The sequence below is a fragment of the Melitaea cinxia genome, chromosome 2 (genome assembly GCF_905220565.1).
Source record: "Melitaea cinxia chromosome 2, ilMelCinx1.1, whole genome shotgun sequence".
Classification (NCBI taxonomy): domain Eukaryota; kingdom Metazoa; phylum Arthropoda; class Insecta; order Lepidoptera; family Nymphalidae; genus Melitaea; species Melitaea cinxia.
In genome coordinates, this window is record NC_059395.1 from 5158279 (window position 1) to 5230367 (window position 72089).

Below are 72089 nucleotides of genomic sequence, written 5' to 3' on the forward strand. Positions count from 1 at the left end.
ACGAAACAGCTCTGAGTGCTATTTTGAGGATAATCTTCAAAAATATCAATTTGTCAAATAGCTCTAAGGTTGATGTTATAAAAATTACAATAAGGCTTTTCTCATTAATTAATTATTGTTATTACAAAGTAAGTGTACATCGTTTTAAGTATTTTTGTTAATACACAATTTATTTAATGGCCATGATTTGCTTCGGAAAATAAAAAATATATAAAATTCGAGAAGTCGGAATTTTTAAATAAAAAACTTGATAAAAACATTTTGAAAAAAAAAATTCTTTAAATAACCAAATCATATGCTTTAAAAATATTATATTTCTTCCTATAAATTAAGTACTCAAGTAAACGGAATACATCACAATAATGTAGAGTGAGTATAGTCCAAGACCTAAGGATTTCAATCACGCAACGCACCGCATACAAAATCCACACGTGTACACATCCACTATTAGGTGTACGAATGCAATTAATAATTTTAAGCTTTTTCTTTTTTTCTTTATGATACTACTTATTACCTACATAATATGTAATGCCCCCCGGACGCTCAATTAAGACAGATCCGAGGAAGCCTAGACAGATGGCAGTTCTACACGCAACATACCCTTTTTAGTTTACGTTAATAATTTTTTTTATGTAGAAGAAAAATACGGATATTTAACACGATATACGTCTCAGTGATCTCAGCTTGGTATATACTGTTATGATTATAAACAAAATATTAAAAAAAAATACGTAATTACGACAAAGTTTATACTTTAACTTAGAAACGCCAATCAATAAGATGCTTAAATACCTCATACTACTTGGATTTAATGTAAATAAGATATATATATCCGCCAACCCGCATTGGATCAGCGTGGTGGATTAAGCTCTGATTCTCTCCTACATGGAGAAAGAGGCCTATGCTCATCAGTGGGATATAACAGGCTGAAACGGAAGATATACTTATAAATATGGATTGTAACGCGAAACCTGGATAAATCATCAAAGCGAAAATATTTTATAAGTATAACGAATTATACATTCCAAGCAAACATCGTACCTTTATATAATAATGATCGTTTACAGAAAAAACATCAGGTAAGCTTGCCGCTTACAAATGACTCTTTATAGTACGAAGGACTAAAACATCAAAAAGGTTCAAAGTTTAATCTAAGTAGTTCGATTCAATCTTTTTATTCATTACAAAGAAACTCTTCTGAGCATACAGATTTCTTTATTATAGTACTTTTATTACAAAACTACCAACGCGATGCCTTTTTAATTGACTCATGTTAAATTTTCGTTTATAACCGCTCTAGTGTAGTGGTGCGAGTGTCGACTAAAACACCAACAGTTTGTGATTTCGATTTCCGCTCGGGGTTGATATTTGTATTTGTAAAAATATTTCTTTCCGGTTTGAATGACAGTCCTTGTGAGTCTTCCCACGTTGTCCCGGTTGTTATCATCAATACTAATATCAAATAACTGACAGCGAAGAAGAAAATAATAATACGTAAAGCTAAGCTTAAGTATAAAGGTAAGTAGTAAGTTGTAGTGGTGCGTGTGCCGTGTAGGCGCCGATTTGTTGGCTCGATTCCCGCTCGGGATGGATATTTTTAAGTGTACAAATATTTGTTTTCAGTTTGGATAACTGAGGGCACAGCAGGAAATTTCCTGCTCAAAATATATAATTGAAAATATTGAAAAATAATAACACACAATAAATTTGTAAAAGACAAAAAAAGTTTGACAAATATGACAAAAAAATAAAAAATTTTAGTGATAACCAAACTCACACAGGGGAATAAAGTGGACGCCGGCGCTTCGAGTGTTAAAATATTCACGACTTATTATATTTACATGATAAATAAATAAATGAACATCTGTATCTGTTGGGAGTCAAATATAAAATCTTTATTGTTAAATATTCCAGCTTTATTACAAAGTCATGTAAGGAATATCAGAAGGGTTTGAAATTTAAATGATTATATCAGATGTACTCGTACTTATTGTATTAACGGAGTTTCATATGTACTCGTATTTCTCGTTTATTTTTAGTACTAATACGAGAATGTATTCATCTGTAAGCAGATCTGATTGTTGAAGATTTTCGCTTGTTAAAATTTTCAGATTACTTACAATTATATTCACAAAGTCACAATTTTTTTTAAAATCAGTAATTCAATTATAGATCGCTGTTTACTTGACACCTTTTGACAATTAAAAATAACGACAGATTTTCGCGTTGACAAGGTTTTAGAATAATTATTGGAAAATCTTACTAATTATTAATCTACCACCTTGGAACCTAAAAAGCAGACCAATGGCGGTATAATCATCCAACTGCTGGCTTTGAAATACACAGGCCGAAGACGGGCAGCAGCGTCTTCGGCGTGACAAAGCTAGCCCTGCGTGGTGTCTATGGGCAAAACACATTTCGCGCTATTTATGGCGTGAATTTGTAGAAGCATGACTGTGTCCAGCAGTGGACTGTGATAGGCTGAAATGATGATAACTAATTTTATTATTAATCGAAGAGAAATATTAATAGGGATATCCAGCTTAAAATCTGGAGCATCTCGACTGAAAGTAACTCAACTCGTAGTGTTGTGTTCCTGTGGTGAGTAATGTAGTTAGAGCCCCTGTGGAGGATCGGTGGTAGGGTTGGCAACGCGGTTGCGATGCTTCTAAGCTACGATAACCTTCAGGTGGGCCGTATGCTTGATTGGAGCCTAGTCGTATAAAAAACACATGACATGTAATGTAATGTGCGTATCTTGTGACAAAGATTTAGTCATTCAATAACTTGTAATTATTTCTCGTTGATTATAATTGTGAATATTTTTCCAATGTACGAGTACATAGTACATGTACATATGTTGTAGTTTGGGTATTTATGTTTAAATATTTCACGAACCTCCTGACACAGCCCGTTGAGTGTAAAGATAATATGACACACACATCAGCCTATCGCAGTCCACTGCTGGAGATGGGCCTCCACAAGCGCCAAAAATGGCGTAAAATCAAGTCTTTGACCCATATGACATACGTACATGCATAATATCGCATGCTTAATGGAATACTGACTTAACTAAAAAAACTCATATTTTGGGAAATCGCAAAAGAAGATTTTGCTAAGACGACTCATCCTACTTCTTGATGCATAAAATGAATACCGATGATTAATAATCACGACTGATTGTTTTTTTTAACTTTTGATAAAGTAGTGATTAAATCTGCGTGAAAGAAATGCCAAAAATATTATATTATGCTATCATTTTTTTTATTAAAAAAAATAGTTTTCAAGTTAAGTCAGTTTTTAATTAAAAGTAAAGCAAATATTTTTAATGCAATTGTTCTATTGAGTTTTAAGTTTGTTTCATTTTAAAATATTTATTTTTTATAATGACTCATTTAGTATTTAGTCTGTACATGATTAATATAGTAAAACACCTTCAGATATTGTGACACTTTTTTCAAAATGAGCAGATAGTGAATAACTAAATATCGGCCATTTTCAATTATTTAAATAAAATACATAAGTGTATATATCTATATAGTCTTTTTATTGCAGTATTCTTCAAAACAACATAGAAATAGAAAATAAAAATAAAAAACATAAAAAAAACTTCTAAGCAGCATACATTTCTTATTTATCAATATCAAAATCAAGTCGGTTAATTACTGAAGTTAGAAAACAAAATTGCCTACCCTATTTAAAAATATAGCAGTTCTTATAAAATTATTTAAAATATACCCACATTTGTTATCTTACAAATTAAATAAAATATTATTGTCATGATCAGTCTTAATTAAATCACTAGAAAACATAAAATAAAAATTTCGGCTAAGATCTAGACTAAGTGAAACCTAATTAGAAAAACCGAATTATGGGGTTTTTGGGTGTGGAGGGCGGAGGGTGTAGGGGAATCTATACAAGGTAACTCTCACACTTCAGAACCCCATGGTTATGGAGATATCCATGGTAAAAAAAAAATGAAAAATGAAAAAGGTGTATCTCTGTTAACTTTTATCACCTTCAGGTCATTCCATAATACAGTTATTCCGTCTTTGGTTTTATTAAAGTTGGGATCCCAATCTTCTTGAAGTTTTTTCAAGTCTATAAATGATTCGAATGTCAGTTCATGTACTGAAAATTTATTGCCAGACTTCTTTGCATTTTTTATTATGGCTATAGGTGAGGAGAATACATTGGCCCAGATTTTAAATTTTTTGCTATCTCTTTTTCTATGAGGCTGTGAATATTATCACCTTCATTTTGGGTATGACCTTTTATTAGGAATTTATGAGTGATAGATTGAATGTTAAGATGAGTGACTGCAAATAGGTAAAGAGCTACTATAAATTTATTTTTGTTTTGACGGAAACAATTATCTGAATATAGAATTAAGTTACACCTATTATCATTTGATGATTCAGCCGACAACTTTTCAAAAACTTTTAGCAAACAAGATCCGATTTCGTTGGCCCCGCGCTTAGCATCAGTCTCATTCCAAAAGAAACATTGTACATCATCATACGAATCTTTTAGCTGGCCGTCAACCTTTTTGTTTAAAGACATCACTGTGAAGTTATAACTATTTCATTTTGATCTGTAATAAAATCCTGAGGTATCTCCTTTAGGAAATTGCAGAACAGCTTGCAAATCGAATGCAAGAACTTTATTTTTATTATCAATTTTACAGCGGTTACTGTATTTTTCTCGGCAGCTTAATGTTTTTTCTTCTAAGTGGGTATCATACGACTCATTAAGTATTAATTTCTGTTCTGGCGTAGAGTTCGTATATTGTAAGCATAAATGGCATTGATCTTTTCTTGGTCGGAAGAATGATATATTATAATCTTGTGTAAATATTTTATAAAGTGTACAGTATTTACCAGCTGCTTTACTATTTTTATTTTGAGCTTCTACAAAGTCCCTGAAAAGATCTGAAATTGTTTTCCCTCCATCAATGTACCCACGAGTAGAATATTGCCTAATATAATGGGATTCAATCCTCGGTATCCCATCTTTGAACTGTAATAATGTCGGAGAGTAGTTGTTCATCAATCTTTATATGATTGCTGTGCTGTCCTCTCTGATCTTGTGCTAAAATTCCGTGTTTATCTATTTTCTCTTTTACAGTACGTATAACACGATCCGAAATATCTAAGGTTTTAATAAAAAATGTTTTACAGACACGTACTGATTGCCCGTTCACTAAGAAGTGGAATGCTTGATTGCAATTCCTGGGATTGCGTGCATTTGTATATTTATATTTTGGGGTTATATTGCTCATACAAGACATAATAAAGGATCTTTGAGTATTAACCTGGCTGAGATTCCAGTACATATCAAAAATTATCTGTCTTTGTTCTGCAGTTATTTTTTCATAGCATTTGAGCCTACATTTAACACCACAAGGTGGTTGAACAGAACGAGATTTGATTGTTTTATTTGTCTTACTAATATATTGTTTTCCAGTATTTCTTAGACTTTTTGCTTTATTCTGTTTCCAGTTTTCTTCGTTTCGCTTGCGTTTTCTTCCTTTCTTTGTTTCTTCTTGTGATATAGTATTTGCACTGAATTTTTGATTTATTGAAATATCTGTCGTTATAGATGCATCAGTGTTTCTTTGCCCAGATTCCTTTTCTGCGGTTACCTGAGTGATGTTCACTTGTGTTTTACTCTGTCCATTAAAGGATTCTGTATCGGAACTATCACTGGAAGATTCTGAAGACGATGAGGACGAGGAAGACGAAGAAGATCAACTGCTTGATGACTTTAACGGACTAGGGTGTACTGGTATTTGTTTTTTTTGTATTTGGAACTTCGTATGTTGGATCTTGATCACTTAAATCGACATCGCTTTGTTCAGAATATATTATCTCGCCAGTGCAATCATGTACTAATGTTGAGTTATGAAGGTGATTTTCATTATAGACTGAATGTGAAGTTGTCGAAGAATGCATCATAATATCAAAATAATTCTGAAGGTTTCAGTAACACTGATTTTCGGGCTTGTTTGTTATATGACACGTAACATCTACAACAAGAAATAAGTATTTTAGTATCAAAAAAAAAAAAAAAAAACAAATATCATACACACAATTTTTGAAGTCTTGAAGTCATTTAAGATAGTTACCGTAACTTTAGTTGTAGGCACTGATTCTGTTCTTCAGATTGTGTTGCATGATCTGAATGATTTTAGCCCTCAACAAGCTCTATCATCTTTCTGGACCTATTGAATGGCATTGTCACCCTATAACATAAACAGTAATATTATAAGCCTTTTGTACATACTTTTATCGTAATTTGTTTTTAGTAGTACACAGACTTAATATAAAAATTTGCAGGCAATGAAAAAAATATGCATTATAATTCATTATTTTTATTCAAACAAAGACTCAACTAATATAACGGCTCCTAAATAACAATAACTTTTAGTAGTAAACAGACTTATACTTGAATGTCACGAAGTATTACATTAAGTAATGGTTACATTTTAATAGTAAACTGCCTCAAGTCCTAATGGGCCACGAAAAATATAATAAACTTTAATGATACACTGTCTTAATAGGTAATGTTCCATATAACTTATAAATAAAATTAGCAATAAAGTAGCCTAAAATTTAATTCGTCAGTACTAAATTACGAAATTTGATATAACTTACCTTTAAATTTAGTAGTAAATACGCTCAACAACGATTCGGTCTTCGTTCAATAAAATAATAACAACCTTGTTCCGCAAGAGCCCGACACAAACTGGCATGAGTCGTTGTTCCGCGCAAACACAATGAAAAATCCCAAAGAGTGAAAGAGACGGATATATCTCTGGAGCATTGAATATTTGTAACTTCGACATAATTCAAACGGTAGACGATAGATGCCGTTTACAGAAGCCTGTCACTGTACATAACTTAATTCTGACCTATGTACTAATGAGTCAGTTTTCCATTAAGCATGCGATATACAAAACTATGGATGGATATAAAAAATTTCATCGTTCAATATAACATCATTTAAAATAGACTAAAGTATATTACTGTTGTTTACCGAACTCTCGATAGCAATCAACGGAGGGTCACGTCACTGTCTAATTGTTGTTTAAGCTTGGGGTTGTGGAACGAACGCAATAAAGTGTGTGGTATAGTAAACAAGCGAAGAAGAAGCAATAATGATGCTAATAAAACACATATTTCTGTGACAGGGTTAAAATCCACCTTTGTTATCGGAAGTTGCTCATAAATAAATAAATAAATAAAAAATAATAAAAAATCTTACTTCAAGTATATATTTATCTTTTAGAAAAAAATGTACACGAATGATGTAAAAGTTTTAAATTCGTGTAGGACATTACTTAAAAGTAATTAGACAAAAATACCCTCGTTTTTCCATTAGCTTTTATATAATATAAATTGTAAAAATTACGTAATTTTTGATAATAATAGTTTTAAAGGATAAATTTATTTTAATCTTTTTAACATATTTAAATAAAAGCTTGTTTTATGAAAAGTTTTATATTTTAAATTTATTTCGATAGAAAAAAATAATTAAAAACAAGCTATCAAATAAAATAAATTAAATTCAGCTAATGAAATATTGGCCTTGTTGTGTTAAAATATTTCGTTTTAAATATTGTTATAAGTGTTTTCAAATCTTCATAATTAATGCTTTTGTTTTTTTTTTACTTGTTATTTCCTTTTACTATTACTTTTACTATTATTTTTACTGAAAATAATATTTAACACCCATAGCATTTTCTAAAGTACATTTTCTTAACTCATCTATATTTTTAACCGACTTCAAAAGAGGAGGATGTTACTCAATTCGACCGTATAATATATATATACTCGTATTATGTATGTTCGGGGATAACTTCGTGGTTTATGAACCGATTTCAATAACTCTTATTTGTTGGAAAGGAGATGTCCTAAGTATACCATGATAAGGAAATCAGGATCTGATGATGGAATCCTAGAGAAATCGAGGGAAACCCTTGAAAATCGTAGTGACGACTAGTGCGTATGTTATTTTTTTTTCGTCTACTTACGTTGTATTACAAGTCGATGTAATTGAAGTTGGTTTCTTTCGTTTGCAAACAAACACAATTATTATATGTCAACTAGATCAGTTTAAATAAAGCTTTTTTTAGATCATACTAGCAGTTTCCCGCTCCTTTACTTGCGTAGATTGATAAACAAAGAAGGGCTAAACCGATATGTTATCAATAATCATTTTTCAAACATTTAGGGTCTCTTTATGTACTACATTATTTTATGGTTCACTTTTTGTGCGCTGGAACTACTAGAGTGCTCGCAGATCTCAACCACGTTCTCTCTCGATCACGTTTCACGGAGCAGTCGTGCGAAAAGCAGCCTTTTCAAGTCATTTTTAGGTAATTTCAGTAATACGAACTAATCTCCTATTTTACCGTACAGAATATTTGCAAACGCTGGAAAACTTATTTATATTATATGGAATCATAAAAATTCTACTTCTGATATGACAGGTAAACATTTAAGATTGATTAAAACGTAAAACTCATTAAATAAAAAAAAAATGTCAATGATTTTGATGTAACTAATTTCCCCTCAATTTCAAAAATGCTAAAACAGTACATATTTATGTATTTGTGATGAAAATACTAAGGAAACAATTTCATACTTCTAACTCCAGAAACAACACACAAATTTCATTCTCTGTTTTACCCATTTAAATTCCACGAACCCCCTTAATTTCAACACAAGCTGAAACAGGCGTTTACTTATTCATCAGTAGTCCAGAATTATAATTTGATGTATCCCGCCGAACCAACGCGCAGTGGATCAGCGTGTTGGATTAAGCTCCGACCCATCCTCTACATGGAGAAAGAGGTGTGAGGTTACAGGATTACAGATTAGAGGCTACATCGTAATCCTGTTTCAAGCTTCGAAAATGACGAACTTTTAACCCCTAATATTTAAGCTTTAACTTTTTTTTCATTTAATTTCACGTCCTAAGAGGTATTATTTTTCAAAACTTTGTTTTTAATGGACGTTGATTAACTATAAAAACTTATGGTTTGTAACCCAAAAATCAAAAACTTTTGTAAAAATTTGATCTAATCTTAGCACAAAATACGTTCTTAACAAACTTATACTAACTAGAAACTATCTATCACCATTTCCAAGTCAGTCTGTTGCATAAAAAACAACGGAATCTTTCGAGAGCCTTTAGACTTTCTTAATATGACTCTGTCGCAAAATTCATTCCATAACTATCTATTTGCCAAATAAGCTAGTATCACAAAAAATATAGTATTTTATAAATATATTCCTAGACCAACAAATATAGTATTTTATAAATATATTCCTAGACCTTTTGTCAGAAAATCCGATTTTGATGGACGCCTGCTAACCACTCAAAATTTTAAGCTCGTAATCTCCTGATTGTCAACTATTTTTCCTTTAAATTTCGAACTTGTAGCACAAAAAAATGAAGGATTTGCATACAAACTTATGAAAGCCCTTAGACCCCTTTAATCTCGCCTTATCTACAAATCCGTTCTTAGCGGACATCTACTAACTTTAAATTATCTCTCTGCCAAATTTCATCTTTTGCGTTTAGCGGTTTTTGAGATTTCATTATGAGTGAATGACTCAACGATTTTATATATACAGATTTAAGTCGGTTTCGGGTTGGTTTAGATACACAATTGGAAAATGTAGGTGGCGATATAATCTCGTATTAGGATTTCTTTCGAGAGAGACCACATTTGTAAGGTCCACTACACGTCTTAAATATTTATAGTTTTAAAGGATTATATCATAAAAAATATATTCGACAAATGAATATTAACAAAAACATAAATAATATCCTCTCTTTTACAATTGAATTGTCCCAATTGCACCTCATTTGTATTGCTGACCAAAATTTCAGTTGTGGATGATATTGTCGAACATTTTAAAATACGAAATCGACTTTAATTATTTCCTTTAGGTATGTATTGTGACATTAAATTTAGAATGTGAATCATTACAAAATAATGATTGTGAAAATACTTCAGCCGCCGTGTTGGCGCAACGGTCACAGCCATGGATTGTACCTGTTGCGTTGGCGGTTGCGGGTTCGATCCCCGCACATGACAAACATTTGTATGGGCCATACAGGTGTTTGCCGTGGTCTGGGTGTTTGTGCAGTCCTTGTGAGTCTCCCCACCGTGCCTCGGAGAGCACGTTAAGCCATCGGTCCCGGTTGTTATCGTGTACACCTGATAGCGATCGTTACTCATAGTACGGAATATATCCGCCAACCCGCATTGGTCCTCTCGCGCTCTGATCCTTCCCCTACATGGGGAAAGAGGCCTGTTCCCAGTAGTGGGATATTACAGGCTGAAGCATGCGAAAATATTTCAGGCTTTTTAGTGTGAATGATACCTTACGGATCTGTTATTTTGAGGGAGGAAAAACACCGAATAAGTTGAAGCCTTGATTATTTGTCAATGCTTACCGAAGGGCTATTTATTTTCACAGTATATTTGCAGTTGCTTAAATGGAAACCGGCGAGGTGTAGACCGTACGTACATTGAAAATGGTTCTGGACATTATTTGACTTTGTTCGCTTTTGATATGGAGTAAAAATTAAAAAAAAATGTACTCAACTGTTTACCTTTTACTGTTTGTTTTTTTTTTTTATTGTGTGCAGTATGTTTTATTTATTTTATGCCTACACCATCGGTTTCAAAGGGACTCTGTTAATCTGTGACAGAAGTATAGATAGCGGAACTTATGTAATAAGGTTTTAAGTGTAACTATTGTCTAGGGATCCCTTTTATAGGGTGGAAATTGACAAGTACATTTTGTATCGTTTTAAATGGCTTTTTTCATTTTTTCTGAAATTACTTTTATTCGGGATACGAATTTATTAGGAGAATTGCGGTAAAAGCTTGGGGAGGCCTATGTACAGCATTGGACTGCAATAGGCTTAACTGTCTGAACTAACTGATTTGTAATTACGAACACTTTTAGGCATAGTAGGAAAAGTGATTACAAATGTCACTTTATAACTAACACTATTTAAACAGTGTTTTGTATAATATTAATTGTATTTTTTGAATTAGTATTAACAGCTCGAAAGGGACATAAAAGGTTTTTGAATTACTAACAAATAACAACTAACAAACTACAACTAACAAATAACAACAAAAGAGACACGAGTATGTACGGAGTTATAAAATGAATACGTCATATTTTGAAAGCTGTTCGCTACAACTACGGATATCGCGTCAAAACGCATCATTTATCAAAAAAGGATAATTTCCTGTACACAATCCGGTTGAGATCCGTCATTCTACGTTCACCGCAATTTTAAAGGTCAAGGGATATTATATTGTACTATATAATCAGAACAAAAAAATTACTCAAACTGTTAATGGTTGTCAAACGATTTTTATTCAACTTTATTTCTATCTATGGCTTTTCCATATTTTGTATATTCACATATTTTTATTCAAGCTTTACAATTTGGTTCGACGTTACTTCACACTTTTTAACTGATTTTAGAAAATGAGGTTCTCTGTTCTGAGAACTTTTCAGTGTGTATTTTTTGTGTTTTCCTATATTTATGTCTATTGTAACCTTATTTACTTATATTATACTCTTTTGTGTTCGGTGGGATACATTTATTAAGATCTGATGACATATATTTCTAAAAACCGATATTTTGTTAGTTGATTGACCGATTGTTAGCATTTGTCGTTTTTTGTCATGCGTTTGTTGTTTTGGGTCCTAAAATTTACCATCTCGTCTAAATCTCAACATATGCGTATTTTCGTTATTATTTTTAAGAACCATTGGATATCACGAACGCCTACAAATGATTTTTTAACATATAAAATGCTTACATTGTTTTATTTTATTGTTATCGACCCGCCCCGACTTCGCACAGGTGCAATGCTGATACTAATTAATATACTACAGAATGTCTTTATTTATAGTGTGACGCTAGCTTATAGCATGGTTATTAACATAATAACAACAATATTCAAATATGCGTCGTTAGATTACACGTTGTTACAGAATGCGTTGAAGAAATAAAAGTTCACTGCTCGTTCCCCGTAGGTGATAGTGTGATAATATGTAGCCTATATGTTGACCCGACTTCTTAATAATATTCGTGCCAAATTTGAAGTAAATCCATGCAGTGCTTTTTGAGTTTATCCCGGACATACATACAGACAAACAGACAAAAATTTTAGAAAGTATATTTTTGGCTTCGGTATCGATTGTAGATCACACCCCAAGTATTCTTTTAAAAAAATATTCAATGTATAGTTTTGACTTTCCTACCGTTTTATTATATATAGAACTTTTAATCACAACTTGAAACGAATTTTAGACTTGAATTGTAATTGACGGTCGTGATTGATTCAATCCAAGATGCAATCCTAAAGTTTGTCTCAGTGCTTAATTACTTTATAATTGATTTCGTGTTGGCAAAGAAGAATAAACTTGTGAAAATTGTAACTGTTTATATAAAATAATCTATAAAAAAATATGAATTTAATTTAATTTTAATTTTTTTATATACATATTAATAAAAAAAATGTTAATTTTTCTTGTAATATTGTCTAGTTAATTAAGACCACTATTTCATTGTTTATATCTCAAACCTCAGCTTTTAGAAATTTACTTAACTGTCAATTTTTTTGTTGATTTATTAATAATTAATGATTTGCTATACTACGGATAAAATTATTAATTACATTAAATTTATGTATAAGACACAGATTATGTAAGTACTTTTTAATTAATAAAATTTCGATTTTAACTTCTAAAAAAATTCAAACTTCGGTCGAATTGTTATAAAAATCAAACGTGTATGTAATTTGATTTTTGTCTATATATTGGTCGTCAATCAAACAACCTTTTACTTCAAGAACCACCAGGTCATCTGTGAATCCCTCACAATCAAAGACAAACAGGAAATTAAGTTGAATCTCGATTGTGTTTAGATTTGTTATTTGCACATACCGTCACAAGCACGCAAACTATTTTATTTGCACGTTGGTGTCCGCTTTGTACATACCCCCTACCTCGATATTTGAACCATTTTTTTTCCTTTAATGTCATTGGTTTCTTTGGTTTCATTACCTTTGTATTAGGTAACAACGAATTAATATTAACAATGTTTTACAAAACTTGTTTTGTTGTTTTAAATAAAAACCTTGGATGACATCAAAGAATTATTATATTATATACTAACTATTTATATTTTAGATAGCTGACGATTAAAATTCCATATTTCTTGTTTTTTAAAATACGTTATGATATGCGATAAGTTGCTGCTATCACCTACGTAGCATAAATAAATAAATAAATAAAAAATATTAACTTGCTTATAATGGTGTTATTCTTTTGAATAACTTTTTATTACATTTCTCACAAAGAACAAAGTAAACGCTAGGGTTCTTGGAATATTATAAAGATTTTTAAGTAGCAGTTTCTTTTAAAAAACACGAAGTTAAGGCAAGTTTAAACTATCGGAATTTTTATCGCACAAACGGAATTTTTTTAAAGAAAGTTAGGTAAAGAAAGAAAGAAAGTTAAGAGGTTTATGTTATGTCAGTTTATGCACATAATGCTAATTTATACTTATTAAAATTATATTACTAAAAATCTGTAGATGATAAATAAAAAAATTAAGTGAACAACCGTTTTAAAACATGCTTTATATTGAAATGAAAATATAACTATAATTAATACAATACAGCTGCGGGTGTGTTAATTTTACTTCAAAGTATTCTTTAACGCTTGAAGTCTTTATTTGAAATTTAAAATGAGAAAGATTCAAAATTTCATCGTGCTTTATAAATATTAAAATATTCTAAAAATACAGTAAAATTAAAATACATAATTCACATAAAGGAACCGGTCACTTAGACTTCTACTCAATACTAAAATGATTGTATTGCTAGTTAATATTCACTTCAGCCTATCGCAGTCCACTGCTGGACATAAGCCTCCCCAAGTTCACGCCAAAGACGGCATGAACTCATGCTTTTTGCCCATAGTCACCACGCTGGGCAGGCGGGTTAGTGACCGCAGGGCTGGCTGGCTATGTCGTACTGAAGGCGCTGCTGCCTGTTTTCGGCCTGTGTATTTAAAAGCCAGCAGTTGGATGCTTACGCTGCCATCGGTCGCTTTTTAAAGTTTCAGGATGGTAGTGGAACTGTGTTATCCCTTAGTCGCCTCTTACTACACTATCGGGAAGAGAGAGGGTGGCTATATTCTTTACTGCCGTAACAACACAGCAAGTTAACATTACGGTACAACTATTATTAACTTTTAATTAAGCGCGCCAAAAAACTCATTTTGGTGATCGTCTGGGGTCGTTAATCCCAAAATGATGGCAGTAAATAAAAAAATATCAATTTTTGATTTTGTAAGGCTTGGAAGTTTAGCATCAGAGGAACCTTCATGAGACTGCACTACGCGTTCTAATTTATGTGCTTTTATTAGTTTCTTGTAAAAAGTGCCTTTTGTAAGACAAATATCATAATATATTGTCGTAGCAGAATAAAATTTCATCAAAATAATAAAGCAAGTACGTAATATATAGCTTATGGTTATGAATGAATAAAACAGTATAGGGTTAGTTCACAAAATACGTCACGCGAAATTTTACCACTTTGAATCCCTTACCTTGACTAGTCACATTTTGTGTCACACTTTTTTATCATAAGTAGCAAAGATATCACAATTACATTAACTTGAAAATCTGATAAGCAACTGGCACTATTGAAAGCCATTGACCTTAAAGAAGAAGAAGAAATCTGATAAGTCCAATATAGCTAAGTCATTCTCTCTTCACTAATACAAAGCTACAGAGATTTATTTAACTCTTTTTATATAGAAAGATTATGGGCTGGCAAACTAGTCCTACATCCCAAAGGACCCAAACAGTGAGAACATATATGTCTTTCAGACTGACAAGTAATGAAATACAACTTAGTTGAAACCCCAAGAGAAGCACAGGAATAAAAAGTGGGTTAACAGTTCTATGACCTTTTTTCCCGACTGCATAAAAAATCAAAAAGAGAGTAGAGTTTTTCGCCATATCTTCAATACAAAATTATCGCATCACAATTTTAGTCACCATACTCTTCCGAAACGGCTGAACCGATTTTTATGAAATTTTGTGTGCATTTCGGGTAGGTCTGAGAATCGGCCAACATCTATTTTTCATACCCCTAAGTTATAGGGGGAGGGAGATTAAGGGGGCTAATAATATATATGGCAAAACAACATTTGCAGGGTCAGCTAGTTTTCTATAAATGTCCTATATAATCTTACTGTGTACTCTCGTATCAAGATGATATGATAAAAGATCCTACATAGTTATAAGTTTCGTTTGTATTATAATAGTTATTTAAATTTACAGTTCAGTTATTTGTCTTTTTTTTTTATAGTAAAAGTAGATTTTCTTTGTATTTTCCATTTATTTAGTTTTAGGTCAATTGCAATAAAATCACATTTTAATTTAAAAATACTATAAATCTTATGAGAAATATTGGAAGGTATGTGCTTAGCTACCTCCACGAATATCGAAGAAAGACGTAATATATTGAAGATAATCTATATTCAAAGGAAATATTTTTCATCTTTATCGCGAACCAATTCAATTTGTATGAACTTTCGTAGCACATTAAATGTCTTTCCGATTCGATCAATGGAATTTCACTGTCAAATTATTGCTGCGTGTTGAAAACTTGAAACAAAATTTTAAATATACAATGATTATGATCATAATTTATTACATTTATTTTTATTTAATATATTTCCTTATTGTTGCATTTTGAAATATATTTATAAAAAAAAGACAAATGAATTTATAAAAACAGTAGTCTGTTGAGGCTCCGGCCACCGCTAGTTAAGGCTTCAGCTGAGAAAACTCCTCACAACGTTTCAAGCAACACTGCCTTTTGAATCCGACTCTTGATCCAAATGTCAAACGAAGTTCTTTAGGGGTTCGCTCTTCGCTAATAGACCATTGACTGATACAACAATATAAACAAAATTGTTGCTGAATCTATTATACCACATGCAATCCACATGTAATCTCGTTGGCAAGGTCTAAACATTTACTTAATTAATTTCTACTTCAGTTTTTTTCCGTTTGCGAGCTAACACACTTATTTATAATAAATATGAACAAAATGAATAAGATCTGCAAATGAAACATACTTTGACTTGCTCTTCACTATAATAAAAGTTTGAAGTGCCGACTATGGACCGTTGCTCAGTAGCATTCCTTTACACTTTAACAAGTTTCTTTCTAACTATTGTTCAGAGTTGGAACACTCGAGCAAACGAGTATATAATTTGAAAATTTGCTGAAAATTTAATAATGACTGATCACTTCAGCCTATCGCAGTTGACTGCTAGACATAGGCCTCCACAAGTTCACGCCAAAATGGCGAAAATTTTATACGGGTTGTGAACAAATTGAAAAAAAAATTATGCATCTATTTTTATTATTCTTATATTATTACATTAATTCTATTTTCATAATTAGCTTAAAAAATAAATATAAGTTATATTAGGGTTTTACTCTTCTATAACTCCTTTTTGTGTTATATAATTATGACTGAGATGGCATACAAGCGTATGGCTCACCTGATGATAAGCGTTTGCTACGGCAATAGCTTATCATCAGCACAGCTTATAGACACCTGCAACACCAGAAGAATTCCAAGTGCGTTACCAACCTTAATCCCAATCCCCTCAGGAGCTCTGGTCACCTTACTCACCACAAGAACACAAAACTGTTCAACAGCAGTAAGTAGTTTCCCAGTCGGGCTTCTCCAGATTTTGAGCGGGATATATTCTGCTGTGTACCTTTTCCATGTGCTTTACAACTGTAGTGTTGCCGCAGTAGAAGTAGCATCAGAAGCTTGAGGCTGCGTGCTGAACTGGAACATCACTAGTTCATACGTCACTATTGTACCGGCAACCTTGAAAAAAAAAAACAAATCTGTCAAATATTAAAATAAAAACTATTTAGGTGTTTTTTTTCTTTTCTTAATAAAACTTTATTTTTGTATAGTGGCTATCTAGGCGAGTAGAATTGCATTGTAACTAGGGATTATAATACGGTGTCGTTTTTAATCCGGCCGTATCCGAACCGGATTGATCAAGCCATAATAAACTTTTTTTTTTCTTTTCCATTCCAATAATATACCGTTAATAAAACATAATAAAGTAGTACATATTAGACATTTTTTTAAATACTAATTAAAGAAAAAATTTAAGAGAAAATGAGAAAAAAAATATTCAAATTACTTCTTTTAAAGCTACAAAATCAAATGTAACTGTGGGAAGGATTCCTCAACTTCTAAATTTATCGGACTAAGTCGTTTTACTCATGAACAGTTCAATGCCAAACATGTCGTGTTAACACGTGGTGAGACGAACCAAAGTGCTGGATTTGCAATGTTATTTCTTACAGTAATATTAAAGTGATTGCAGATCTTTATCTCTATTTTGTTTTTTCCTCAAGTTTACCGCTATCTTGAGTTATTACTTTGTTAAATATCAAGATCTTTTTCATCTCTAGTCGCATTTTTTATTTCTTCGGCATAGTAAATGTAGCATGGTCGTTTAAATCAGAGATATTACGGATATAAAGCTTTGGATACGAATATGGATACGAATATTTATGGATATAACATGTTGATTGATATTAAATTATTTCGGATTATAATTTAATTTTGGTTACAGATAATTGATTTTAAAAGAAATACCAAACTACTTATGCGTTTTATTATTGTAATACATACTTTGCTTTTCTTAATTCTATAATTTAATAATTAATATTTATTGTATTAGTTATTATTACAAATTTTGACTATTATATTTAAAACAGCGATGTACCCCCCAATGATTTAGTTGCTAAATTTTATAACTTTATGATAGTAAACTAAAGGACGCGCACGGCTTGTGTTATTTGACGCGAATAATAATTAAATGTATTATTACATTAGAAATTAATAAAAATGTAGCACAATATGTATTATTTAAATCCTCCTTCTTTAATCCCTCTGCGATACATTCCTGCGAAATTTATTTATTTATTTTATTCGAAACCCAACAGCGGTACAATTCATATATATATATATAAAACTAGCTGTGCCCGCGGCTTCGCCCGCGTTGAAATCAGTCTGTCCCAATGTTTTTCCGGCAAACTTCTAGTGAAACTTTCATCAAGATCGGCTTAGCTATTCCGTAAACCTTCCTCTTGAAGCCCTCTCTCCATTGGTGAAACCGCATGAAAATCTGTTCAGTAGATTTTAAGGGAATCGATCACATACACTTTTGGGGACTTTGTTTTAAAATACACTAATTGTTTAACGCAAATTATTTTTTTATTTAAGTGACTTGAAATGCTTATTATACTGATTAACTTTTTAAAAGGCACAATTTAGTATAATTTAATAAAAACTTTATAAAACCTCTCTATACACCACACTTTTAGTTTTATTTTTAGGCTGCAGTATAAATAGCCTATTAAGCGAACTTATAGGTGTTGTATATGTTTCGTACGAACTATAAGCCCCCATTACATCCTCTTAGCGGTGGAATATCGCAAAATCCGTTTTTAGCGGACGTCTACTAACTATAATCTACCTCCCTACCAAATTTCATCTTTGTCCATCCATGTATAGATTATGATGCATTATTTGGACACCTCGTCACACATCCATATGTAGATTACGATGCCCCGTTTTAACCCCAAAAAGGAGCTGGTTTCTAAAGATACATTATTTGGACACCTTCTCACCATCTATAGAGTATACATTTTAAATTTCAACACTCTTACTTCAAAAACATAGGACTTTCTTACAAACTTCCAACCCCCGTTTTACCCCCTTAGGGGTCGGGTTTCGTAAAATCAGTTCTTAGCGGATGTCTACGCCCTATAAGGAACCTACCTGTTAAATTTCAAGTTTGTAGCTGTTATAGTTCCAGAGATTTCGTGATGAGTGAATCAATCTACCATTCCCCGTTTTAACCCCAAAAGGGAGTTTCTTTCTAAAGATACATTATTCGGACACCTTCTCACCATCTAAAGAGCGAACATTTTAAATTTCAAGTCTCTTACTTCAAAAACATAGGACATACAAACTTTTCATACAAACTTTCAACCCCCGTTTTACCCCTTTAGGGGCCGAATTTCGTAAAACCCGTTCTTAACGAATGCTTACGCCCTATAAGGAGCATATCTAACAAATTTCAAGTTTGTAGGTGTTATAGTTTCGGAGATTTCGTGATGAGTGAGTCAACCTACCATCCCCCGTTTTAACCCCAAAAGGGAGTTTATTTCTAAAGATACATTATTTGGACACCTTTTCATCATCTATAGAGCATACATTTTAAATTTCAAGTCTCTTACTTCAAAAACATAGGACTTTCATACAAACTTGCAACCCCCGTTTTACCCCCTTAGGGGTCGAGTTTCGTAAAATCCGTTCTTAGCGGATGCCTACGTCTTATAAGGAGCCTACCTGTCAAATTTCAAGTTTGTAGGTGTTATAGTTTCGGAGATTTCGTGATGAGTGAGTGACCTTTCGCTTTTATATATATTATAGATTTAACATAATATTAACAATAATAAGGCCAATAATAGGTTTTCCTATCTATACATCTTAGTACTGTTACATATTATGCGAAACTTTAATGTCTGTTTATGTTCAGGTTTCGGATAGATTTTTATTTCGGATATCTGATAATTTCCGTTACGGTTACGACGCTCTATAACATCTCTAGTTTTAATCTCAATATCTTGATATCCTGCAAGTAACTACAAAGTGAAGTTCTTTAATTCTCATACAATAAGTCAGCAACACAGCAGTTCATTTTTGTTTACGCTTCAGCCTGTAAGATCCCACTACTGGGCATAGGTCTCTTTCCCCAAGTAGGAGAAGGATCAGAGCTTAATCAACCACGCTGATCCAATGCGGGTTGGCGGATATATTTCCTATATGGTATATATGGCCAATACAAATGTTTGTCATGAGCAGGAATCGAACCCGCTACCGCCAGCACAACAGGTACAATCCATGGCTGTAACCGTTGCGCCAACGCGGCGTCATTGTTGTTTAATTTGTATAAAAATTCAAATCCCTTCATAATAACGCATCGCTAATTTAAATTTCTAACAAATCAGTCAAATCTTCTATCTCAACGTCAAAAGATTCGTACACTTCAAATTCTTGATATATCTTTCAATGGAGTGGCTATTTCCTTAAAAAGTGACATCACCGGATCCGGCATTTGGCACTTTACCCGGTATGTGCAAAATGACGTTGGATCTGCCGGATTACCTGATTATTACAATCCCAAATTGTAGCGTTGTTTTGCATACAAGGACTAAAATATTCTTAACATATTATAAATCGATAAATTTCATTCAAATAATCAAAGGTAGATTTTGAAGTTTAAAATTAAACTTTCTTCGTTCATTTTAGTTTAAAAAGTTTACTGCACACTTTAAAGTAAGAAGTCTTAAATACAAAAAGTTTTTATATAAAGTCATAAAAAATATAAATCATATTTTCAATATCACAGTATACCACAAAGTTGCAGTAAAGAATAATTTCATAAGTCATTACTTATTCCGAAAGAAAATTTTCCATCGTTATTTTTAATTGAAATTTCTTAGAATTGGCACCCGGAGTCAAAACTTCGTATTCAATTTTTACTTCCGTCAGCACATAATGCAATTTTCTTTTAGGTGAAATTGAAGTAATAGTAAATTAATTTTACTAAATTGAAAATTTTGAAATGAAATCTAATAAAGAAAACGGATGATACGGCTATAAATTATAAAAGCAAATTTTATATTTCGTTGAACAATCACGGTCTATGCGAAATACTTATAACTCCATTAGGCGTACTAGCATAATATTGTTCATAAATTGCTATCGTTTGCACCTGAGTACACTCTATTTCTATTTATTTATTTATTTATTTAATAACTTATTATACTTCTATATTTATTTAATAAAGTTGTGGTTACGGTAGTAAAGGATATAGCCACCCCCTTCTCATCCCGTGGGTGTCGTAAGAGGCGACTAAGGGATAACACAGTTCCACTACCACCTTGGAATTTATAAAGCCGACCGATGGCGGGATAACCATCTAAGACAGTTGAGTTCACGCCATTTTTGGCGCGAACTTATGGAGGCCTACGTCCAGCAGTGGACTGCGCTAGGCTGAAGTGGTGATGATGATGATGAAGTGATGATTATACGAACAGAATTTTATAATATTTTCTCTATCGTATGTTTAAAAGCCTTACTTTACAATGGATCTATTTGAACGTAATCAATTCTTATGATAATAATTTCATAACATAAAACATCCTTAAACGCTTACAAATCTTAAATTGATTGCATTTAAAAATACAAAATATCTAATTGGTATTCAGTAGTACCTTAATTATCGAGTCGTAAATTTAAAATATACAACTATAATTTACAATTTAATACATTACTGTAAGCAAGAGTCCACGTGTGACGCTAAAAAATTGTAATCCACTTAAAGCGACATTGTCTCCATTAACTTGATCCAAGAATCTCTGAACCTGAAAAGATATTCAAAGTTAATGTCATACTTTTGAAACAACAGCTTTCTTGTTTTTACCATTTGATTTGAAATCCTAATTGTTATACTACGTATAATAATGTAATTATAGGCTATGCCAAGTACGATGACCAAATCTGGATTATGGACGATTTATAGAGTAGATATTTCAGTCATTATAGTATAGTATAGTATAGTTATTTCAAAACTTAAGTATCAAAGTCTTTCATTACTTCAGCTTTCATTTTATTCCGTGTTAAAGACATTGTCAATATTTGACCCTGGGTTTCGTGATTACAATTGTGGTATGAGCACCTTTTTTACTTTGAATGGATAAGCCTTGTGTTATACTCGTACGTTATGTTGTAATACGTTGAAAATAGAGCCTTCGAATTTTTGATATCAATTGAAAACTAAAGATTTTATTAATTTAATGGCAAGTTTGTGCAGTAGTAAAGCAGAAGTTGTGCAACAACAAATAATTTAAATTACACTGAAGGGCACTCGTTGAGTATAAAGCGTATGTTTATTATATATTTGTATGTAAAAATTTACATCACCTCTACACAATAAACTGGTGAAGGAACATCGTACAGGACAGTTGCTGGTACATTTGATGCTGTATTAACTTGTGATGCGATGAGTGATACTGCCATGGACCGAGTGATGAGATAAACGAGGGAGAATAGGAAGTATGAGGCTGCTTCGTAACCGCCAAGAAGACCACTGGGATTTCTGAAAAGCACGTTATTCTTAAAGTTTTATCATCACCTGATTGTTATTTATGTAGTAAATGGAACGAATGAAATGAAAAAAATGAAAGCTACGGGTATATCGAGTCTTACAATACATATTAAAGGAATATAAATATTTGTTGTGTTATTTTTAATATTTTAATTATCTTACTTACCCCTTACTACTGCATTCTCCATTTCCTTTAATTCCATCTCTACAAAAATAAAACCATTACTAATTATTTATATTTTTTAAACATTATGAAGATCTTGAAAATAATTAAAGTGGAAGGCTTAAACACAGTTCAAGATATAGTACGGTATCGAAATTGGAAACAATAATTTGTTTGCAAAGAGGGTTGAAGCTAAACATTAATAAAATATACAAACTCCAATGTGTTGAACAGCTGAAGACAGATGAAGAAGAGGTTATTAGCGAATGATATAAAGATTATTCCACTTATGACGTCATCCACCTTTCTTACAAGCTGAGCTGCACGACAATATTCTTCGCGAATTGTTCGCCAGAATATCTCTGGTAGATACTAGAAGATAAAACATTTATGATTTTTAAGAATTTCAAACATAGGTTAAATTCATATTTGGCCAAACTTTATTATTTGTTGCCTTTTTGACTTCGGGGCGTTTCAAAGGTTATTTAGGCAATTTTTACCTCTTGTCATTATTTTTACCGTCCAATCGTAAGCTTTTTTTTTAATTCCTTTCAGCAAATTTACGAGTAACAGTTTTATCTTATTTTTAAAAGCTTTTATTTAACTTGCAATGAATGTAAGTATGTATGTACATATGCATGTACCTACATATACATGTATGTTTGTTTGAAATCACATTTAGTTTAGATGGCAATACATGTTTATTTATGTGACGTCATTCTAAATCCAACATGCTCTCCACACCTATGATGACGGAGTAGTTATTTTTAGTGCACTCCAACAATATGGATATTAAATAAAAGGGCTTGGCTGAGAGTAACTCGAAAAATATAGATGTTTTACGCTAAATCCAATATGGTGGACTGGTAAAGATGGAAGGACTTAGTTTTTTTTATGGTTTCCTCTATATGGGCATCAAATAAAAAGACCTCTTGAAAGTAGCTCGAAAAATAAAGTGAATTTACTCTAAATCCAATATGGCGGACTTGGAAAGATGGCGAATTAAGTTTTTTATACTTTTCTACAATATTGGTATCAAATAAAAGGGTTTGCTGAGAGTAATTAGAAAAATAGAGTTACGTTACTCTAAATCTAATATGGCAGACTTCTTAAGATGTTAAACTAAGCTTTTTATGCTTTTCTACTTTATGAGTATAAAATGTAAGGATTTGAGAAGAATACCTGACTGAGAAACCTAGCCAGTGATAACTAAAAAGTAAAAAGTAAATGAAAAGTAAAAAAAAAATAAACAAGTTTTTACTCAAAAACGATAAAAATAATAAAATAAACTTTTACTATCGAAACATAAAGTCATTATAGATACTAAGATACTACATATAAAAGCTTGCCGCGAGATTTACCTATGTAGTATGTACAAACAGTATGCCAGAGACAAAAGAGGGCATGTCTATTGATGAGGAGTGGCGTTTATACGCTGAGAATCTTCACACCTGTGCCTCACGAGTTATTGGGAAACCGGAAAAGAAAAATCAAGATTGGTTTGATGATTCCGAAGTGGAAATCAAGAAGCTCGTTGAGGACCACAGACGTACTCTTCTTTCGTCAGACGTCTCTGAGCGGAGAACTGCTAATCATAGCCTAAAAGTAAAAGTGCGTGCTCTCAAAGATAAATGGTGGGTAGACAAAGCCAATGAAATCCAGCGTTATGCTGATACTAATCAGACTGGCAGATTTTTTGAGGGTCTCAAAGCTATTTTCGGCCCAAGATCTAAGAGAGTAAGCTCCAATTTTCAACAAGGACAAGACTCAACGGCTTACTGAACAGAAAGATGTTCTTGCCCGATGGGCAGAGCATTTTAATGACGTCCTTAACCCTAGTGCACAGACAGCTGACTTGTTCTTTATAGATTCCCTCAAAAGTTTACCGGTACTTGAAGACCTGGCAGAACCACCATCCTTTGATGACTTTATGAAGGCACTGTATAGGCTGAGAAATCACAAGGCACCTGGGGTAGATGGTTTGCCGTCTGAATTATACAAATACAGCGGCCCTCACGTCAAAAACAGGTTATTCCAACTTATCCTGAAAATATGGGAGAGTGAAGTAGTTCCGCAAGACTGGAGAAATGCTTCCATCTGTAAATTGTACAAAGGCAAAGGCGACATCGCCGATTGCAGCTCGTACAGAGGTATCTCTCTTCTCTCAGTAGCTGGGAAAATCTTATCCCATATTATAAACACTCGTCTATCCCAACACGCAGAAACCATACTTTCCGAGACCCAGTGTGGTTTCCGGCCAGGCCGAGGTACGGTGGACGCTATCTTTGTCGTAAGGCAAATCCAAGAAAAGAGCCTGGAACAATACCGTCCGTCCTCTTTATATGTGCTTTGTAGATCTGAAGAATGCCTTTGACAGAGTCCCGCGTGAAGCCCTGTGGATAATGCTTAAGAAAATTGGCTGTCCTGGAAAGTTGTTAAACTTGATACGTCAGTTTCATGACAATATGACGGTTAAAGTTCGACATGAAAATGACTTTTCAGACCAAATACCAGTAACCAGTGGCATGAAACAAGGCTGTGTCTTGGCTCCCACTCTGTTTTCTCTATACTTAGCCTTTGTTATGCGGGATGTGGTCAGAACTTGCAATAGTAAAATTGAAATTAGCTCCAGACAAGAGCATATTCGATCTATCCCGTTTCAGAGCTAAGAGACAAGTTTCCAGGCTCTCTGTTCTAAACGTTTTATATGCCGACGATGTTTGCCTTATGGCCGACTCAATAGAGTCTCTTCAAGCCTATGTGGAATCCTTTCACACGTCGTGCCGCAGGTTTGGTCTGGTTATACACACCAGCAAAACTCAGGTTTTAAAGCAACCTGCTCGTGGTTGTCTTGCTGACCAATCCGCTATCAACTTGGATGGCTCTGCATTGGAGGAAGTCCCATACTTCAAATACTTGGGCAGCAGACTAAAGACGACAACACACTAGAATCAGAAATACCAGCCCGAATAGCAGGTGCTTCAGCGGCCTTTGGCAAACTTAAATCCCGTATCTGGAATTCACACGACCTCAAATTGCAAACTAAAATATTAGTGTACAAAGCAATTGTCCTGCCTACATTATTGTACGCTTCAGAGACCTGGTGCTGCTATAAAGCAGATATCAAGAAGTTAGACACATTTCACCTCAAATGTCTAAGATCCATATTGCGCATTAAGTGGCAGGACCGAATTTCAAACACCAAGGTATTATGTCGTACAGGTATGTCTGGAATTGAAGCTCTCGTAATGAAGAGCCAACTGAGATGGAGTGGTCACGTCCTACGCATGCCCGATAGCAGACTACCGAAGGCAGTCTTCTATTCTGAGCTTTCAAACGGAAAACGAAAACAAGGCGGGCAATACCTTCGCTATAAAGACGTGCTCAAACGCAATCTTGTGGCTTGTCATATACCAACTGAGAGTTAAGAGAGTCTGGCACGTCAAAGACCGGAATGGCGTCGAACTATTCACGAAAGTGTCGACCGTTTTGAATCTGCGCGTCTAGAAGACCTTGATGAGAAACGCCAAGTACGGAAGACTAGGCCAAAACCCTCCTACTTTTACACATACGATTCGGCTGGCCAACTATACTGTGCATCTTGCAACCGAGTCTTCAAATCTAAATTCGGTTTCGCTAGCCATATTAGAGCCCACCAGCGTAATTTATAGGAGTCGCCGTCACCGGATACGGTGTGGACGACATCATCATCATGTATAAACAAGGAAATTAAATAAGTTATGCTGATTAATTACAATTTTTAAAAATTTTCAGCTAAGTAAGAGCGTATACTTAAATCTAATGATAAAAGACAGACAAAATGGATGTCTCTAATAACATTAATTTTGGATAAATTCTTTGTTAGCTACTTATAATACCAGAGTGTTCTGTTGTCCGATCAAAACAGATTCGTGAGAAATATTTTTTTTTGCTAATATATTTTTTTTACAAATACACCATACTTCTTATTAATGGTGCTTAACCGACTTCGCCAAAAGCAAGAGATTCTCAATTTTGACTGTGTTATATTGGGTATACTGATTTTGATGATACTATTTTGCCATGTGGTCCCATACAATTAAGCAAGATGTGATAAGCAGTTTTCGAATTATCCATCATTAATGTAACTTCGGCTACGGTGGTGGCGTTCTAGTTTTATAACTTAACCAAATTGAAGACTTTTTCATGTTATTTGTAAACAAATATTATAAAATAATTATTTACCTTCCCTTGAGCCACAAGCAGTTGCTTGTTAACATGCTCCAATCGTGACGTTAAATAATAACTCATACAAATAATGAACAAATCCGAGAAGTTCCAAATGAATGTCGATTGGACATGGAGAAACTGAAAAAAAAATAGTCATAATGAATCAGATATTCCACAGTAATAATTTATTGTACAATTCCAGACAAACGTAATTGCTGTTTGTTGTATTTTACTTTTAGTCAAATAAAGCTTTTACTAACTTTCAAGGCTAATGAGAAAATGAAAAGAAACTAATAAGCTAAGACAATCAATCACTATCAAAAGGCAAAAATGATGGCTATTTATACTAATATATTTTTTATTAATGAAAAAAACTATAAAGTAGTAATCGTCTAATCGTCTACAATCATAAAGTCATCAATCAAATACATACTAAATCATTTATCAAAGATTTAACAAAAGCAAAAATTAGGGTTCTCTTTTGTGTCAGGGGTCTGAAATCACCCACAACACACAAGCACTACCGCCCAGATCACGACAAACATCTGTATAGCCACTAAAAGATTAAAAAGAAAAGAAAAAAATAATGTACATTACCTGGGTTAAGACACCCAGTAAAAATGAGTAGGGTAAGTAGTTGAAAACCCACGGATAAAAATGCTTCACAAAATTTTGGTGACTCAAATTTTCTCCATAACATACCATCGCCCCAGCGAAAGCTGACAGCAATGATAAAATGTGTTCCACTAAAATAAATTTAGTATTATTATGTATAAGAAATTATCAAACACGCACATGAATGACATGGCCTGATCGAGGAGGTACCGGTGACCAGTATCTTTTAACTACGCATACGCTGACTTCATGACAATGAACAGGCTTAATAAGATGAAATCAATTAAGAAGCTAAGGCATAAGACAGCTAATAAACGTTATTCAAGACATTCTAGATAAGAGAACATGTATTTTTTGATATGACGACCTCAAGTCTAGACTATCAACGCTCGGTTTTAGAATTTAGACTGACGAAATGGTAAAATAAAACATAAATTATCAAGCAATTATTTTAATTTGCAAATTAGCATCAGAGTGATAATCACAATTTTACTACACCACAAATTACTACAAAACAAGTAGTCAAAGGAAATTACAGATGTATATCAATTTCATCAAACACTTCACCATCACCTTCTAACTTAGAAGATAAAAATATACGATATTATTATTTCGACAATCTGTATGTAAGCATTTATTAGGTAATAAATAATACAGCTAACATATTAAAATAACAAAAAAACTTACTCAAAGCTAAACTCAACACAACAGCGCACGTAGCATTACATTTGTATGTAAGATTTTTATCGTAATATGGCTCCTGGTCCTCAACACCCGCAATGTGGCGGACTAAAGCTGGCCATAACATTGCTACTCTTAGAAACATCAGTGTTGTTACACACGTTGTACCATAGAATATAACCGGAGCTGAAATGTAAATTATTCAATATAATGCTGAATGTGACCGCGACTTCATCTGCGTGGAATTTAACAAAAAAGTTATTGTTCAGTTCGCAGAGTTATAAAATAAACAAATTTCTAAAATAAAAGTGACCTAAGTTTCTCCTTACTACATCAGCTATCTGCCAGTTAAAGTCCCGTCAAAATTGGTCCAGCCGTTTCAGAGTTTAGCCGGTGCAAACAGATAAACAGACAGACCAACAGAGAGATAGACAGACAAAAATTTAAAAAAATGCCATTTTGGTATATGTACCGTGTATACATCCATATGCATTTAGTAAAAAGCGGCTATTTTAATATCACAAACAAACACTCATATTTTATTCCTTTGTATAGACAAATACCGTACGACGATACCGACGATTATAAAGAAGATATTGAAATAGATATAATAAGAAGATATAGAAATTATAGTAATAAGTCCCTAAAATATGCACATTTAATTTTTTCAAATACACAATAATATTTAATAATGAAATAAATAAATACTACGGTCTTTTTCTGTAATAACGGAGCAAAAAAACCGTATAAAACCTACTTTTTTTGTGTGTGTGTATTAAATATTTCATATCTCATGTTTAATAAAAAATATCATACCGATTTTTCTTTAATTCTTTAATTATATGATTATATTATGATAATTTCTTATTTTGAGATAATTTACAAAAACCTTAAAACAGTAACAAAAATGATACTGAAAAATTGTTGGGTAAGAATAGCGTAAAAGAAACAGAAACATTCCGCTTTCTTATTTCAATGAAAACACTTTTTCTCATTAACGAGTGCTGACTTAATGAAAGGTAAAATAGGTAAAGAAAAACGTACCTTTCAGTGAAATAACAGTAAATGTGATTTTAATTATTATTATTTTTTTATATTAGGTCGGAAAAAGTTTCTTCGTATTTTATATAGAAATTCAAAAGAACTATTTAATTAACAAAATGAGACAACAATGTTCAAATATACACACTTAAATGAAAAATCTTGAGAATGGAACTAAGCGAATGTTATTGTTGTGAGTTTTACAGGATAAATACATATAAGGATATATATACAACATGTGTGGTCTAGTATATTTCAAAAGTTTAAGGCAAAACGTAGCAGCCGTTCCTTCGGTAAAAGTTTTTCTTTAAAATAGAAAAGTAGTTAGGATGAGATAAGCGAGTTTTCCATCAGCCAACTTTGATCTTTCTTATGTATTATTTTATTTTCTGAGTAAAGCAAACAGTTCACATACATTCAGTAAACATCCAAGTTTTATCAGTTACCCGTCATATTACCTGGATATGTTATTTGTTTTAAATAATGAAACGAATTTAAATTACACGCAACGTAATAATATTTCTTTTGGCAAAGATAAAGTGAAAAAAAGGTACGGTTTTATTCTGCATTTTTCATCTACAATTCCATCCAAATGCATACTTCACGTCTTTGTAAATTAAATTAAGATTTGATTTCTTATCATGAATCAAGTTTTTGCACAGCTATAAATTCTCTTCTATCTACTTTGAGGTTGGATTGCACCTCCAGTTGGAATGCTTAAATTTTGAGCTAGGTACATATATACTAGTATATATACTTACTTGTAATATTTAAAGAGGACGTATTGTGTAAAACTCTGCATAAACACATTGCTGTGATAAAAATCTGTCCCACAAGCGATAAAAGTAAATAAATACATTTCCACGAGCACCACACGAATCTAGACAATGAATAGTTTTATCTATTAATTAATTATTATTTATAAGGATTTAGAATTAGTTAAAACATATATCTTATTTTATACGTACCTTAATGAACACGACTAAAAATATTTAAAAATATTATTTGCATTATGCTTACGCTTCGGCCTGTAACATTCCACTACTGGGCATAGGCCTCTTTCCCCATGTAGGGAAGGATCAGAGCTTAATCCACCATGATGCTCCAATGCGGGTTGGCGGATATATTCCCTACTATGAGTAACGATCGCTATCAGGCGTAGATGATAACAACCGGAACCGACGGCTTAACGTGCTCTCCGAGGCACGGTGGGGAGACCCACAAGGACTGCACAAACACCCAGACCACGGCAAAAATCCGTATGGCCAATACAAATGTTTGTCATGTGCGGGAATCGAACCCACAACCGCCAGAACAACAGGTACACCCCATGGCTGTGACAGGCTTTCTCTATTTGTAAACTTTCGTCGTGTTTTTTTTTTTATTCTAGCATATTGTAATATTAACATCACTGCAGATTATAAATTATATATTATAAATTCTTAATAAATCGCCTATAGAATATGTCTTATATATGTGCTGTACGTGGTTACGTAGCTTAGCTTAAAATTGATATATCGTAGTAACGTAATATTAAATGAATTACTAAATTATAAAAGACATACACAAGTTTGGACGCTGATTTGCTGCTTACGCCCTCTACTGGTAACAGTGAAAAAACTTGTCCTACCAGTAATGTCGCTCGTAAAGATTTCTGGAATGTAGCAGGATGTTTAATTGGCTTTAGTTCTGATGCACCCACTTTATTACCTGAAAATACAAATTATTATCGTATATTCTGATATTTAAAGCCAACAGCGTTTGTTGATTTCTATTTATTTTATGAAGTACATTAGCATTCAAAAGCAGGTTACACGCTCTAGATAAAATTACAGTATGCATCCTCATATCCCATACCTATAAAGTAAAAGGATACAACATACTTGTTATAGAGTGTCCTTACATAGTTGTCCTAGGATTCTGGAAAACCGGGATTTCTGGCGTAAACTTGGGGAGACCTATGGCCAGCGGTGGTCAGCAATAGGCTGAGCTGACAGACATAATGTCTTTATTTTTATATATGCCAAGTACAACATTGATTTAACAAAATCGGTCAGTATTTTCACACATTCAATTTATTTCATTCCATTTTAATTCATGAAACCTTTTGCTTTTTCAATATTTTTAAAGAAGTTTTATACAATAATCTTAATAATTTACTCCCTTTACTGTACACTTTATTATAATCGATTAGCCTTGATATTTGAAAACTTTTAAGCCTCCTCAATAAGTTGACTTTGTAGCACTAAATTAATATTTCAATTCCAATTAATAGATTGAGGAATACGACGTTTATGGAAATGAATTATTCAGCTTTCATTTCAGTTTCAATTTAATAATAAAAGTGTATAAACAAAGTGTTTTCTTACTTTTGATTGGTACCACGAAAGGCAAATGAACCTTTTTCAAATTCTTCTGTTGATTCATTCTTTTCTGATCAGTTTTCATTGTAAATACACTGATGACCTTCTTCACGACGATCATTGATGTTCCTTGAATGAACAATGAATGGTAAATGCACGAAATCCGAACATTTCCGCTTAAATATTACTTCAGAAAACATAAAATCATTCACTCACTAACACATTAATCATTTCTTTCATAAGTTCTTCCTAAAATTTATCTTTAGCTATTTACTTGCGAATATTTGAAAAAATAATTACAACTAAATATATGACCAACGTTGATTGTAATTTAATCAGTCATAAAAAACTGAGTGTCATTAAAAACTCTATAATAAGTCAGTTAGTTGTAAATATGTATTAAAAATTGCTGCGATCAATGTTCTATGTAGCACCCTTTGCGAAAATTTTAAAAGTCGCTTGGAAATGACATCCACTTGTGTTCATAAAGTAGCATTAAAATAGTTTTATTGTAATAATTTAATTCCTATTTCAAAATGATATTATTCGAGTTTATGTTGAAATATTTTATACAATAAAGGGTTCAATGGTCTTTCGAAGTTCTTAGTTATGCTTTCTACTTTTCGTCCTACTGTGTGATAATTCAAAGCTATACATTTTGACAACAAGGCAGGCGGGTTGGTGACCGCAGGGCTGGCTTTGGCGCACCGAAGACGCTGCTGCCCGTCCTCGGTCTGTGTATTTAAAATAGGAGAGGCCTATGTCCAGCAGTGGACTGCAATAGACTGAACTGACTGACTGACTGAATGACTTGAACTTAATATAATAAACTCGCTTCCTAAAGTAACCAAACAAACTCTGGCTTTATGTCATTTGATGAGAGTACAACAGTGAATACAAGTAAAATCATTTATAATTGTGGTAACTTGATGTTAAAAAAAAAAGTAAAAAAATAGTAAAAACATGGAGCTTATAGAAACAGCCAACAGTAAGTGGATTATGTCCATAAAGCAGCAGCAAAAAGGTAAAAATAAATAAATGTAAAGAATGTTGATTATATTGGAAGGAATAATGAAAGTTTATAGTGTAAGGTACTTTCGCTTGTCAGACAAAAATTAACTTGTAGAAAATACTTCAAACCTTTCATAGGATAGTAGTAGTTACTGGAGCTATATTGATTACACAAAAGCTTGATTAATAATTTTTAATATATAAAAAAATATTTATTTGTTTATTTATTTATTTTTATAGGAAGCCAACGTACTATTGTCACGGTTCCCCTGGTCTATTAAGGAAGTAAATAAAACCAGGGTACCATGAACTAAAAAAATTTATTAGATTAATTAACCCGGTGAGGTAGAATAAAAAAAAAATGTACGTATATGGGCGGGGTCGAGCACTCAATTCACACAAGCTCCAAATGCAGTTCGGCTCAGGTACTCTCCTGGTTCGCCGTGCAGGTGATATTCCCGGGAGTCGCGTGGCAGGATTCCGCTATCGACCGGGGGCGGCAGAAACGGGTAGTTGAAGACCCGGCGGAGTGCACTCTCGTCGTTGGGGTTAGGTGGAAACGTCGAAATTGGTGACCCAATCGTCGAACTTGGTGACCCAAACGTCGAAATCGGTGACCCAAACGTCGAAATCGGTGACCCAAACGTCGAACCCCAGTTTGGGGGCGATAAACACTGACACTATAATATTTGTTGAAACGAGACAACGCTAAGCAAGGATCACACAAATTTATAAAGTACGGTTACGATGCTTAAATATATATTAGCCACCGTATAGAGACCGTAATAAAAGGTGTGATGTGCGTTAACTATTTCTTGAGACAAAATTCCAAAAATGAATGACGCGGCGGCGACCAGTACTGCCGTTTTTATAAGCCGAGACAAAAGATTCATTTGAATTTTTGAAAAAGATAAAATGTTGCCCGCGCGAATATATAAATGCCGGTTGATGAATTTATTATTTTTTTTTGTAGAAAAAAATAATTTATGATAAAATAGTGTATCATAAATTACTGTAGATTTTCATTTTATTTAATTATAATAAACTAATGCTTTTTCCTTTTAAAGAAAAATCATTTCACGTAATTAAAATATTAAATTTAAGCATATTTTAATTTAGCAGCACAAATAATGTACGTATAACGTTACACTATACAGTGGTTTTTATCATTCATACATAGTTAAACATAGAATATCTTACACTGTACATTACACTTAAAGACTAACTCAGCATGCAAATCATATTAAACAGTTGTTTCGAAAGTTATACTAACAATAAATATCTTAGGACAAATTAACTCATCAATAAAAGTATAGACAAACTATAAAAAGCAGACCAACAATTAAAACCCGTGCTAAAACAGTTAAAAATATTTAAAGGAAAAAGGAAAAAATATGTAGGTACATGTTAAAAAAAAACAACGAAATACAACAATTGATATGACAATACAACGCGAATTCTGTAAATCTATATATTCATACGTGAAGCAAAAACTTTGTACCCCTTTTTACGATAATTCCGTAGACGGAAGAGTATAAAATTTCGCACACTTATAGATTACATAGAGAAAGAATGCAGAATGCTCATATTTTTTTTTAACTATGCATAAAAATATATTAAATCAATGAAAAAAAAAACATTACACACACTAACATGTATTTAACACACACACGCATATTATTCTCTTTCGTTGATTGTCAAAGTCTGTTAGTCAAATTGATTTTTTTTTAAAAAGTTTTTTTATGTTCTTTTATTTTTTTAATTTAAATTTTTATTTTAGTCGATTTCGATCTAAGGGCGACCACTAGTATGTATAAAAATTACAAATATAATCTAATGAATACAAAGATACCATTAAATAAAAACTCATTTATTGCACAGATTATTTAAGTAGATGAGAGTGATAAAATATGTATTTAATCTTGAAATTCTGATTTATATTGTAACACATGAAAAGGCGGAAATATTCGTATTATAATCGCGGATTTATTGCGACTGTTCTAATTAAAGTACTACTGATTGGTGACCGTACCTAACGTTTAAAAATTATAAGTATTTTTAATGTCTGAAATATTTCTTCATCATTATAAGATAACATCATTATAGAACAAATATATAACAAGGCATGTGACGTCAATTGTTATAAAATTGTAAAGTTAATAGTTTAATTAGCATCGTTTTCAGAATAGGTGAGTTCCAATTTTTTTTTCCTTCCATGCAATCAATTCTTGATTTCTGTCGTTAGGTTGTGAAGCAAAATAGGTTGACAATGAAACAAACTTTATTCCAGCAGAAAGAAACTTACTGGCTATTACAGTACTAAATAGCAACAGCAAGGCACCATTTGTTACAGTGTCGTACAGTATAAACCTCAACATAAACATACAATACAAGTAGGTACCTCTTCTATGTCATTTATGTTCTGTGTGGAAAATGTTTGCTTAATGGGTACCAAGTAAAGGGAATAACTGAACTTCGCGTGATATTGTCAATTTTGTCCTCGAAATGACTTGATAAATATCACTGTCGACTATCCAATTATTTCTCATATAAACACGTACGTGTTTACCCGATGTTTGTAAAGGCTAAACTGATTATATAACATTAGATCTTTTACTGTTCAAATACCTGTCTAAATATTTGTTTTTCAAAATTCAATTGCTTTGCATTGCTTCTTAATAATATTATATACAACTAGCTGACCCGGCAATCGTTGTCTTGCCGCTAAACGCTATTAAAAATAGGGGTTGATGGTAGAGGGTTGAAAATTTAGGGTTTTATGTATTTTTTAATGTTGTATCATAAAAAAATAGAAATTAAAAATTTTGTCTAAAAAATAAAAAAAAATTTAGGGGTGGACTACCCCTAACATTTAGGGGGATGAAAAATAGATGTTGGTCGATTCTCATAGATACCGGATAAGCACAAAAAATTTCATCAAAATCGGTCAAGCCGTTTCGGAGGAGTATGGCAACGAAAACTGTGACACGAGAATTTTATATATTAGATTCAGCAGTGATTACAATTTAAAAAATGTAATTCCTCGTCTCATTGTGTCACTGGTGACAAGAAGGCTAATGTTTTTTTTTTTCAGAGCATCGGCATAGCGATTCAACAGGGAAATGCTACCAGCATTCTTTTCACCATTTCACGAGGGATTGAATGCAATATGGATGTAATGTCTATCTAATATAAATATCTATAATGTTGTAAAATTTCGAAGTAACTTTGTAAATAAGAAAAAAAAAATAGTAAATGTTGGAATATGTATTTTTGTTTTGACGTTCATGTAAAGAAAAAAAAACTCAAGTCGTTAGGTAATTTATCGTAGGATATAACTGTAAAATTAGAAAAGATTAACTGTCATTACGAGATGCATCGTGCAATTTAATCAGTCTTAGACGATTTTATTGGCTCGTCCAACTTTATGTACTCATTTTCACTACCAAAAATAATACAAGGCGAGTGTATCAGTTACGATTACGTTAACATAATCACATAACACTTAATTTGACATAAAAATTAAAGGTAAATGAAAATTGGCTGTTTTTTTTTTTATCTCGACGTCAAATTGTACAAGAATGTACCGATGTTGTTGGTAAGAATCTCAAGCTATCAATAATCTATATAATTATGTAAAAATTTCGTGTCACGATGCATGTGGGCGATAAACTCCGAAACCACTAAACCAATTTTTATCAAATTTTGTAAGCATCTGTAATTTGATCCAACTTGGGAGATAGGGTAGTTTTTATCCCAGTTATTGACCTTAATATTTGTTATTGTGAATCAAATGTTTATTATAATACTTTAGTGTGTATTTATCGGTTAGTTCTATAAAGTCCTAATAGATGGCGTTTTGGCATCTAAGTTGCACATATATCCGGTAGATGGTGCCGTATTTCTATTTCTAGATTATAGATGGCGCGTTTGAATATAGAATTTACATATGTTTTAATAAATTCAGTCAGCTAGTATACAAACAAATACTGCGGCCAACTGGAACTATTATTAATTTCAAATCTGGCAAGGAAACTAACTGACAACATTGTTTACATATTGAAAAGTATTAAAAGCTTGTGTCAAATTGTTAATACAATGCCTTGCTTAATTGGATGGTTAAAAACGTCGGAATATCCATTATTTTAAGGTGACAACAATATTTCTAGACTGTTTACATGAGCAAATGAAAATTGATGAATAATTTTTTTTTTTTTTTCTTTTTTAATAATTATGTAAGTCTATCATATCGTAGTTTTTGTCTATTTATAATTGATTTTTACTCCTTAATTTGTGCACACCTTAACCGCTGCTACTGTATCGTGTCCAGTACCCAAAGGTTATCTGGAAGAAATCGCTATTTAGCGATAAGATCGCCTTTGTACATCTTGTATTGTATCTTTCTTTATATGTGTCTGTATTTCGGTGTACATAAAGAATAAATAAATAAATAAATAATTTTTTGCCTGCAAGTTACAAGTTAGAATAGTAATCATATAATATAAACAGTACAGCGCACTATTATTACAGTTATTGTCAAAAGCGAATAAATCGTCGAGTTATATATAGAGAGTTTTATATTCGAACTTTATCGAAATTATGTTTTTAAACTGCAGTTTCACGAAGAAAACGATATGAGAAATACTAAAACAGGTGTAAAAATTTAATAGCTTTTATAAGTTTCTTGGAAATATCGACAAATAAAAATGATTTCAAGATAGTAAAACATGTTACTCAGAGTTTATTTTATTCAAATTTTTTTCGGAGTCAGTCTTGGATACGATTATGGTCCAAATTCCCTTATTGGTAATTTGCGACGGCGGGAAATTATACCTTTACATGAAATAAGTAAAAAAAGTTATTATCAAAATGCCTATGATGAAGGAGATGAAGTAAGTAATTTTATTTACGACTAGCTCTGCCCGCGACTTCGTCTGCGTGAAATTTAAAAGAAGTTATTGTTTAGTTTGCAGAGTTATAAAATAAATAAATTTCTAAAATAAAAGTAATTAAGTTACTCCCTACTATTACTATTATTCTATATAATTCGTTACTTCAATTTACGAGTATCATACATTAAACATGTAGTTTTCAGAGTTTCGTCCTGAAAACGATCAGCCGAGAGATTACGGTGGAAGGCGTGATATACATCCAGCGGAAAACATGCAGCTAAGAATAAAAGAATACAACTATGTCGGCTAACAGACCAGTAATTAAATAAACTTATTTTTTTATCAACTTTACGTTTTAAAATCTTAAATATATATTTTCTTCTTTATATATATTTATTTTTTTGTTCTTATAATTATTATTTTTTCCTTTGCTTGTTTCTTTTTCATTTGTGTTACATGTATTGTTTCTGGTTGTACAATAAAGTATATTTGTATTGTATTGTATTGTATTGTATTGTATTGTATTGTATATAAAATTACAAGTCCTAACTCACTCATTAACGCCCAGCCCAAACCCTTGGACCTAAAAAGCTGAAATTTTGCTCATAGTTTCCCTTCATGATCTATTCAAGGAGTAAAAATTTATATTTCGAAATTCCACCCCTAAAGGGGTAAAATGGTGGTTCAAAATTTGTATGGCGAAACAATATTAAATAGACATTCCGACTCGCAAATATAAATAAACCAATACATCTTTCGTGATTTTCCGAAAATCAACCCCGTAGGAGGTGAAATGGGGTAAATAAACCTAATAATCGAAATCGGTGTCGTATTTATGTTTTTTGGGATGTTGACTGCGAAAGTGACAGGTATTTCGAAACGACGGCGGACATGACATAAAATTAATTTCAGCATCAACTGAAAAAATAAATAGTCTTAACCCTTAGGTACTTCCTTAATAGATTTCCTGCGCGAGCGAAGCCGCGGGCAAAAGCTAGTTTATAATAAAACAGTTACAGATCAAATTCGGTACATTGAAGACATTTTTAAAACGCATTCTAAAACACGCTGAAATCAAGTGTATTTTTTTTAATACCTACGATTTTATTTTTGTGTTACCCCCACATTAGGAATTCTAAACATTTTTGAATATCATATCAAAAATTGACCGCTCCAGCGGGATGCGAACCCGCGTCTCCGACTGACCGTGTCGGCGCTCTAGCCAATTAAGCTATGGAACGATGTACCCGCTAGAGCGAAATTTTTTTGATATGATGATTTTTATTTTCGGTTTAAGCGAACCGTGGCGCCGTCTATAGTGAGTTCTTTACAGAGACCCGTAACTATTCAAAGTTTTATATTACAATGAAAATCTTTGACAGGAGACGACACCATGCTATTATTAATACCTACGATTTTATTTTTGTGTTACCCCCACATTAGGAATTCTAAACATTTTTGAATATCATATCAAAAATTGACCGCTCCAGCGGGATTCGAACCCGTATTCTGTAAAGAACTCACTATAGACGGCGCCACGGTTCGCTTAAACCGAAAATAAAAATCATCATATCAAAAATTTCGCTCTAGCGGGTACATCGTTCCATAGCTTAATTGGCTAGAGCGCCGACACGGTCAGTCGGAGACGCGGGTTCGAATCCCGCTGGAGCGGTCAATTTTTGATATGATATTCAAAAATGTTTAGAATTCCTAATGTGGGGGGGGGGGGTAACACAAAAATAAAATCGTAGGTATTAATAATAGCATGGTGTCGTCTCCTGTCAAAGATTTTCATTGTAATATGAAACTTTGAATAGTTACGGGTCTCTGTAAAGAACTCACTATAGACGGCGCCACGGTTCGCTTAAACCGAAAATAAAAATTATCATATAAAAAAAAATTTCGCTCTAGCGGGTACATCGTTCCATAGCTTAATTGGCTAGAGCGCCGACACGGTCAGTCGGAGACGCGGGTTCGAATCCCGCTGGAGCGGTCAATTTTTGATATGATATTCAAAAATGTATTTTTTTTTTAATTTTCAGTCTGTCCGTATCTTGGTCGCGCATTATGCCTCATAGAACAAGACAAACTTAAAAGAAACTTGATCAAATTTAAGTTCGTCCTATAACATGGGATAATAGATACTCTTTTTCTTAAAATTTACTAAAGTTATATTCAGCAAAGGGTGAAAATCATAATTCATGCTTAGTTGTATTTTATGTCATCTAACAATTTTCGCGCATATACTGCAAGATTTTCGCTAATTGCTTTAATTTACGTAATTGTTTTGTCGATTGCATCCCTTAAATATTTCAAATAAAAATGCGTACGCGCGTATCTTACATGTTCTACTGAAAAAATAACTATAGGAAAATATGTTGCAGGTACCAGTAACAATTATATTTGACATTTTATTGACATCAAAAAGTGGTTGCAAAGTAATTTTTTACGATAAATATTATATACCAATTTCAATAGCATAAAATGAAGAGGAAACTAATTAAATACGCAGAATTATTATCGTATTATATAATTAAAACATAACTTACAAATGAATACACACTTACCAATTACATATTTTATATGTATCATACGAGCTTGCCGACATTAAAAAAGTGGATTCAACTCACTGCTAAGACTTTTACCTAATATCTAAAATATTTTTGGCTTGAATGTTGGATCGAATACACGTTATTTATTAGTTTTTATTATAATTAAAATATCACTCTATCATTTATACGAGCAAAGCGATAAACATGATACAATTTGACATAATTATACCGAAATAACGAAGTTAATACTCTGTTAAACATTCGACGAGCTAACAACGTGATAATTAAATATCACAAAAGGCGAATAAACTACGTAATACTTAACCTAATTAATCGCTAATAGGCTGACCTCTAAAACATCACGTATTACGCTTATCCATCGTACGATTTAATTTATGACTATAGGCCGATAGACCCGTGACTGCCTTTTAAAGTCATGGTCAGCGTTAATGAATATACATATTACATATATGTGTATATATAAATAACAGTAGAAAATAAATTGTTATGATTAAGTAAATGTATGAATAAATAACGATGAATAAATAAATTATCTGCTCAAAATATGGAGCGGCCCGACTGGGGTGATACCTCGACCTTACATGACATGATGACAGCTAAATAGGTAATACTATTTTCAAGCATTGCTATGTTTCTGTTGGTGGGTAAAATGAACAGAGCTCCTCTGGCGAATTAAGGATAGGGTTGGCAACGTGCTTGCGACGATTCTGGTATTCTGACGTCTAAAAGTCACGGTTAAAACTTCAAAAAAAAAATAGGATTAAAAACCCACAGAAATTATTATTATTTTTTTTAAATAATAGAATTGCAATTAAAACTTTTGCTAAATGGTAACACAATAACAAGTAATAGTATTTCCAATGGAATGTATAACAGATACTCCTGTATCAGAGTCTACAAATATCAACATTAACAGGACATTTAATGAAAACAGTACAGACATAAGTGTTTTGAAATCTACTCATAAAGAATAAATAATTAAACGCTATGTTGTAAACGTTAAAACAGTTAAAATAAATTGTACCAGACATGTTATAAATTTTATTCTTATACTTAATACTGTTGCATAGAGTCATACATATTCATTAGTTACTAAATTCTTAGGGTTAAAGAGCTAAAAGCCATAACATTTGAACGTATCTCTTGATCTGTTCTTGATTCTGATCTGTTGTTTTTTCATTTTACGTTTTGTCTATGATATTTTTTACGACATTTTTAAAAGTGCATAAGGCTTCTGATTAAATTTCTTGATATATTTTAATATACATAGATTCAAAATCATTTCTCAAAAACATAATTTTAAATTTATCTTCCTTATTTAGTGCAGTATAGAAAAAACTGGTAAACGCTAAGATCATTGTTGTTTATCGCAAAAATAACGAAAAAGAAGAATAGAAGCTCAGTCTAAAGTATGAAAATTAATTTTTAATTTTCGCGACAGATATTCACACATACTTCAATATTGACAACAAGTTTTGGTCATTATGAAAATAAATAAATTTAAACCTTAATTTTAAATCGTAATAAATTATTTATTGTACCTTATCCTAAAAATAACAAATTAAAGAAAAAGAACTATCCAATTTGGTGCAGTGTACATATATTTTAGCGATTCATTTATATCATACATATATAGTTGAGCTATTAAATAAGTAAGACAAGAAGCAACGTAATGCAATATCAGGTGAAACTCATTATAACAACAACGTATGTATATGTATCTACGTACTGTCTACCTCTTCTGAATACTGTCTACCTCTTCTGTACACTGTCTACCTCTTTCTTGACAATATAATTAAATTAATCTTAATATTATTTACAACTCATTAAAACATATGAGACCGAAAAAAATAATCATTATTTAATACGAAACATTTCTAATAATAAAAAATCAACGCAACGCTGTCGACGCTAAAAATTTTAATATTTTAATACGAAATTTTCAAATATGTGACGTTAAGAGCATTCCTGATATCGATATTTTAATATTCAGGAAATGAATACCAGTTTCAGCTGGTGCCACGCCGTCTGAAACATAAGCATCAGTCTCTACTGAATATTCTGACTTAACGAAAGGTTACAACTTTGATCGAAGCGATCGATCTTTTTAATACATTTTCCATTTCACGTGTCATTGACGGAGCATCTTTATTCATCTCATTAAAATCCATTAAACCAACACAGCTTTAGATAATTACTTTACATGATTAATCAATATTCTATAATTTTTTTTTAAATATTACTATTAATCGTGTTTGCTCATAAAGGAAAACAAAATTCACTTTAATTACATCTACAAGCGATGCTCTCTCAAAAAGTTCTCCTCCGATCAAATTTAAATAAGATCACATGTGTAATGGAACGGGCTATGCTTGGGGTTTCTCTCAATGATAGGATTAGAAATGAGACTATCCGCGAGAGAACGAAAGAAACCGACATAGTCCACAGAATTAGCAAGTTGAAGTGAGAGGGGGCTGGTAATCTGAGTCGCATGACCGTTGGAGCAGACGTGTCCTAGAGAGGAGACCGCGTCTTAGCAAAAGACCTTCTCGTCTTACCTTAAGCGAACGCAGTGTGGGACGTCCTCCAGCCCGCTGGACAGACGATCTTTGTAAGATTGCCGATGTAGGCTGGATGAGAATGCTGACGATTGCGGAAAATCGGTATATCTGGCGCGAGCTTGGAGAGGCCTATGTCCAGCAGTGGACTCCAATAGACTGAACTTACTGATTGACTAACTGTATGGCACCAACTTTCGATTAAAAAAAGAATTATCAAAAGTGGTACACTTTGTAAAAAATTTTAGGGTAACACTAATAAAAAAGCAGTCGAATCGAGGACCTCCTCCTTGTTTGTGAAGTAAATTAAAAACAAACAGTATATTATATACATTAAAACACATTTACAAATTCTCAAATTCGATTTTTAATTAGAATGATGCTGTATACAAGATAATAAAGACAAACACGTGTTTGATTACATCTCAGAAACAAACTTCCACCGAGACTTGCTATATGTCTGGATAGATCGTCCAAACTTCTAATATCAACTGTAATAGTTTCGAAACTAAGTAATAGTGTTGTCTTATGATAGTATATTTAAACTGACTAGACGCTCTTTAGTGCACAGTAAAAGAAAATTAAACAACGTTTTAGTAAAGCAAGTGTGTACTTTCTTATTTATATTTTTAAATTTGGAATGCGATTAGAATTCAAAAAGGAGGTTAGATAGGATAGATATGTTTATACTTATAAACAATAATGATTCTTCATTAGTTTAGTTAACCTCCCATTATATTATAGCTAATTAGTGAAAAACTGTTACTCTAAAAATAAAAGTTGGCATGTGGACTGTTGAAAAAAGGAAAAAAAATAGTGTCAATTACGTTTCAATAGATATTAATTTATTTAAAAAATATATAATTAAATTGAACAGAATTGAAGTATCACTAATTCATATTTTATTACTGTGGCAATGACCTGAAATCGAAAGTTTTTTTTGTCAATTACATTTTCATATAACATTAGAAATTAATAATTTAATAGAAAATAAAATACCGTAAGAATCATTCCTCTAGTTATGTAGAAACAAACACCACTCAAAGCTGTGGTCGTGTATCGAATCTGACGAATGAATCTCTGTACCTGAAAAAGTTTCTTTCTTAAAGATTTCTTCGTCTTCTCAATAAAAATAAAAAAAAAAAAAAAATAAAAATAAAAATTTGGATAAATGTTTTTAATTTTATGATAATACTCTACCTACTTTACACTAATAAGTAATAATGTATAACAAGGCTAATTTTATAAGCTGCCATTTTTGAATTTTAAGGAAAAATAAATAAAATTTTAATATGATATATCTTAGCTATAATTTAAGAAAGAGATATAATTTGATACTTACCTCGATAGTGTACTCAGATGTTGAAACATTCTGTAGGACCAATAAAGGTCGTCCTGCAACGGTATTAATGTTCGCAGCTAATAGAAAAGCGAGGGATGTTCTTGTAAATAAGAAAATGAAAGAAAAAGCGTAGTATAGAAAATGTGCGGAACTTGCGTATAACCTGAAATTGATGAACAATGTTAATAAAAAATCTAAACACAATATATATTCTGTTAAAAAAATATATATTGTTCGTTTCGAAACTGCAGAATATTGAATATTTTATATTTCAAACAAATGGGTTGAAGCATTTGTCAAGATTCTTATCTATTTATTTATTTATTTACTTATAAGGGATGGCACACAGCACAGAAAAAATTATAAAACAAACTAGAATGAAATATAATCAAAAAGGCCAATTACGAATATATATTATCATGAATATGTTCCATTTTAGTGCATCTTTCAGTTATGTAATTTTATATATGTAGGTATATTATTCTTACCTGGCGAATTACGTCCATAAAAACTATTAATTAATAATAACTGTCTTATGATCAATACAAATCAATATTAACTGATAATTAGGTATAATGATATTTCATCATCTTTTACTTACTTGTGGAAGTTTATCGAGAAAGCAATGATAATAAACAAGTCGTACGGCACGTACTAACGAATACCTCTAGATACTTCTCGTCAAAGTATTTTAGATATATTATACCATTATCATAATAAATGAGTGCGTATCTCGTTGAAATATGTAATGCCCAAAAATCCAGCACACGTCTGGCAAATTGTGGCAATTAATTTTGTTATAAGTTATGTTTCAGAATGACGTGATATTTCGTCCTTATCAGAATTTCGTAAATAAAGTAAGAGCGGGACCTTATAATGTGCGGTGTGAATAAGTCCATCCATGTATTAGATTAAAGTTTTATGTACCAAACTATAATAGAAATACATTAAAGTAGAAGACGATTTCTATATATTTTTTTTCAGCTGTGTTTTTTTTTACGTCAATCGAATGGTGGTCTGAACTTTCAGAGTTTAACAATGTATTTTTAGTTCTGTGCTATGTATTTTGTGCCTTTAGAGCGAGTTCAAATCAAAATTCGTTGATTTTTCTTATTGATTTCATTTTATGCGAAATCAAACGACGACGATTGACGACGCGTTGGCGCAACGGTCACAGCACTAGTTTATGGCTGTTGCGCTAGCGGTTGCAGGTTCGATCCCTGAACATGAAAAACATTTTTATTGGCCATGCAGATATTTGTCGTTGTCTGGGTTGTTTGTGCAGTCCTTGTGGGTCTCCCCACTTCTTCGGAGAACACGTTAAGTCGACGGTCTCGGTTGTTATCATGTACACCTGCTTAATGATCGTTACTCATAGGAGGGAATATATCCGCCAACCCGCATTGGAGAAGCGTGGTTGATTAAGCTCTGATCCTTCTCCTACATGGGAAAAGAGAAGAAATACAAGAGCAAATTATTTAACACTAATATGTAAGTAACCACGAATTGAACTTACTTAAAATATCAAAATTTCAATTTAAACAATAATATTCTTTTGGCGAAGCAAAATGTGCTGAAATGGATCTGTGAGTGGTCGAAGCGATTTTTATATTTCTAGGAGTTTATTTCATTCTGTGAATATTGACTCTATATCTGATAAATCTCCACATTTTAATCAGCGGAATACTTTTTGATATATCACAAATGACTGTAAAATTTTGGAGTTATAATTTTTATGGTAATTTTTAATATATATATTCTTTATTGCACTAAGTAAATTTTACAATAGTCATAATAATAAAGGAAGTTGGCAAGGGCGAACTTATCTCTAAAAGAGATCTCTTCCAGTCAACCCATGGCAGTGAGTTATAATGTGAAACGCGGGGCAAAGTAGTGCAGGAATAGAGTAATAATAATAATATTAATAATAAAACATATAAATATAATAGTAATTTATAGTATAAAATAAAACTATATTTTCAAGTACTTACAATTTTACGTCATCTTCGGAACAGTCTGGTAATTCAGGATATTCAAAGCTAAACATAATAATGAAATATTAAAAAAAACTAAGTATAAGTAAGGTTTTACTACCACCATATATATTATTTCAAGCCGACTTTTAAAAGTTGAAGGTTCTGTATTTGTCCGTTTGTATTTTTTGTAAAAGTACATACTTTTTTGCATATCATCATCATCAGCTCAGCCTATTGCAGTCCACTACTGGACATAGACCTTGCCAAGTTCGCGCCAGACATCCCGGTTTTCCGCAATCCTCATTCAGCCTAACCGGCAATCTTACGAGGATCGTCGGTCCAACGGGCCGGAGGACGTCCCACACTGCGTTTTCCAAGACGCGGTCTCCACTCCAAGAGCTCTGCACTTTTTGCATGTTTCATAAAAAATTTAACACTATCTAATCTGTCAGCCGCTAAAATATTAAAATTATTCGAATTAATTTAAAATACTAAAAATTACAATACTTACTTAGTCAAATGAAAAAGCTGAACGCAAATGAAAAATAGATTTGTGAAGAACGACATCAGAACCAGGTAGCACGTGGTTTCATCCACTGCCTTCACAAGTCCTACGCAATACGAATGGTACAAGCGTATCTCTTTCCAGTTGACTGAATTCTGAAATAACTATGGTTATTACATATTCTATAAAATAACACGCCCCAAATTCAAGACAACCATAAAAAGTTAGCTTATTTTTTAATACGAGTGAATCTATTTTATAGATCCTAATAATATATTTCTTAGATAAAACGAACCCGCGGGACTACACCTCAATTAACAAACTACAACGATTGAATTCACAGGTTGCAAATAAAAATATCTAAAAATAAAACTATAACTCGAAGAGAGTTTAGTATCATTAGTATCATTGTATGAAATGCAATTATTTATATACATTTTCTGTTAGAATGGTGTATGTGAGACAGACACAGAATTTTACACTCAAAACCATTTTAATTTTCTAAGTACTCTACAAAGTTTAACAGTTAACATAATTAAAATTATAAATTATGTGGTGTCATGGGACACCAGGTAGGAACGAAGTTCCTTCGGATATTATATAAACAACAACATGAAAAAAAAAATGTTGAATTTTATATAATTATATTTTCTAGTTCTTGTTTTTTTTAATTTTGTTGATTGGTTTTTAATTAAGTATATAAAAGTACTTAGGAAATTTAGTATTTTAGAAAATAACAAATACCGTAAAATAAAATAAATCAAACAAAATTATAATAATAATAATTCAAACTATTAAGTGAAATAAAAAAACATATAACTTTATTTATTTTTGTCGACAATATAAAATTACACAAATAATTTAAAAAAAAGTTTACTAGTAATATTTTAGTTTTACAAACGTCATATTATACAGTCGTGTGACTGATATTACGTCACTTCCGTTATAAATTTTTCTTACGGTTTTAGCATCACATTTTTTCAGTTCGTCGCCCAGCCAAATGTCAAGCCTGCCGTAAGGAACTTCGTTCCAATAGATAAAGTGCAGTTGATGAAATATATCATAAAATTTTATCTGCTGGATAGTGTTGTATCAGGTATTTTTATAAGCAACAGCTGACAGAGATCCTGATCCATGATCTATAGCATTCTTGAGTAATCCTAATAATCTGAGTTCATCTTGACTGCAGTTGTGACAAAATCTCGAGGATGTAAATATTTCTAAACTCGATATTTTATTTAAGAGTAATGTTAAAAGTACTTTAACAAAAGTCAAATGTTTTTTTTTTTAATTAGTCAGAAACAAGGGGACTACAGACAAAAAGTATCAAAAAACAAACCACAGGAAAATAAAATTACTTGTTATGCTATCCTTATTACATTTGACCACTTGATTACCCATTTTTATTTTTTCTGCTATTAACAACTATTAAAATACCGATTATATTTTACCAATTAAAATGTAAGAAAACTGATCAACGAATTCTGAGATGCGTATAGCATAAAACAGCCTAAAAAAGCAAATTAAACTTCCAAAGCTTGTAAATTTTATTCGGTAGGCCAAAATGCATCACATTCAAGGTTTTGTCTTACCGATTAAAGTTTACGTTACGTTTTTAAGTTGTTTTATAAGTAAATAATTACAAATTAATTTATTTATTGGATAAAATTTTTTTTACCTGTTTCTGTTGATCTTCAATTAGCTTGTTTAAAGAATTGAAATACGATGTTAGGTACAAACTAACGCACATTACGATTGCGTCGGTGAAGTTCCACATGAATGTAGATTGAAAAGTCACGATCTTTGAAAGCAATTTAAATTATTTTCTATATGATAAACAAATAAAATATATATATACGTTATTTTCATTTATAGAAAAATTTTCTCGAACAGGTTGTATATACACGTTATCTTTGTTTATGTAAAGTTTTTCTTGGACAAATTGTATTAGTTTATGAAGAAGAAACTTTTACATATTGAAACGCATTGAATGTACAAAGAAGTCACTACTTTTTATTGTACTTGATAGTATTTCTTATCACACACACATAGGTGCCCATTTTCTGTAATTTTACATCTCTACTCTAACCAAGGTAGGGCACAGCAGGAAATTTCCTGCTCAAGATATGGAGCAGCCCGACTGGAATAGTTTCGACGTTACAGAAGACCACAGCTAAATAATACGATTTTCAAGCACTATTGTGTTCCTGTTGGTAAATAAGGTGACCAGAGCTCCTGGGGAGGATTGGAAATAGGGTCGGCAACGCACTTGCGATGGTTCTGGTGCTGCAGGCGTCTATAGGCTAAAGTAATCGGTTACCATCAGGTGAGCCGTACGCTTCTTTGCCGACCTACTTGAAAAAAAAAAACAAATATAAGATAGATTTTAAATATTTATACCTCATAAAATATCATTTTCCATGGAGCATAAGGTATTGTTTTAGAAACAAATAATCTCTCAAAGTATAGTCTCACTGAGTCTAGATCAATGTTATTTTTGTGGTCACATATTTCAACGGTTTTTTCATGAAATAAAACTGACAGAATGTGTTCGCCTGAAAATGACACATTTACTTGATTAGAAGTGTAACTAGGTACCTGGTTACAGTAAAAAAAATCAAGATTCCTATTTAATTAAATTTTTTAGACACTTTTTAGCTAAAATAAGCTGGAAAAAACCAGACAGATAGACAAAAATTATAAAAAATGTTATTTTCGTATATTTACCGTGTATACATATAGTAAAAAGCGGTTATTTTAATATTACAAACAGAGACTCCAATTTTATTTATTTGTATTGATTAGGCTATTTATAAAATATAAAACTAATTAATTTATACACTTACATAAACCAAAAAGTAATACGGCGTAAACGATTATTTCATATTTTTTTGTCTTATAATGTACACCAGTAACACGCGTTTCCAGATAACTAACTTTCCTCATAAGTTGAGGCCATTTTCTCGCCATTTTTGCCAAAATTATTACAGCTATTGAACCGGTCAAGTAAAAGATAATGTATTCTAAAAAATAGTAAAACAAGAATGATAAAACTTCAGCACTATAAACAAAAAGGCACAGGAGGAAATATCCTGCTCAAAATCTAAAGCAGCGCATCTGAGGATTTACCTCCATCTTACAGATGATCACAGCTAAATAGTTCAGCTCTTCAGTAATTATGTGTTCCTATGATGAGCAAGGTGGTCAGAGCTCCTGGGGAGGATTAGGGATTGGGTTAGCAACGCGCTTGCGGTGCTTCTGATGTTGCAGGCGTTTGTAGGCTTATGGATATTGTAGGCTACGGTAACCGCTAACCATCAGGGACGTAAGATTGTTTTCCTCCCTAGACGAATAAAAAGTTTAAAATAATTATTTTGACATAGAAGGACAAGTTCCTCAAGATTCAGCCTGGTTATCTAAAAATATACTTTAATTTTATACTTTAGGACGTAATTCAAAGTTTGGTACATTTTTTGTAAGCTATTTACGCGTTATTTACTTTATTAATTGATAGCATATGCAGTGGCTTAACGAGGAGGGGAGCAAGAAGGGTATCATGCCCCGAGCGCTACTCACAAAGGAGTGCCAGATGGTCCGCAAAATAAAAAACGCTGGACATATATATATAGTTTTCGAATAGGGAGGGGGGCTCTAAAAAGATATTGTGCCCCGGGTGGGAGTTAAGCTCGCCGCATCACTGCGCATATTACTTTATCAAATATTAGCAATAATAATATACAGTACTCACGTAAACTTAAATTACAAAAAAAACTTACTTATAGTTTCAAGCCCAATGTCGTTTGTAAAGAAGTAATAAATCACAAAACATGACATTACTATTTGACCCACGATCGTAGCGAAATAATAAAATACGTAAAACGATTTTATGGTAAATCTGAAACACGTAAATAAAATTACTAATACGGACCTTTCTGTCGAGAATTGTTGTTACTTCGCAATTTTGATTTGCCTATGCATCGCTTCAGCCTGTAATATCCCAGTGCTGGGCATAGGCCTCTTTCCCCATGTAGGAGAAGGATTACAGCTTAATCCACCACGCCGCTCCATTGTGGATTGGCAGATATATTCCCTACTATAAGTAATAATCGCTAAAAACGGACCGACGGCTTAACGTGCTCTCCGAGGTACGGTGGGGAGACCCACAAGGACTGCACAAACACCCAGACCATGGCAAATATCTGTATGGCCAATACAATGTTTGTCATGTGCGGGGATCTAACACTCGATCGCCAGCGCAACAGCTACAGAGCAACGCTGCAACCGTCGCGCCAGCTTGATAAAAACTTAGCACTCTGAACTAAAACTAACTAGTAGAAAACTAACAGCATATCTGGATCTTGAAAGTCAACTAACATATAGACAAGGCAAACAAATAAGAGGAGTAGTGATGTCTGAATAAACTTTAAAATCGTACAGCACTGTAAAAATGTCATCATGTCCTTTTTTAAATTGTACGTCAGAATCAGTACCTACCTGTACGGTCATAATGCAATGAAAATAATTCATAAACAATGTTATGTAAAATAAAATAAAAAATACCTTAAACTAGTAATATTTTTATCATCCAAGCCTTCCACGGGAAAAAGGCCAGCTGCGCGGCAAATTTGCATTGGTCTACGGAGGACATTATGCAGTTCACAATTTTCACTCTTTAAGTTGTTTGTTGTTATTATTGTCATCTCTGCGCTCACCTGGAAAAATGTTTATAAATATTCAACAAGAGAAATACACAGAAAAAAGCTTTTAAACTAAAATATAATAGTTGTATGTTTCATGTGTTGTATTTTGCTATTTGGTTACGGCAGTAAGAATATAGCCCTTCTCTTCCCGTGGGTTTCGTAAGAGGCGACTTAGGGATAACACAGTTCCACTACCACCTTGGAACTTAAAAAGCCGACCGATGGCAGGATAACCATCCAAAATAATAAGAATAGAAATACACAGGCTGAAGACGGGCAGCAGCGTCTTCGGTACGACAAAGCCAGCCCTGCGGTTAATGATGTATTTTTTAATCCTCGTCCTACATGGGGAAAGGGGCCTATGTCTAGTAGTGGAATATTACAGACTGAAGCTAATTTTTCAAGTATAATGAGATGCCGTCTATTTTACCTTTTTTTCTAAAAATTTGTACCCTTGTCGTTAGTGTATTTTTATTGATTCTTATTAGCTCGAAGAAAATATCTTGAATAGCACTAGCCGAGCACTTTTAACCCATTTATAGGTATCGAAATAATGGTATAAAATAAATATTTATACACATTTAATCATTTAATTTGACAAGTCGCACCTGTAGTTGTGATTACATTGAACGATAAATAAAAAATATAATTTAGGTTCTACAAAACATTAAAATAAATGATTCTTTTATTCGAAACTTTATTGTAGGGAAATAAGGTTTATTTTTCAAGTAAAATTTGTTATAAAGTTCAATTTTTCTATTCATAGACGTGTCAATCGAATACGTTTCATGAAAAAATATTTATTAAGACATCAGTAAACACACTTTAATATTTTTGATTTTATAAACGATATCACTTTTATTTATAAAATATTTTGATATATACGTTTTTTTTTTATATCTATATGACGTGTCGTTGCAGTGGTTACATTATTATTGTCTGATACGCAAGCGATAGTGGGTTCGATCTAGTGTTTTAAGCGTTGTTGATTGTTAAGGGTTTAATTTTTTTTATAAATTATGTATTTTAAAGTAGTACTACAACAAACGCTCTGGTGTAGAGGTGCGTTTCTTGAGTTCAATTCCTGCTCGGGATGGGTTTTGTGTTTATAGAAAAAAAAATCCTGATTAATTATAATGTCACAGGCTAAATTGTTTGTTCGTACTACATAGTGAACATTAATATTGGTAAAGAAATTATTCGTTAACCTACACTTATACAACCCGATAAATTAGGTTGCAATCATTTACCTACACATAGTAGAAAATGTGTTTACCCCATTATGGGATATTTGCTAAAAATTCAATCATTTGTGAATAGTAATTAGCTGACGAAATAGTCTTTGAATATAGTTTTATTTGATCTTAAACAATATTATTCCTTAGAAAATTATCTCAGCATCTACTAAGATACAAAAATATCTATTCCGGTCTGACAAGTTAATACTTTTTTATATAAAAGCCACCTGAGATGCCAATCAATAACAAAATAGATTTTGTATACTCGTAGTACAAATATACGCTGCGCATCATATTTATTGATGGCATGCGAAAACAAATCAATATTATATATTGTAGTCTTGTGTAGTTCGCGAACGAACTAGTTGTTAAGAGCACTCCTAAATGCGAACTACGCGAACTAGTTCCCAAATTTGTCGCTCCTTAGTTTGTTAGTTCGTTAAATGTATGAGCGAGAGCGCGTCACCGCTTGGTACTGATTGAGTTTAAGAGTGCTCCTTAGATACGAATAATACGAACTATATACTGATTACTGGTTGATAAAAGTATAATTAATTATAAGTACAAAGAATACCTTTATTACTCGATCTCATTCAAACCGTCGTTATTTTTCATGTATAATTTTTAGTTAACAATTAGAAGTTGAGTTTTTTTTTTTAATTTTTATAATATTGGCAATATTGAAGCGTGTGTGCTATGTAAAACCAGTCAATAAAAGATTTTATATTGATTATTTTGATATATATATATATATATATATATATATATATATATATATATACCGTCCACTGCTGGACATAGGCCTCCACAAGTTCGGAGCCAAAAATGACGTGAACTCATGTGTGTTACCCACAGTCATCACGCTGAGCAGGCGGGTTGGTGACCGCAAGGCTTGCTTTGGCGCACCGAAGACGCTGCTGCCCGTCTTCGGCCTGTGTATTTCAAAGCCAGCAGTTGGATGGTTATCCCGCCATCGGTTGGCTTTTGATTTCCAAGGCGGTAGTGGAACTGTTATCCCTTAGTCACCTCTTACGATACCCACGGGAAGAGAGGGGGTGGCTATATTCTTCATTACCGTAACCACACAGCATACCATCTATATGTATTTAGTAAGAAGCGGTTATTTTAATATTACAAACAGACACTCCTAGTTTATTTATTTGTATAGATTATATGATAGTATTTTTATACAGATTATTATTTAAAAGAAGGAAATGAACCTCATTGTTATCATTCATGTCAGTTCCTTTTAGACATAAGAGATCATTAATAAAAAATTGAAATAATTTTTAGTTTTTTTACTAAACATTTGGTAGCGTAAAAAAAAATATTGATATAATTTACTTAGTTTTATGATATATCACTTCAGCCTATTCCAGTCCACTACTGGACATCGGCCTCCCCAAGTTCAATGTTTTATGATACCATAAACTAAATACTGACTACGAGTAAGACTGTTCAATAATACGTTTGTCCCAACATAATTCTATTCTTAAGCTAATAAATAATAAACGATCTGTTTGTAACTTCAGCATATTTACAGCAGTCTGAACTTATGTAAATGAGTTTTATGTATTTCCGGACCTTTAACTATTTGATTAACATCACACTAGGGACCTCGAGTGTGATTTGTTTACAACAAAATTTTGTATAACCTAATAGTATGTTCATAAAAGTTACAACTCATTTCGGTATACGTCGGACTTGCGAAAACAAATAATGAAAACATGTCACGGTGATTTCACTAGTTTAACTTTATTGTAGTCTTGTACTTCTATTATTCAAAGAAAATTGACCGTTTTTATTATGGCTTAAAGTTCATAATGCTATGTCAAATGTTTATACTTGAAACCTTTTGAAATGAACATGTTGAACTTAGGTGTAAACAGTTGCTTGTACCGGATCTAAGTGTAATAAATTATTTGAATTGTCATCAAAATATTATTTTAACTTTGCAAAAAACTATACGCGTATGAAAATATAGTTCAGCTGTAATTGAATATATTTTTGTTAAGCTTATACTATTTTATTATGATATAAGCTTGTAAGTGTTACATTATCAAACAAAGTCTCCATAGCTTTTTAGATAAACTGTTCTTCACCAGCTTTAAGGTTAGCCATTATTTCAAAAGCATCATACTGTATATCTGTAGATTATGATGTCTATAATTTATGATTTGATATACCAAAGATCTTAAAATATTTACGGAATCATTTTAAAAATTGTTATTTTTAATAAAAAATAAAGTAAGACAGAACAAAGCTTTGAATGACTGAATTACAAAAATTTACCATTTTCTATTTGTATAGCTTAGATTAATTTATGCTAATTGTAGTAGAGCTTTTTTTGTCATTTAAAAATAATTTTTATACGAAAATTACAAGCATCTACGATACATTTTATCAATTTTTTTTTGTGTGGAATGTTGCCCTAAAGCTGACTAATAGAGAATCCTTTTAGTATTAAGCACGTCTTTAATACACAATAACGATTCAGTCGGTAACATCTTACTGCTGGGCATAGGCCTGTTTCTCCATGCAGAAGAAGGCTTGGGGCATAATTCTCGACGCTGCTCCACAGCGGGTTGGCGGATATATTAATAGTGTAGATGATAACAACCGGGGCCGACGGTTTTACGTGCTCTTCGAGACCCGATCACGATAAGGAAACCCAAAAGGACAGATAATCAAACCGGAAAGACATATTTATACAAATACCCCATCCTGAGCGGGAATCGAACCCCTAATAGCCTGTGTGTAAGCATCCACACGGTCCACAAACCAACACAGCGATTTATTGCACAAAAAATTTTTGATAAAAAATTATTCTAAATATTCTCTTACCATATCTAAAGTGTTCAAATCGTTGAACATTACTTTGACATCCTAGTAGATACACTCGGGCGTTGGGATTTTAATTTAATTCGACAAGAAGATAAATGGTTTCATATCGACACAACGTGAATAGAAACGTCTATAAATATTCACCGTGTCTGAATGTGATGTCTATATATAAGGTAAGACAGTATCAAGGAATTGTTATTCTAGCTTTGCGCTCGCTGTGCTCATGTGGATTTTAAAATTTTGTCTTTATCCATTTTTAACTGATAAAATATAGTATTTGTTACTCCATTATTTCATCTATGACAGACAACTAACAAAATTAAATGTTTTCGCTTTCAAAATATGGTCGTATAAATTAAGCTCAGTCCCCACAATCTACGTGTTTCACTGAGACTTCGTAATAAAGATTATTATTAACGGTAATTTTAGAATTTTTTGATTATTTGCTCACTATGAAAGTCAATTCTTAAATTGAAATTTTTAATGTCATAGAACCATAAGTTTATTAGTAGTAGTTAATCAATAGTGCAAAATCTTTGCTCCATATACGCTCACGTTTTAGCCTATATATCCCACTGCTGGGCGAAGGCCTCTTTCTCCATGTAGTAGAACACATCTATCCACATATCTATTGTCAATTTACACAACTGTAAACAAGCCTTTGTAAATATATTTAGTTTCTTAATTTTAATATCTATTAAGGTCATTGCACTTTAGATTAGCGTTAATATTTAGCTTTTAGTGTTAGGTTTCGTTTAAGGCACAATCAATGGAAAGGTACAATGATATCATATTATTTCTATTAAACTTGCATAATTGTGTTTGCTCGCAAACAAAAAAAATCACTTCAATTACATCGACGAGTAATACAGCGTAGATCGACGAAAAAATAGTCAAGTAACTACGCGTTATCAAAGATTACTCAAAAAGTAGTTATCAGATCTCAATAAAATTTATATGTGACCACATGACAAACATTAGCTTTCGATTAAATTAAAAATTATTAAAATCGGTACACCCAGTAAAAAATTAATGCGGATTTTCAAGAGTTTCCCTCGATTTCTTTGGGATACTATCATCAGATCCTAGTTTCCTTATCATGGTACTAAATTTGGGGATATCCCCTTTCCAACAAAAAAGAATTATCAAAATCGGTACATCCAGTAAAAAGTTATGCGGTATAATACAACGTAGGTCGACGAAAAAAGCGTCAAGAAAACGCATTTTTAGATATAACTCGAAAAGTAGTTGTTAGATCTCAAATAAATTTAAATGGGACCAATTGGCACACACCACCTTTCGATTAAAACAAAATTTGTTGAAATCGTCTACCCGGTCAAAAGTTCTGATGTAACATACATAAAAAAAAAAAAAATACAGTCGAATTGAGAACCTCCTCCTTTTTTGGAAGTCGGTTAAAAATTGAGGTATGCTTGGTAATAACGTTGAAACAAAAAATTAAAGCATCTCCATGAAAACGATATTACAGCAATCAAGAAGTTAACCTCTAAAAATCGATTCGATGGTAAAAAAACAACAGTAGTATTATCCGTAGAAACATTTAAAAACCATTAGCAAGCGCTCATAATAAAAATCTTTAGCCTCTACGAGAAAGTTGAAACTTCGTAAAAAACCATCATTTATCTTCAACACACAATATTTTTCTTATATTTAAAATGGATGTTTCGAAGAATTATGCAATAGGCACGCTCAATTTTAAGAAATAACGGTTACCTTGATAATTACTTAAAAATTTTATAACAGTTTAACAACATTAATAAATAATTACAAAACACACGCTTCATTCTGTAATATTCTTCAGTTCGGCAGCATTGGCCTCTTTCCCCATGTAGGAGACGGATCAGGTCTTAATGCAACACGTTGCTCCAATGTTAGTTTATAGATATATTCCTTACTGTAAGTAACGATGGAAATCTCTCCGAGTCAACATCAACGAGGCAAACGTCTGTATGGCCAATACAAATGTTTTTCATGTGCGGAGATCAAACCCGCAACAGCCAGTGCAACAGTCACAAACCAGTGCTGTGACCGTTGCGCCAACAAAACATACATAGACGAATTTCTTACTTTTATTTTACTGGAAACTGGTCTATACGTTATTTCTGACTATATTTTCTCTAACGTTTTCTAACGTCTGGTAATTCTTTCAAGTCATAATGTCCCAATTCTAAAATACTGTGACAGTTAATATAAATTTCATAATACCAAATTTTTAAATTAATATCCCTTGATATTCTAGGTAGATATAGCGTGGGCACTGAGCTTAATTAAACTCACCATTTAATAACAATTCACAAACTAATAGCTGTTTTAAATTAACCCATTATTTTTCAGGGTCAGTATCATAATTACTTTATTACTTAGAAATCCAAATAATGTTTGTAAAACGTTCCTCTAACTCTCAACTGACTCGTTTTGGCTTAAACAAGTGATTATTATTGTTACACTGAGAAGCTTAGTTGAGGATAAACTAAATTCGACAGAATAATGCATTTTCCAATTATTCACCATTATGAACGAAATAAAGAAGTAGCTTGTAAGTATTTTATATTCTGCTACGGACTCTGTCCCGTTCATCATGTTCTTTAAAAAAAATACCTATAAAGTATCAGAAACCTTGTAGTGTAGCCGTTCTCGAGTTTTGCGTTTACCTACCCTTTTTACAATTTATTTTTATTTATATATTATTTATATAACGCTGTGTGGTTACGGCAGTAAAGAAGGCCCCCTCTCTTCCCGTGGGTGTCGTAAGAGGCGACTAAGGGATAATAAAATTCCACAACCACCGTTGAACTTTTAAAGCCGACCGATGGCGGGATAGCCATCAAACTGCTGGTTTTGAAATACACAGGTCGAAGACGGGTAGCAGCGTCTTCGGTGCGACAAAACCCTCTCTGCGGTCACCAACTGCCCAGCATGGTGACTATAGGCAAAACACATGAGCTCGCGCCATAATGTCTGGCGCGCATTTGGGGAGGCCTATGTCCAGTTGAATGCGATAGGCTGAAGTGATTTTATTTATATGAATAAATTCCTAACTAACATACTTTAAGCACACCATTTTATATAGTTAGCTGCTGCTTATACTAAACAGAAGTCTCCTGTTAATATCCTGACGCTAGACAAAAGCGTCTACAGGAGAATAATGAGAAAAGTTTATGTCTAAAAAAAGTGTTCAAGATAAAAAATGCCTATCTATTTTTATTTGTTGTACTGAGCTGTGACCTCTGAATAAACACGAATGAAGTTGCAGTGTTGATCTGTAAGCAAGTCCACACTGAAGTTATTGAAGGTCTCGTTTTGTTTAATCTGATCTGTTTGTGTCAAAATTATTTTAAAACCTTTATTATCTTCAGTTTCCATAGAAACCTCGAAGAATACCTTTTCACCGGAAGAACATTATAAAGGACAACGAGCTACCTTCCAGAGGGCTATGAAAGTTACTGTTATTGTCGGTCAATGTTTTGCCTTAAATCCGGTACTTGGTGTTAGCGACTTCGATACTTCCAACTTAAGGTTTGCAAATTTTCAAGGAGTTGCCTAAATTTTCATAATTTTAAGACATATCATTTTCTGAAAATTTCGTCGATAAAGGCTTTGTATAGTAAAATTTTGTTTTAACAAAGATAATTTTCTTCGCCTTTCGACCGTTATCAAGGCTCATTACAAGTGTCTTTTAGCTTATTACTTTAACCTAGATTTCTCAGGTTAGATTTTTTTGGTAAATGTCGAAAAAATTGTCATTTATTTAACACATTTGAAAAAGTAAAGATATTACTAAAAGTTTTCTCTTCAAAACCAGTACACGTTTTGTATATGTAAGGCGTAACGATATACTACTAGATATACCTACTTTTATAATGATATTTTTTTTATTCACAGATTTACATATTTTTCTGGTCGTTGCGTTTATACCCTGTTTGCAATCGTCGGACAAGCAATCTTCTTAACCTGTTTCTCCTTTATCAAATACTTTAATGAAACAAGCACTTCAGTTACATCGAATAGTAAGTTGTTTAAACTCATTTGTTTGACGGCCTTTTTAAATTAAATAACTCACATTACATAGCCTTCAAAGGGATATGAATCCTGTGTCGAGGTTCCGAAAATACGCACAGATTATAATTATAAATGCCCAAATCATAACAAACGTACGAAATAAACAAACATTCATAATATGTGTGGGTCGAACCCCGCAACCAACAGTGCCAACGTGCCTCTGTAAGGCTCAAATATAAACAAGTCAAGAATTTTTTAAAGTTCTTATTCCTATTTTAGTAATCTTAAGCTAAGGTAGTAGATAAAACATGTAACAAATTATAAGCTGTATTAAATTCTTTGATGAATTTATCAAAATAAGTATTAAATAAATCGTTTCAAATTATCTCTTTTTTTGGTTCAGATTTTCAAAAATGCCATTATAGTTCCAACCTACGATTTTTAGTAAAAAGTTATATTCATGTTCTTGTCATGTAAGGGTCTTATACAAACATTTTCCTTTGATAGATGTTACTGTTTGTAGCTATAAAAACAGTCCTTTAATATTACTACACTGAAAAAACGTTAAAACCTTTCAAGGATTAGGAAGCCTCATCCATCAAATGGGTTCAATGCTAACAAAATGTATATATCCCTGATTTTTTCCATAAAATGTATAGTTTAAGATTTTCTTAACCTATTTTTACCCGACTGCCAAGGGAGGGTTATGTTTTTCGCGCGTATCTTGTATGTATGTATGTAATATTCTTTACTACCTCATATTTCCAGAACCACTAAACGGATTTACATAACTGAGGTATCGTTAGGTTCGTCTTTGCTGCCCAAGTGTTCTTAGATAGGTGACATTAGAAAAAATCAAACATGGCGGCTGTGCGAAGCCATTGTATTTAATGAAAAAAAAAATTTTTTTCTCGAATACTACAATATGGGTATCAAATTGAAGGGCACAATACAAGGATTTTAAAAAGGTATATCATGATTATTATTACCGTAATACTAAGACAGAAATACAATATTAAAGTTTAAAAAATGTGGACTTTGCTCTTTCGCACGCCTATGCCATGTCAAACTCGCCTCCTAGGCGACGATCAACTTCGGGGTGTAGCCTTTCAAATAAAATACAATGGTTAAAAAAAAACATACAATTAAAATTACAAATAAAAATTAATAAATGTCACACCAATTTACAATTACATTAATAAAATTAATAACAAATACATAATACCAAATACAAACAAATAATTTTAATAATAATTTCATTATATTAAAACTAATAGTTGTTGATTTAAGCAGTCACCTATTTGCTAAAGGTCAGGCTTACGTTGCTTTGAGCAGAGTGAGATCTTTCTCCGGGCTTGCTATCAGTTCTCTTGACCCTAAAAATTTACTTAATCAACCACATGATGTAAACTGTTTTAATTAATTGAACCGATTACGTAATTTGTCTGACTAAAAAGACATAAATAAAATAATAATTAAAAAAAAAAACAAAAAACCCGCCTGCGTGAAGAACAACTAATAGAAAATCAACTGAAAAAGCTGGAACAAGATAAAAATTCAATATGCACACAAAGTCAGCGAAATAAATAGAAACAGTATCAAACATTTTTTGCTGTACATCTAAAATATATTAATAAGGTAGTCCTTCGAAACTTTATGCAACGTCATAGATAATATGCAGTCGGAGGCATGAAATTGAAGGATAAGTCAAATCATTCTCTCTTTGTGCATGTCTCCGACTGCATGTTATGTACGACGTTGCATAAAGTTTCGAAGGACTACCGTATTAATATATTTTAAATGTACAGCACAAAATGTTTGATACTGTTTCTATTTATTTCGCTGACTTTGTGTGCATATTGAATTTTTATCTTGTTCCAGCTTTTTCAGTTGATTTTCTATTAGTTGTTCTTCACGCAGGCGGGTTTTTTGTTTTTTTTTAATTATTATTTTATTATTGAATAACTATTAAGTTATAGAAAATAATGTGTTAACTTTCTACTCTGATCAAATTAAAATTACACAACACACATTTTTTTACATACAGTTTGATAAAATATATTCTGATTTCTGAAATTGGATAACATTTTAACATCAACGGCTAGTAATGTCAAAATGTCAAAGTTACAATTAACTTACTGTTAAATGTAAAAATGGACCATTAGAGCACATAATTGTTTGTTGATACAATAATCATAATCATTATAGGATGGATAGGATTAGACAACTGAAATGAGAATGGTAGTGGTAATTTTGGCGTTCAACTGTTTAATTCACAATTAGACAAGGAATTACAAATGCAGAACTGCTTCGGATATGTTAACTTCAAACAAAGTTATAGTTAATTAACTACAGCTAGACAACAAAAAAAAAAAAAAACAGTTAATAGTCTCATTGTTTGATGTATTAGGATTTGTTAGCAAATATTATTAGACACGCAGTATGAAATATGTTGATATGAATATGGGGAGTTAAGTTGTTTGAAATAAAGAAATAGCAGTGACGCTGAGCATGTCGCTTACAGCACTTTAAGCTGTAGCAAAATGTAGGTATAACAGTATTAACGTTCATATTGTACACTAGCTGTACCCGCGAATTCGTCCGCGTGGAATTTAACAAAATAGTTATTGTTTAGTTCACAGAGTTATAAAGTAAATAATTTTCTAAAATAAAAGTAGCCTAAGTTACTTCTTATTACATTAGCTATCTGCCAGTGAACGTCATGTCAAAATCGGTTCAGCCTTTTTAGAGATAAGCCGGAACAAACAGACAGACAGACAAATATTGTAAAAATGTTATTTTGGTTTATATACCGTGTATATCCATATACATTTAGTAAAAAGCGGTTATTTTATTATTACAAACAGACACTCCAATTTTATTTATTTGTATAGATGTATAGATCAACGTTTACCGTACCCAGACGCGTGTAATCTCCAGACGCGTGTCACAGCTCACATGCAAGTTTTTCTTATTATCTCGTACTTGCATTTCAGCTTCCCTAGTTTTTTATGTATCCAACACGATAATCACAGTCCTTTTCCTACGGTTAGCAAGACAATGGCCTAAATTATGTCAGTATATATCAAAAATAGAAGCGGCAGACCCGGTTATAGATACAACTTTAGTAAAGAAATGCAATGTCTCTTGTATCGTAATTCTCGTTCTGGCTATGTGTAAGTAAATTGAATATTTACTAAGTATACAAACATATTGTTTATTAAGCGAATATGTAAAAGTGACAATCAAAACAGAGTTTGTTACTAGTGTGCTTTTTGAAGTTAAACTTCTTAACGCACGCTTGACTTGGGGAGTGTCATGCATTGACCACCTGGTGAATGCATGATGACAGATTTACGAAAAGTGTGTGACGCGAACGAAGCGAGAGAGAGAGGTGCGAGCACACATTTTCTTTCCTCATAGCCTCTGTGTCAAACACTGTGTCTTACGTTTCGTATATCTAAGACACAGTGGAGGCCTATTGTGCAGGCCTGTTGCTGAAGAAGTTTTACTTCAGTCGTGTGGTCTAAAGGACGCTCATTTTTTTTATACTACTGAGATGGAAAACGAGCGAACGGTCCACCCGATAATCGCTTACCGTAGCTTGTGGACGCCTGCAACGCCAGAAGTATTGCTAGCGAGCTACCAACTCTTTCCTAACTCTCATCAGGTGCTTTGAAAATATTAGAGCAGTGTTATTTTTCTATGATCTTGACATAGCTGTACAGTCGGGATGCTCCAAATTTTGGTCATATAATTCCTACGCGGCACAGTTTGAATATAATTAATTTAATTTGAAAGTTGAAAGTCATGTTATTGTTTTTTCCGTTTCAATCCTAATTTGATATAATTTTTATACACTGCAAAAACACATACATTGAAGTATTCATATTTTAGTCCATTTCAAAATAAGTTTACTGACTTGTTCTAATTATTAATGCGCATATAAGATTCAAGATTCGTTATTCATTAAATTAACAAACAGATTTAACCACGGAAATAACTGTCACTCGTCACATTTCTAGTGAAGTCGTAAAGATTTTACGACGCCCCGGTGGTGGACATTTCTCTAATTGAAAATTACCATTTTAGTTGAACATGGTCTAGCTGAGCTATCCGGAATGGTAATGGCTGCTGACTGTGAACCCAGCAAAGTTTACGAGGCATACATCGTTCAGAGCTTCCCTTGGATTAATCTGTATGTTAACTATACTCTCTTACTTGGCATCATAACACAGGTGGGATTCCTTGGTAATCATGATAGTTGTGTGGAATATATTAAGGACGAACTAGTAACATAACAAAGATAATGCCACAACGCTGTTCTTAATGAAGTTCATTACGTGTAACTGTTATTGTAATACAACTGTTATTGTACTGGAAGGTTAATGTTTAAGATTTGCATACAAAGTCTAGTTATTAAGGTTTTTTCGAGGTATTCTATGTGAGATGTGTAAATATGTTATTGTATAACAATTCTTTTTATGTTTCAGTTTCTTAACATATTATGCACATTTAATTGGAATTTTGTAGACATATTTATTATATCTATCAGTTTTTATTTGACTTCACGGCTGGAACAAGTAAACAAAAGGATAGCTGAAGTTAGAGGGAAGGTAAAGTAGAAAATATTTAAGACTTACATTTATTTTAACTGAGGTAGGGCGCAGCAGAAACCTGCTCAAAATCTAGAGCAGCCCGGCTGGAGCAGTGCCTCCACCTTACAGAAGATCACAGCTAAATAATTCCGTTTTCAAGCATTGTTGTGTTCCTGTGGTGAGTAAGGAGACCAGAGCTTCTGGGGGGATTGGGGGTAGGGTAACCAACGCACGTGTTGCCGGCTTCTAAAAACTACGGTAATCGCTTACCATCAGTTGAGCCGTGCGCTTGTTTGTCGAACTAGTTTTATAAAAAAAAAAAAAAAACATTTTGCGACAAATTTTCTGTTATACCGGATAGAAATATTTGTACGAAAACAAATATCCATCCCGAGCGGGAATCGAACTCAAAAACCTTCGGTATTTTAGGTGACTACTTGCTCCACTACACCAGAGCGGTTGTTTGTCATTGACATGTGGTTGTTGGACATCGACATCATTTGATTTTAATAAATATCTCAAAATATGTCATAGTGTTACAATCACTATGCAAGAAATTAATAATCACAAAAACGAAAATATAAATACTTCATCAACAAGGCATTTTTTTAGAAAAGAAACTCATGTCATATATAGCATTTAACTTGGACGCAAAACTTGGAAGATAATGTCAAATCAAATGAAATGACTAAAATTTATAAGGGTTGCCAGTAATTGTTTAAAAATATTTTTACACGTCCTTAAATTAACGTGGGTAAATCCGTTGGGCACAGTTAGTATTGTATAAATTGACGTATTTTTATATAAAATCTTCATAGGTTTATACTCAAATATAATTATCACATGTTATGAATTTCAGTACGTTCCGACAGCATTTTGGAGGAACGTACGGGAAGATTACAACAGAGCGACAGATCTCGTAAGGCGAGTGGACAAAGTGATAGGAAGCATTGTGTTTATATCATTCGCAAACAATCTCGTATTCATATGTATGCAACTGCTGCATACTTTTGCGTGAGTATATTCAAAACCAAAATCAAAAATTACTCTATTCAAATTTACGTAATGAATTAATTATAGTTAAAAGTGAAGCTGACACCGATTCGAATTGTAGATTCTAAAAAAAATGTGTTATATTATTAAATTGGTAATATCTTGCATGAAATTCTGCGTCACTAAATTATAGATTACTCTATGAAAAAAATATTATACAATTAATTACTTACATATAAGCTTTATAAAGATACAAATCTTGTTTCATACAAACTTTGTTAACTTTTATGTTATGTTTTAGAAACGGCATCAAAGCTACCAGTAGCTGTCACGATCCAGACAAAAGGTACTGGTATATATATATATATATATATATATATATATATATATATATTTTTTTTTTTTTTTTCTTTTGGTAACTATTATAATATTACGAGCATGTTGTGTATATCCACTTTTAAATATTTTTGCCTATACCAAAGTTAAATCTTAAATATTTCAGTAAAATGAAAGTAAAAAATAAAGTAATGTATAAAACAAAGTAGGTTTCAAATCGTAGCGAGTCATTACTTTTCAAGGTGTAGTATATTATTCTTTATTTTTTTTAACTACTACTTTAAGGCTAAGACCAATTCAGAATTCAGAATTTGACTTATATTCAGACTTAGGAGACACGGGCATAAGCTTAACAGTTACTCTTTTAAGAATCATCTATAACATATAAATATAGCACCACTAAATCAATACATACATCACTTCATCCTAATACAGTCCACTGCTGAACATAGACCTCTCTACAAGTTCGCGCCAAAAATGACGTGAACTCATGTATTTTGCCCATAGTCACCACGCTGGGCAGGCGGGTTGGTGACCGCAGGGCTGGCTTTGTCGCACCGAAGACGCTGCTGTCCGTCTTTGGCCTGTGTATTTCAGAGCCAGCACTTGGATGATTATCATAGATATTTATCATTAATATAAACTTAAACTGAATAATTCGCTTTATCTATTAAGCCCTTAAAACTAAGGTATTTATTTGTTAATTTCAGGCCATTACATGGTTACGAACAAGCGGTTTACTTCACATATTCCTTTTTGTTTCTCGTCGTGAGGTCATTAGCTGTGTCCCTCATAGCGTCCCAAGTCCACACAGCGAGTCGACAGCCGGTATATGCTTTGTATGAAGTGCCATCTGCAGTTTATTGTATAGAGGTAAGCTTTTCTGTGTTAGAAATACTTCATGAAACGTCTACGATTGCTTAGAAAATAATATCAAAAATAACTTAGAAAGGTATCTAGACTATTACATTTTTTGTTATGATTTCAAGAACAAACCCCGAGCAATTCTTTGTGTATACATTTTCGTCTTTAATAAATTGAAAGGGAATTCTTTTATTGAAGTTCAGTATTATGTTTAGTTACGTAAAAATATTTTTATCTTAATTTAATCAATATTTTTATTACAATTTTCTATTTTAAAGTGTTATATAATATATACTTATGTTTATGAGTCGAAATAATCAAGAAAACCACATAGTAACATTCTACTTTTAATTCTACTTCAATTCAAAAAGGTTTAACTATATAGCACCCAATTGGTAAACTTTTTTACGAAATTATAAAAAAAAAAAACTTGGGAAAACTAGACCAGGTATCACACGCACAGAAAGATTATGAAGTATGTGCATAATAATTATGTATATCTGCAAGTTAGTATTATTATTTATCTAGAACAGTAAACAGATCAATATTGTAAAACTGATTTTTTTTGCCTTCGACCATGTATGTCTTTCTTACGCAACATGCATATTTTATCCTTTCAGGTTCAAAGACTTATTGAACAAATCCATGGGGAAACCGTTGCTTTGACTGGTTTACAGTTCTTCAAAGTAAAACGTGGAATAGTTTTAGCAGTAAGTAAAGATACTTTGTTTGTTTGAACATACTTATCTTTGGGATGTTATAAATAAATAATTAATTCAAGAGCGATCTTTACGAATAATTTTAGTTTATATATTTCATGGCATGTATCATTTACAATTAGAGGTTAAAAATATTGTTAAATTAATTAATAAGAATAGTGTTAGGTTTAAAGAAAGATTTCGAGAAAAATAGAAACAACATCACAGCCAAATAATGCTGCTCAGTATTGTACTTGTATTTTTCCCGTGACTAAAATAATCAGATCTTCAAAATATGGTCTGTGTTGAATGAGCTGGTAAGGTCAGCAGCGCGCTTGTGACATTATAGGTTATGCAGGCGTCCATTAGCTACGGTTACAACTTACGCTTAAATGCGTATGGTCACCGCCATAGTAGTACTTAAAAAAAATAGAAATATGTAGAGGAATACTACACAAGAATTAAGTTTATCTTTTGATTTTAAAACATATGGATTATTATAAATATAAATGCGATTGTTTTTATTCTCAGATTGCCGGTACAATTGTCACTTACGAGCTTGTGTTGCTACAGTTCACTGGAGTTACACCAACAGTCACGCCTATAGATGATACGCCTTACACCGATTAATATATTCCTTTTTTTAGTATACTTAATAATGAATATAATAGTTTCAAGCACTTTAAAATGTCATAAGTTGTGAAAATATACGAACGACATTAAATGGATTTAATATTGATAATATCATCTACCCTGAGAATATTTTTTACTGTGAAATATTAAATAACAGTGCAAGAGTGTTATGGCTAGATCACTGTAAGTTTATATAAGGTTTTTGAACTGAATTTCTTTGGCACATGGGGGTAAAATTTTTAAAGATGAAATGCAGTAATAATAATATTAGCGTCACGAAGATGTGCAAGATTTTTGGTCGAACAACAGCGCCACCTAGCGTGTACTATAGAAACTACAAATGTTGTTACATTAATATCGATAGTATTACATTGCAAACTAACTAGAATGCGCTGAAACGGAAATCTAATGCTTTATATTTGTATAAATAATAACGAGACTTAAAAATTTGTTTGCCAAAGAAGTTTCAATTCTGACATGTGTACTTTGTACGCACACACATTTTTTGGAAGTAAATATAGTTTTTTATTCACTTGTGTCTATAATAATTATGGAAATTAAATTTAGACTTGTGTGTAAAAAAAAAAGTTTTCAGCAGAGGACACTAATAAAAAATTATCAAAGCGATTGTTGATGATAAGATTTTAATAACGGTAAAAAGAAAAATTAAGCTCAACACTTACCTTTATATACAATTATGTAAAACACGTTTTATTTTTGTCAAAATACGTATTCTTCGTTTGGTCACATTAAAATAATTTAAAAAATGCACTAATTCGATTTATTTGCAATAAAATACACATTATGTATACATCATATATTATTGTATTGTGTTATCTAGCGTCAGTACTTGAAAGCACAGCATACAAAAGCGTCGTCTTCGGTTGCAATGCCAATGTAGCTTTTTATATTGTATATTATGTTTGAAATATTTTACGACTTCATTAAAACTGTTCGATATTTTTATATTTTCTGTATGTATTTCGTATTACTTTTTATGATATATCGCGCATTTGCACGATTTTATGGTATGATTATTATCATTAAACTTCATCGATTGCACAAAGTAATAACAATAGTTCAGTAACGCGCAGTTATATCGTTAATCGTGTATGAATGTACGTTTGCGTAAAAAATAACAAAATTACGTACGTAGTACAAGTAAATCAGGTAAAAAACGTGATGTTAGTGGAATTCGTTGGTAAAATTGGATCTGAATCATCGTACTGAATTAAAACTAATACATATGTCACCACAGCGCCCGCCATCTGAAAAGTATTTAAAAAGTTTGTAATCTATATTTTATCTATCTACCCTCAATTGGAAGAGATTACCCTACTTGTACATTCTTTTTCAGACAGCAAAAACTTACAAATTATTAACTTAGTCGTCAAAGGTTACCATTGAGATAGAGAATCAGCCTTTGACATCAAACATAAACAAAAAAATTATAAAAAAAATGAATAATTGTCGATCGCGATCACGATTCAACCCATAACATCCCACTGCTGAGCATACTTCTCTTTCTCCATGTATGCGAAGGATTGAAGCTTAATCCACCACGCTGTTCCACTCCGGGTTTTCGGATATATTCCCTACTATGAGTAACGATCGCTATTAAGTGATTATGATAATGACTGGGACCGAAAGCTTAGCATGCTCTCCGCGACACGGTGGGGAGACCCACAAGACGATCCACACTGGAAAGAAATGTTTGTACAAATCCAAATATCCATCCTGAGTGGGAAGCCAACCCCCAAACTGGCAGTGTTTGGGCGCGTACATGGCACACGCTCCACTACTTCAGAGCATATGTTAAATAGTAAAATTGAAAAAATGTTTTGTTTATTTCTTAGTTTTATATTCAATTTTATTTGAGTTAATTTTATTAAATATAATAAAAATCCTACCTGCAATACGAAAGTTCGATTTAAATAGAAAAAACCCATTCCAGTTAGCGCAACATAATCCCTTGTAAGCTGTTTCTGTAGCCTTTCTATCTAAAAAAATGAAAAGTAAATGATATAGAGTCGTAGGAATATATATAATGAAAAATGGTATGCTAAGAATTTCAGTCAGTTTTTATCGAAGTTGTTCAAAACGATATATCTATCATCATTACATAGTATAAAACACCGCTTCCCGCTGTCTGTATGTTTAGATCTTTAAAACTACGCAACGGATTTTGATGCGGAATTCTTAAATATATAGAGTGATTCCAGAGGTAGGTTTATATGTATAATACATGCATAATATAGTAGAGGAACACTTAGTATAATAGTTCTTGCAACCGTGCGAAACTGAGGCGGGTCTCTAGCACAAGTATAATTTAATAATTTTTTAATAGTAATTAATAATAAAAATCGACAGATGTAACTCTCACTCTCGTACTAAGCTTCTAAATCCATTATTATACACATAACTGAAGATCCAAAACAATACATATACATTAATATTTAATTTATACTATTGTCGATGACATTAGGTGTTTCTTCCTCTCTTTTGTTGTATATATATTTGTATTGTTATATATATTTTATATATTATGTTTATTTATATTTCATAGGTATATGTAATATTTATGTCTATATATGCATGTACACCATGCCGTCTAATTCTTTGTCAAGTCCTTTTCATGCTTGAGATTGTCTGAAAGAGATCACTCTTTCAGCTATAAGACCGCCTTTTGTGGATGTTTATATTTTCCTTTTCAATGTAAAAATTTCCTCTCTTAGTGTACAATAAAGTATATCTGTATTTGTAATTGTAGTATTAAAATATTACCTCAATATTATAATACTGAGTATGGCACTCGTATAAATATGGTAGAGCCATTTTTGAACATTTATTGACATCAGCGGCAGCAATAACCGTGTAACAAGTACGCAGACACACCCAAGCTAAGGATACAGTGTGATATATTTGATTTAGTGAGAATGCTGAACCACCAGGTCTGAAAGAAAACAAAAAATGTGACCTGCTTTAAGCATCACCTAAAACGAACGCTGTAGCTTAATACTAAATGGTAGACCTGTATGGTTACATTATTTGAGAGTTATTAAATTATTTTATTATTATTTTGTCTGATATAGTAATATAGTATTTTTTATATTCTTATGTTAGTTGTAATCAATTTTTTTCTCCTTCCTTCTTTCAAAATTATTTGGACAAATACACACACAAACACCCAGACAGACGTACGTAAACACTCACTTCAGCACGCATATCTTCACTCGCACACAATAAGCACAAGTATACAAAATTTACCACACGTGTAAATATTAAAATCGTATTTTTAATTCAACAACATAATTAAATAACTACATCAGCCTGTTATAATCACGATTAATTTTAACTATATCATTATATTTTTATTCTAAATATTTCCTAAGAAAACTTACGTAATGCGAAGAAACAACTGCAAGCAAATAAAATAAAAATTGAAAAACGCCGACAGTAGTATCAGGGACCCCAGAGAACTATCAACCTTCCGTACCAACATCGCTTGTTTGACGTACGCTTCTCGTATTTTCCGCCATAAATACATTCTTAAAAATTCTGCATCCTGAAATGAGGAAACGTGAAAACTTTTCCACATTGGATATACGCCAGTCTAAATTAAAATTGAGGTTTTTTATGTCAAATAAAGTTTTTATTTATAATATAAGACGTAATAATCGGTGAAATGAATATTTAAAATTCCTTGTGATTATGAATATATTTCAATCTGTCTCCTAAATTGTAAATAATTATTTCAATTCACAAAATAGTTTTGTATAAAGCTTTATTTTATTCAATTACAGTTGACTTAATTGCAGGACTGTATTGTGGCGTCCATTTTAATTTGTCAAATGATATCATATATTTCAGACTCTCAATGTTTAGTCAAACAATCCAACACAAAGGTCTTAACTAGATGAATGTTAAATTTCTACTTACATTATTTACCTTGTTGAGTTTATCAATTTTATTATTTTTCGTTATAACTGTTTTAACACATTGATTCAATCTTTGATACCTCGAACATAGGCCCATGCTAGTCAGTACGATGATCAAGTCCCGCAGATTCCAATGCACGGTCGCGATAAGGCTCATTAAAAATACAGGCAGCCCAATCCATGTTGAATATTCATCTGTGAATTCGATTATTAAATTTAAAAACTAATAGACTTTCTTAAGAATTCTGTACCTTGATCGCGGTATAATACTGTGGGTAGATTTCAATCATGTTTCTTGTTTAATAATATGTATAATTTTTTTACGAATGGAAAATTCCGATAAATGGGTAGGGAACAATCGTAGGCGCCTAAAATACTGGTGGTTTGCGGATTCGATTCCCGCTCGGGATGAACATTTGTATTTGTACAAATATTTTTCCAGTTTGGATGTCTGTCCTTGTGGTTCTCCCTATCGAGCCTCAGACAGTTCCTTAAGCTTTCGTTTTCAGTTGTTATGAAATACACTTAATAGCCCTTGTTATTCATTGTAGGACATAATACTCTCTAACCCACAGTGGAACAGCGTGATGGATTAAGCTCCGATCTTTTTTCTACATGGGGATAGAGACCTGGCCAGCAGTGGGATGTTACAAGAATTAGTACATGTTAGAAACCTTAATTATATGTTTGAGTTCGCATGGCAGCTAAATTTCTATAGGATCAACTAGTAGGTAGTGAACAATTTTGCGTCGCTTCTTACCCTATCCCGACCCGTTTGTATATTATGTAAGTAATAACTTTTGAAAAAATATAAAAGTTATTCACAAGTTTTTTTTTTTTTTTTTTTATAAATAACCCTTTTGATTTTCTCATTCCCTTTATCTTAAACTCACGTTCCAATATCATGAATCCATGTGACTTCAGGACGTACTTTCGAAAGCATGTC

At 32.3% G+C, this 72089-nt stretch overlaps 3 protein-coding genes and 1 pseudogene across 3 annotated transcripts in view; 1 reads left to right on the forward strand and 3 right to left on the reverse strand.

The window, feature by feature from the left end:
• Nucleotides 1–3985: 3985 nt before the first annotated feature.
• LOC123658834 lies at nucleotides 3986–5954 on the reverse strand (annotated as a pseudogene).
• Nucleotides 5955–16876: 10922 nt separating this feature from the next.
• Nucleotides 16877–31488, reverse strand: LOC123658846 (gustatory receptor for sugar taste 64f-like). The gene is made up of 11 exons (XM_045594143.1): nucleotides 31431–31488; nucleotides 30627–30771; nucleotides 29823–29941; nucleotides 28027–28206; nucleotides 27322–27470; nucleotides 26740–26862; nucleotides 22733–22887; nucleotides 22519–22557; nucleotides 22169–22343; nucleotides 21520–21609; nucleotides 16877–16978 (listed from the first exon to the last, which is right to left on the reverse strand). The coding sequence occupies exons 1-11, from the start codon at nucleotides 31486–31488 to the stop codon at nucleotides 16877–16879; spliced, it is 1335 nt and encodes a 444-aa protein (XP_045450099.1).
• Nucleotides 31489–57571: 26083 nt separating this feature from the next.
• On the forward strand, nucleotides 57572–67202 carry LOC123658858 (gustatory receptor for sugar taste 64e-like). Its single transcript, XM_045594153.1, has 11 exons — nucleotides 57572–57620; nucleotides 58441–58600; nucleotides 58967–59091; nucleotides 62080–62259; nucleotides 63176–63321; nucleotides 63577–63699; nucleotides 64541–64695; nucleotides 64976–65020; nucleotides 65721–65883; nucleotides 66495–66584; nucleotides 67104–67202. Exons 1-11 carry the CDS (start codon nucleotides 57572–57574, stop codon nucleotides 67200–67202), a joined length of 1335 nt encoding a protein of 444 aa, XP_045450109.1.
• Nucleotides 67203–68371: 1169 nt separating this feature from the next.
• Nucleotides 68372–72089, reverse strand: part of LOC123658869 (gustatory receptor for sugar taste 64a-like) — a 6416-nt gene continuing 2698 nt past the window's right edge. Inside the window, exons 3-8 of the mRNA XM_045594162.1 lie at nucleotides 72037–72089; nucleotides 71154–71338; nucleotides 70607–70770; nucleotides 69990–70158; nucleotides 69116–69205; nucleotides 68372–68473 (exon numbers count right to left, since the gene is read on the reverse strand). The exon at nucleotides 72037–72089 is cut by the window's right edge and continues 52 nt beyond it. Of these exons, the coding sequence (XP_045450118.1) occupies nucleotides 68372–68473; nucleotides 69116–69205; nucleotides 69990–70158; nucleotides 70607–70770; nucleotides 71154–71338; nucleotides 72037–72089 (763 nt within the window). The remainder of the gene's footprint in view (nucleotides 68474–69115; nucleotides 69206–69989; nucleotides 70159–70606; nucleotides 70771–71153; nucleotides 71339–72036) is intronic.

Bases quoted from the DNA above. Each gene is read 5' to 3' on its own strand.
- LOC123658858 (XM_045594153.1), top strand. From the start codon at position 57,572: ATGCATTTTCCAATTATTCACCATTATGAACGAAATAAAGAAGTAGCT. The intron at 63,322-63,576 runs GTGGGATTCCTT...TTTATGTTTCAG, and splicing joins TACTTGGCATCATAACACAG to TTTCTTAACATATTATGCAC. The intron at 66,585-67,103 runs GTAAGTAAAGAT...TTTTATTCTCAG, and splicing joins AACGTGGAATAGTTTTAGCA to ATTGCCGGTACAATTGTCAC.
- LOC123658846 (XM_045594143.1), bottom strand. From the start codon at position 31,488: ATGAATCAACAGAAGAATTTGAAAAAGGTTCATTTGCCTTTCGTGGTA. The intron at 26,863-27,321 runs GTAATGTACATT...TTTTTTTTTCAG, and splicing joins TACTGGGTGTCTTAACCCAG to TTTCTCCATGTCCAATCGAC. The intron at 22,888-26,739 runs GTAAATAATTAT...TTTATCTTCTAG, and splicing joins TGCTTGTGGCTCAAGGGAAG to TATCTACCAGAGATATTCTG.